Genomic DNA, 72,089 nt, shown 5'->3' with positions numbered 1-72,089 from the left:
GTGTGTATGTGAATTTAAGTTTGATGTTTTAGGTAGATATAAGCTAGGCCAAATTGATTGATTTGGCATGTTTAAGAATTTGATTTCAGTGATGCATGGATGATATGTTTTGATGATATAACATGTGGTACCAATGAGGGTACATTGGTTAGGCATATTAGGTGATGAATTTGGTGTGTTTTGGGCATGTTTAATTGTGTTTTGAATAGGTTAAACGATTGGTAATTGAGTTTCTTAGTGCCTAAATAAGTAGGAAATGGTAAACTTTAATTTTAAGATACTTTTGGTTGCACACAGCCTAGCCACACAGGCCGGTGTCACACACGGGCAACACACATGGGCATCTGACCCAAATTAGAGAGTTACACGGCCTAACCACACGGAGGTGTGTCTCAGCCGTGTGAGGCACACGACCTAGCCACACGGGTTTGTGACCCCTGCAGTTGAAATTTTTCTAACTTTTTCCTAAATTTTTCAAATGTTCCCGATTCAGTCCCAAATCATTTCTAAAGTGATTTTAAGGCCTCGAGGGCTCGAATAAGGGACGATATGCATGTTTAATGATGGGTTATGTTATGATTATTGAAATGTTTTTAAATGAATGATTTAGGTTATGTTTACTCGGTAATGCTCTGAAACCCTATTTCAGCGACGGATAAGGGTTATGCGTGTTACATAATGGCCTACAGACTTTGAAAGAAACATAAATGAGAATTATGTAGTATAAGTGTAACATCTAGAAATAGGGCCTAAATAGAACAGTGGTTTCGGGACCACAAATATGACAAGGAAAAATATATTTTTATTATATTTTTATGGTCTACCATTTCACAGAATGATTACGTAAAAATTTCGTTCAAAATTCTGATGTTTGGGCACTCAATTTAGTCAAAAGGACTAAATTGTAAAAAGTGCAAAACTTGAGTTCTAGAAGCTAGAGGTGCCCAATTGTTATGAAATTTTAAATTGGAGGTCCTTAAACGATAATTAGACCATTGGTTAAATTGTGGAAAAAAATGGAAATGAGAAAAGTGAAATAGGATATTTTTAAGTTAGAGGCATTTTAGTAAATTAGTAATTAAATGGACTAAAAGACAAAATAAAAGCATAATTTCTTCTCCATCTTCTCCATATGGCCGAATATGTCATGGAAGCCACGGCTAGGTTTTTGTTCAAGCTTCCAAGCTTCATAGTAAGTCCATCTTTGCCATGTTTTTAATGTACTTTACATTTTTGAGATCCTCTTAGCTCGGTTTAGCTTATTCTACCATTAATTCATGTTAGGGTTCATATTTGGAAAAATACCCATAGGTGAAATATGTTTATTTTGATGTTTTATGGTAGAATATGAAGCTTGAAATTATGTAAACAACTTTTGCTAGGCGATTTTAAGTGAAAACGAGTAAAACAACATAATCAGTAAAAATACCTAATGTTCATAAGTAAATGTTAGAGTGGGAATTTGATGTTTCCATAGAAGGGAAAGATGTTCAGAACGTCATAAAACATAAGAATAGGGGATGAAGTTTAATTTCCGAGCTTTGGGGAAAAAGTGTAAATATGCAAAAGTTTAAGGGCAAAATCATAATTTTGCCAAAGTTTGATTCAAGGACTATTTTGATGAATGTGAGTATTAATTAAGCTAAATTTTCTATTCTAGATCAAGAACAACAAAATCTAGAGTTAGATCAGGGAAAGAAAAAGGTTGAGAACTAAGTTGCTAGATTTGATCGTATTTTGTACCGAGGTAAGTTTACGGTAAATAAATGTAATATTTCAATAATTGTTATTAATGTTGTTATCTTCTAGCAATTATTTACTTATTTCATGAAATTACTTAATGTTGACTCAAGTATGAGATGATAGAGAATCAGTGTTTAAAAGTCCCGTTGAAACATTTGGAATGTATCGGATACAAATGTCATGACATTAAGAGGATGAGATCCCATGTAAGACCATGTCTGGGATATGACATTGGCATTATTGAGGTTATGAGAGGTCCCACGTAAGACCATGTCTAGGACATGGCGTTGGCATCGAGATGAGAGGTCCCCCCTAAGACCATGTCTAGGACATGGCATGGGCACCGATATGAGAACTCACATGTAAGACCATATCTGGGATATGGCATTGGTAGTACAGGAAAAATCCCATGTAAGACCATGTTTGGGACATGGCTTTGGCATGTTATTATCAGACAGGAGTCCCAAGTATCCTTAGTATTCCAAGTGATTCAACGGGCTAGTAAATAAACTATGTTACATGAAAGTTCAAGTAAAAGTATAACAAACATATTCAGGTGAGTTATAAAGGTTAAGAATATTCCAGTTATCAGTTGAGAAAGAAATTTCAGCAAGGTAGGGGAAGTTATAATCATGAGTTATTTAAGTAAGCAAGTAAGTAAACAAGTAAAAGAGTAAGTAAAGAAGAAGCAAAGACCATGATACTTGATGATGATTTATGAGCATAATCATTTATGATCAATGTTGTTATTTATTTGCTTGTAAACTTACTAAGATTTATGCTTACTCCCTTTATTTTCTTTTTTTTTTATATTATCGCTAAGCCAATTCAGGGATTGTAAGGGCATCGGATATCGTTTCACACTATCAACAGACCATCTCGGTATTTTCTAATCGAAACGTTTTAAGTTATGGCATGTATAGGGACTTAGTCATTTTTTGTGTGTCCTTATGATATGGTTAATGAATAGCTATTGAAATGACTATTTAAGAACATGTTTTGATGTTATGTATGCCTAAATGATAGTTAATACAAAGAAATTATAAAAGAGTAAAAATTTGCAATGGAATAGCTTTTGGACAGCAGCATTGATGTGATTTTGAAAAATCACCAAAGATAGTAGAAATGGAATCAGAGAATAAATGAGATATAGAATTAAATCTTATCGAGTCTATTTTCACAAGAAAGAAACCGTGTAGGCAAAGAAATTATATATTATGAGATATTTGAATTTTAGTGAGAAAGGGTCAGAATGGTTTTTGAAGTCCCCTGTTCTGAATTTAGAAAATCATTAAAAATTGTACAGAAAGAATTATGACTCATAATTTATATGTATAGATTCCTTAGTGAGTCTATTTTCAATACAATTAAGCAAAAGCGCCATATAAAATCCGTAAAATGAGATAATTGATTTTTAGTGAAAGGGGTCAGAACTGTCAAGTAATGAAATAGGAGAGACTTTAAAAAATAAAATGTACTATTTGGATAAACCAAAAATTCTGGGAACTTTATGGTAATAAGATATATGATTCTAGTTTCAGGTAAAGTTTACGGATCTAAATTTTGAGTTTTTTAACTCGAGTTATAATTAAATTAGTAACTATTATGCAGGTGGACAGTTTTATTGTGAATAGTGAAATAAATTATTTTGATTTGTTTAAGTATTCGAAAAATTTTTAATGTTCTCGGTTTGGACTTGAATCATTTTTGTTGTATGTTTTAGGGTCTCGAGGATTCTTTTTAGGGATATATTGAATGAACGTGAGCGAATTAATTTTTAAAAGCAAATTTTTATGCTTCGAGCTAGTAAGTTAAGTCAGATAACGCCCCATGCTCGACTCCGGCAACGGTCTTGGGTAAGGGGTGTTACATTTATTGGTATCAGAGTGAAAGTTTAGTCGGTTCTCGGAATATCTAGTATGAATAAGAGTCTAGCTATACATGCCATACTTGTATTTTGATAGTGTGACAACTCTTGACGATTTTAAAATATTTTTGTTTTATAGTTATGGATACCGAACAAGCTGGTGCAGATGATGTTGAAATTAATGCCCGCTTCTGCAGAAGGGACGGTGCCACCAGATAGTAGTGAAAGGCCCGTTACAGTTTGTCTTGGAGGAGGGGCTCGAGAAGCCTTCTTCCAAGCTATGAATGAATGGTTTACCGAGTTCGTTCATATGAATCCGGCTGTTAGACCTCTACCCCCTCATGATTCTTCGATCCCCCATGTAGCTTCCCCAGTCATAGGTACAGTTATAAGAGAAAGGCCACTAGTTGATAAGATCAGGAAATAAGGGGCTGAAGAGTTTCGGGCTATTAAAGATGATGATGCAGAGAGAGAAGAATTTTGGCTCGAGAATACTATCAGTCTTTGATGAGTTATCATGTACACCTGAGGAATGCATGAAGTGTGTTGTCTTACTCCTTAGAGATTCAGCCTATCATTGGTGGAAGACTCTTGTGTCAGCTGTATCGAGGGAGAGAGTTACTTGGGATTTCTTTCAGGAGGAGTTCCGTAAAAAGTATATCAGTCAGAGATTTATCGACCAGAAGAGAAAAGAGTTTCTTAAGTTAAAGCAGGGTAACATGACTATAACCGAGTATGAACGTGAATTTGTCAAACTCAGCAAATATGTTCGAGAGTGTGTGTCTACAGAGGCTATCATGTGCAAAATTTTTGAGGATGGGCTCAATGATGATACCCGACTGTCAGTTGGCGTTCTAGAGATAAAAGAGTTTGTTGTTCTAGTTGAAAGAGCCTGTAAGGCAGAGGAGTTGTTAAAAGAAAAAGAAAAGGGCAAAGCTAAAATTGAGGTTTAAGACACGAAGAAAAGGCAGATGAGTAGATCATTTCAATCTACATCTAAGAGGACTAGAGAGTTCTCTATTAGATCGAATTTTTCAGCCGAGTATCCTAGCCAAAATAGAGGTAGAAGATTTGTGGGTTCAAGAGCTCAGACTACTACAGTCGCAAGTGTGGGTATGACCACCTAGACCAGAGTGTGCTCAATGTGGTAGACATCATCTCAGTGAGTGTCGAGCAAATGAAAATGCTTGTTTCAGATATAGTGCACTAGACCATTTTATTCGGGATTGCCCCAAAACAGTTAAAAGAGAAGTAATACCGAGTGCAAGATCGAGAAATGCTCCCACTAGAGGCAGACAGCAGAGGAATTTGGGAGTTGGAGCAAGTAACAGGGGTAGGTCCAGAGACTCAATACCTAGACCAGATGTTAGAGCATCCGTAAGGAGTCATGCTATTCGTGCTCGTAAAGAGGCATCCTCCCCCGATGTGATTACGGGTACATTTTCTCTCTATAATACTAATGGTATTGCTTTGATTAATCTGGGTTCAACCCATTCCTATGTTTAAATAAGATTGATGCCTAATATGAACATGCCCATAGAATCTACTTAATTTGTGATTAAAGTATCGAATCCATTAGGCCAGTATGTGTTAGTAGACAAAGTATGTACAAATTGCCCTTTGATGGTTAGTGGTCACTGTTTTCCGGCCAATCTTATGTTATTGCCATTTGATGAGTTTGATGTGATTCTTGGTACGAATTGGTTGACTGCCCATGATATGATAGTGAATTTTGAAAAGAAATACATTGAGTTGAAATGCAAAAATGGTGATATTATCCGGGTTAATTCAGATGAGTCAGATGGTTCTCTTGCCATGATTTCTGTTATGTCTGCTCAGAAATGTTTGAGAAAAAAGTATGAAGCTTATCTTGCTTTTGTATTGAATACTAAAGATCCAGAGTTGAAAATTGAATTAGTGCAATAGTTTGTGAGTTTTCCGACGTGTTTCCAGAAGAATTGCCAGGTTTGCCTCCTATTAGAGAAGTTCAGTTTGGTATTGAGTTGGTTCCAAGTACCACTCCCATTTCTATTGCTCCTTATAGAATGGACCCATTGGAATTAAAAGAATTGAAAGCTCAGTTGCAGGAATTAACTGATAAAGGTTTTGCAAGGCCTAGTTATTCTCCGTGGCCGCACCAGTGTTTTTTGTGAAAAAGAAAGACAGTTCGATGAGGTTGTGTATAGATTATCAATAACTTAACAAAGTAAAAATAAAGAATAAATATCCACTGCCTAGAATTGATGATCTGTTTGACCAATTGAAGGGAGCCAATGTGTTCTCCAAGATAGATTTAAGATTCGGTTACTATCAGTTACGAGTTAAAGAGTCAGATGTTTCGAAGACTGCTTTCCGAACTAGGTATGGTCACTATGAGTTTCTTGTGATGCCATTTGGTTTGACTAATGCTCCTGCCATATTCATGGATTTAATGAACCGAATCTTTCGACCGTACTTGGACAAGTTTGTAGTTGTGTTTGTTGATGATATTCTGATTTACTCTCCTAATGAGATTGAACATGCCGAACATTTGAGAACAGTTTTATAGATTTTGAGAGGTAATCAGTTGTATGCCAAGTTTAGCAAAAGTGAATTATGGCTTCGAGAAGTTGGATTCCTTGGACACATTGTCTCAGGTGATGGTATTAAAGTTTATCCGAGTAAAATTTCAGCAATTGTTGAGTGGAAACCACCCAGAAATGTGTCAGAGGTTAGAAGTTTTCTTGGATTAGCTGGTTATTATATACGATTTGTAAAGGGATTTTCCATGATAGCTACCCCGTTGACAAGGTTTTTGCAGAAAGATGTCAAGTTTGAATGGACTGAGAAATGTCAGCAGAGTTTTGACAAGTTAAAGGCATTGATGACTGAAGCTCCTATTTTAGTACAGCTAGAATCGGGTAAAGAATTTGTGATTTACAGTGATGCATCCTTGAATGGATTAGGTTGTGTACTTATGCAGGAAGGTAAAGTAATAGCATATGCTTCCAGACAGTTAAAGCCACATGATAAAAACTACCCGACGCACGATTTAGAGCTAGCTACAATTGTATTTGCGTTGAAGATCTGGAGACATCACTTGTACAGTGAGAAGTGCTGAATATTCACTGACTATAAAGTTTGAAATACTTGATGACCTAGAAAAATTTGAACTTGAGGTAAAGAAGATGGCTAGAGTTGATTAAAGATTATGAGCTAGTAATTGACTATAACCCTGGTAAGGCAAACATTGTTGTTGATGCCTTGAGTAGAAAGTCTTTATTTACATTGACAGCTTTGAATACTAGTTTGGATTTATCAAATGATGGTTCTATTTTAGCTGAGTTGAGAGCTAAACTGATGTTTCTTGAAGAAATTTGTAAAGCTCAGAAAGATGATAGTGAGTTGTAAGCTAAAATAGCTCAGTGCGAGTCAAGTGTTGAGCCTGATTTTCAGATCGATCCTGATGCTTGTTTGATGTTCAGAAATCGGATATTTGTACCAAAGAATGATGGGCTTGTTCGAAAGATTTTACAGGAAGCACATAACAGTTCTTTGTCTATTCACCCAGGTAGTACAAAGATGTATAACGATTTGAGGAAAATGTACTGGTGGACAGGAATGAAAAGAGATATTTTAGAATTTGTTTCTAGATGCTTGATTTGTCAGTAGGTAAAGGACGAACATCAAGTACCTTCAGGTTTATTGCAGCCTATGTTAGTTCCTCAATGGAAATGGGACCAAGTTACCATGGATTTTGTGACAAGGTTGCCGCTGACACCGAGAAAGAAAGATGCAGTATAGGTTGTGATTGATAAGCTAACGAAGTCGAATCATTTTCTCCCAGTTCGTATGGATTATTCACTTGACAAGTTGTCTGAGTTGTATATTTTAGAGATAGTCAGACTACATGGAGTACCGTTATCGATTATCTTAGATAGAGATCCGAGATTTACTTAGCGGTTTTAGAAGAAATTGTAAGAAGCTTTGGGCACTAAGTTGAGTTTTAGTACAACTTTTCATCCTCAGACCGATGGTCAGTCAGAGAGAGTTATTCAGATACTTGAGGATATGCTCAGATGTGGTGTTTTAGAATTTCAAGGTAATTGGGAGAAATATTTGCCGTTGGTAGAGTTTGCCTATAATAATAGTTATCAGTCGAGTTTGAATATGGTACCTTATGAAGCTTTGTATGGACGTAAGTTTCGTACGCCTTTGTATTGGACAGAGCTTAAGGAAAATCAGATTTAAGGTGTTGATCTAGTAAAAGAAATAGAAGAGAAAGTAAAAGTCATTAGAGATTGCTTGAAAGCAGCTTCAGATAGACAGAAATCCTATGCAGATTTGAAAAGAAAAGAGATTGAGTTTCAGGTTGGTGACAGGTATTTTTGAAAGTATCCCCGTGGAAGAAAGTTCCCAGATTTGGCAAGAAAGGCAAACTAAGTCCACGTTTTATTAGACTATATGAGGTGACTGAAAGAGTAGGGCCCTTAGCATATCGGTTAGCTTTACCGACTGAGTTAGAGAAGATTCATGATGTGTTCCATGTGTTCTATGTTAAGCCATTATCGTTCAGATCCATCACATGTGATTTTTCAGACAGAGATTGAGATTCAGCCAAACATGACTTACAGTGAAGAACCGGTAAATATTCTACCTCGAGAGGTCAAGCAACTAAGGAACAAAAGTATTGTAGTTGTGAAAGTATTATGGAATAGGCATGGGGTAGACGAGGCTACATGGGAGTCTGAAGAGGCTACGTGAAAATAGTACCCAAATATCTTCACAGGTAACATTTTCGGGGACGAAAATCCCTAAAGGGGGGAGAAATGTAACATCCAGAAATAGGGCCTAAACGGAACAGTGGTTTTGGGACCACAAATTTGACGAGGAAAAATTCATTTTTATTATATTTTTATGGCCTAAAATTTCACGGAATGATTTCGTGAAAATTTTGTTCAAAAATTTCGACGTTTGGGCACTCAATTTAGTCAAAAGGACTAAATTGTAAAAAGTGCAAAACCTGAGTTCTAGAAGCTAGAGGTGTCCAATTGTTATGAAATTTTAAATTGGAGGTCCTTAAATGGTAATTAGACCATTGGTTAAATTTTGGACAAAAATGGACATGAGAAAAGTGAAATAAGATTTTTTAAATTAGGGACATTTTGGTAAATTGGTAATTAAATGGACTAAAAGACAAAATAAAAGCCAACTTTCTTGTCCACCTTCTCCATATGGCCGAATATGTCATGGAAACCATGGCTAGGGTTTTTTTCAAACTTCCAAGCTTCATAGTAAGTCCATCTTTGCCTCGTTTTCAATATACTTTACATTTTTGAGATCCTTGTAGCTCGGTTTAGCTTATTCTACCATTAATTCATGTTAGGGTTCATATTTGGAAAACTACCCATAGGTAAAATGTGTTTATTTTGAAGTTTTATGGTAGAATATGAAGCTTGAAATTATGTAAACAACTTTTTCTAGGCGATTTTAAGTGAAAACGAGTAAAACGACAAAATCGGTAAAAATACGTAGTGTTCATAAGTAAATGTTAGAGTGGGAACTTGATGTTTCCATAGAAGGGAAAGATGTTCAACATGTCATAAAACATAAGAATAGGGGATGAAGTTTAATTTCTGAGCTTTGGGGCAAAAGTGTAAATATGCAAAAGTTTAAGGGCAAAATCATAATTTTGTCAAAGTTTGAGTCAAGAACTGTTTTGATTAATGTAAGTATTAATTAAGCTAAATTTTCTATTATAGATCAAGAAAAATGAAATCTAGAGTTAGACCGGGGAAAGAAAAAGGTTGAGGACTAAGTTGCTAGATTTGATCGTATTTTGTATCGAGGGAAGTTTATGGTAAATAAATGTAATATTTCAATAATTATTATTAATTTTGTTATTTTACAGCAATTATGTATTTATTTCATGAAATTATTTAATGTTGACTCAAGTATGAGATGATGGAGAATCAGTGTTTAAGTCCTGTTGAAACATTAGGAATGTATCGGATACAAAGGTCATGACATTAAGAGAATGAGATCCCATGTAAGACCATGTCTGGGACATGGCATTGGCATTATTGAGGTTATGAGAGGTCCCACGTAAGACCATGTCTGGGACATGGCGTTGGCACTGAGATAAGAGGTCCCCCGTAAGACCATGTCTGGGACATGGCATGGGCACTGATATGAGAACTCCCATGTAAGATCATATCTGGGATATGACATTGGCAGTACAGGAAACATCCCATGTAAGACCATGTCTGAGACATGGTTTTGGCATGTTATTATCAGACAGGAGACCCAGGTATCCTTAGTATTCCAAGTGGTTCAACGGGCTAGTAAATAAACTATGTTACATAAAAGTTCAGGTAAAAGTATAACAAACAAATTCAGGTGAGTTATAAGGGTTAAGAATATTTCAGTTATCAGTTGAGAAAGAAATTTCAGCAGGGGAGGAGAAGTTATAATCATGAGTTATTTAAGTAAGCAAGTAAGTAAAAAAGCAGCAAAGACCATGATACTTGATGATGATTTATGAGTATAATTATTTATGATAAATGTTGTTATTTATTTTCTTGTAAACTTACTAAGCTTTACGCTTACTCCCTTTATTTTTTTTATAGTATCGCCAAGCCAATTCAGGGATCGTAAGGGCATTGGAGATCGTTTCACACTATCAACAGACCATCTCGGTATTTTGTGATCGAAACGTTTTAAGTTATGGCATGTATAGGGACTTAGTCATTTTGTGTGTGTCCGTATTGTATGGCTAATTAATAGCTATTGAAATTGCTATTTAAGAACATGTTTTGATGTTATGTGTGCCCAAATGATAGTTGTCGAAACCATTTCTATTTTGGAAAAAAACAAAAATTAGTTGTCGACTTTAAAAAAACAAAAAATTGGGAGTCGCCACCAATCTTTTAGCGAGGTTTGATTGGATCACCTAAAAAATAGCTTTGGTCTATGAGTTTTAGAAAAATGGATCCGGGAGTCGATTACGTACGAGGAAGGATTAGCACCCTCGTAACGTCCAAAATTGGTACCTAGTTAATTAATTAGCATCTTAATGTCGAAAATTTAAAGATATGATCCTTAATAAAAACTTAAAAAACGTTACTTATTAAGACTCTTATCATTTCGGAGAAAGAAAATGTCACACCCAATGTGTTAGGGCACGACATTCTAATTCCTCAAAAATGAATTAGTCCAAAATACTCGTGTAATAAAATTTAAAAGAATATTCATTTGTTTAAGATTTATAAAGAAATCGCGACCCAATACGTTAGGGCACAATTTCTCAAAATCCTAAACTTGGAATATTTCCTTTGTTATTATTATTTTTTTTAAAATCTGTCTCGAGAAATCCATACGTCACATCCAATACGTTAGGATACAACATATTAAATTCCGGACAACAAGCTTTTCATTTTATTTTTTGATTAATGAGCAATTCTCGATTGTTAGATTTAACGAAGAAGATTGGAACCCAATACGTTAGGGCTCAATTTCCTTGAAAATCCTAAATACAAGTATTATCTCAATTTTGAAAATTTTAAAATCGAGTAAAAAAATGATGTAATGCTACATTAAGTGTAAAATACAATAATAAATACAACAATGACATAGAAATAAACGAAATTAATGTACATAAAAAACAATGACATGTAAAGTATCAAATGAACAAAATATAAATGAAAACATAAATCAATAAGCAAATGAAGGAAATAAACAAAAAAATATAAAGAGAAAAAAGGTACAAAATATATACATGAAATTATAAAGAATAAAAGACATACACATGGGTTTACATATAAAATTTTGGACTATAGAATTTATAAAAATATATATATAATGCATTTATGAAAATAAAGAAAAATATATAAATATACATATATACATTATAACATATGTGTTGAAAATATAAGTTTGTATTTAAGAAAATAAAAAACATAGACATGTGCGTATATATATATAAATATTCATTAGAAAAATATCTAAATACATACATGTACATATATACAAAAGTAAAAAAAAATTGAAACTAAATATAAAAATATATATGTATATAAAAGTTAGGAAGTAAAATAAAAACAAAAACATATGTATAAAATATATATAAGCATACGTATACTATATATAAAACAATATATATATTACATAAAAACGATGCATGCGCATGAATAAATAATAATAATAATAAATAATAATAATGATACAAGATTAATGATGCCACATAATAGTATTAATAATATTAAAATAATTAATTTAATAATAAAAAAAACTAAAATAACAAATAGAGGATTAAATAACATCAATAATCAAATACCAATGAATTTAAAACAAAGAGTATAAAAAAAATATAAGGCCAAATAAAATGTAAACAAATTTGAAAATAATGAATTTGAAAATGAATAATAAGAGAAAAAAAGATTTGAAATCAACAATATACAAATCAATAAATAAATTATACACAAATCAACAAAAATAAGAACGCAAGAGAGAGAGAAATTTGAGTAAATACTCTTAAGAATTATTATTACTCCCCACTTCCCCTCTTTTACAATGAAGGGAGAGGCATCTATTTATAGTTGAGCCTCCCCAAATCCAACGGTACATATTAATTACATCAACGGCTAAGATTAAAAGGTATCTACAAATTAAATCTCTAAGATTACAAAATCATATCTTCTAAGATTGCATATCATATCTAATATCATATCTAAGATTGCATATCATATCTAAGATTACATATCATATCTAAGATTGCATATCCTTGAAGATTATGTTTCCATATACATCAAGCTTGTAGATAGATCTTCAACCTTTTCAAGTAATGGGCCATCCCGATCGGGCCAAATGATACAATTTTGGACTTTATTTTATTATTTTGGGTTTATTATTTTTTTATGAGCCCGGGCTAAATTGGCCTATTACAATAGTTAATATGAAGAAATTATAAGAGAGTAAAAAATTTGCAAAGGAACAGTTTTTGGACAGCAGCATTGATGTGATTTTGAAAAATCACCAAGGAAATTAGAAATGGAATTAGAGAGTGAATGGATATAGAATTAAATCTTATCGAGTCTATTTTCACATGAAAGAAACGGTGTAGGCAAAGAAATTATATATTATGAGATATTTGAATTTTAGTAAGAAAGGGTCGGAATGGTTTTTGAAGTCCCCTATTCTGAATTTAAAAAATCATTAAAAATTGTACAGAAATAATTATGAGTCATAATTTATATTTCTAGATTCCTTAGTGGGTCTATTTTCAATATAAACAAGCAGAAGCACCATATGAAGCCCGTAACATGAGATAATTGATTTTTAGTGAAGAGGGGTTAGAACTGTCAAGTAGTGAACCAAGGGATATTTTAAAAAATAAAATGTATGATTTAGCTAAACCAAAAAATCTGGAAATTTTATGATAAGAAGATATATGAGTCTAGTTTTAGGGAAAATTTACGTATCTAAATTTTGAGTTTCGTAACTTGAGTTATAATTAAATTAGTGACTGTTACGCAGGTGGACAATTTTATTGTGAATAGTGAAATAAATTATTTTGATTTGTCTAAGTATTCGAAAAATTTTTAATGTTCCCGGTTTGGACCCGAACCATTTTCGTTGCATAGTTTAGGGTCTCGAGGGTTCTTTTTAGGGATATATTGAATGAACATGAGAGAATTAATTTTTAAAAGCAAATTTTTATGCTTCGAGCTAGTAAGTTAAGTTAGATAACGCCTCGTGCTCGACTCCGGCAACGGTCTCAGGTAAGGGGTGTTACAAATAGATATTGGACTATTCAAGATAGTTAATTCCTAACCAATTAACCTTTCAACCTAACTGCTATAGTACTTCAGACAAACAGGGTGTACTATACCTTTGGCAATACTCATACCATACTTACACTTTTTTTCTTAACACAACATTTTTTCTTTAAATAGCATAATAATCTAAAATAAAATACTCACTTACTTACACAGCGGTTACAATACGCCCACATGTATATGCCAAATTAAACATTTGGGCAGATTACACTTCTCCAAATAGATTATTTCACTACTACATGCCCAAATCTTGGATCCGTCGGACATAAGGTGTGACAGCATAAACATTAAATCTCCCAAGCAAGAAAAGGTGTTTGCCTCGAAGAAGATTCAGGAAGGTGTCAAACCCCAATATGAACAGTAATGGTAACGTGGTAAGAATTCGCCAAATTGGGATGAATCCGTCAAATTGGGACAAATCATCCGATAGATTGCCACTGTAGTACGTGAAATGCTAAACATGACCAAGAAATCCATGGTGCTCCCAATGAGTACATAAGAAGTTTTAAAAATTTCATTTCATTTCTTGTCACCTAAACAAGAGAATCTGTATGGCGCACATAGTAGTTGTTTCTCTATTCATCCAGGAAGCACGAAAATGTATAATGATTTGAAACAACTTTATTGGTGGCATGGCATGAAATGTGATATTTCAGAATTTGTTTCGAAATGTTTAATCTATCAACAAGTCAAAGCTGAGCATCAGGTACCGTCTAGGTTACTGCAGCCATTTATAATTCCCGAGTGGAAATGAGATAGAATCACGATGGATTTTGTATCGGGTTTGCCTTTGTCACTAAGTAAGAAAGATGCGATTTGGGTAGTTGTCGATAGACTGACTAAGTTGGCTCATTTCATTTTGGTACGTATGGATTATTCACTTGATAAGTTAGCTGAGCTATATATCTTTTAGGTTGTGAGGTTGCACGGGGTACCTATATCCATTGTTTCAGATAGAGATCCGAGATTCACATCGCATTTTTGGAACAAATTGCAAGATGCATTGGGTACAAAGCTACACTTTAGTACTGCTTTTCATTCGCAGACAGATAGTCAATCTGAGCGAGTTATACAGATACTCGAGGATATGTTGAGATGTTGCATTCTTGAGTTTAAAGGTACGTGGGAGCGATACCTATCATTGATTGAATTTGCATATAATAACAACTACCAATTCAGTATAAAAATGACACCGTACGAAGCTTTATACGGTCGCAAATGCCGAACACCTTTATACTATATTGAACTTAGTGAGAATAAGATTCATGGGGTTGATTTGATCAAAGAGACTAAACAAAAAGCTAAAGTGATTTGTGATAGTCTGAAAGCAGCGTTAGATTGTTAGATTGTCAAAAATCGTACGCTGATTTGAAACGGAAAGATATTGAAATTCAAATCAGGGATAAGGTGTTTTTAAAAGGCTCTCCGTGGAAGAAAATACTTAGATTCGGTTATAAGGGCAAGTTGAGTCCGAGATTCATCGGGTCGTATGAGATCATCGAGAGAGTAGGTCCAATGGCATATTGGTTAGCTCTACTGAATGAGTTAGAGAAAATTCACAACATATTTCATGTATCGATGTTTCGACGATATCGATCCGTTCCCTCGCATGTGATTTCTCCTTCTGAGATTGAAATACAGCCTGATATGACGTATAACGAATAACCGATCAGAATATTAGCTCGCGAGGTCAAAGAACTGAGAAATAAGAAATTTTCTTTAGTGACAGACAGTCTTATGGTATCGACACAGGGTCGAAGAAGCTACTTGGGAAACCAAGGATGCTATGAGAGATTAATACCCGAATCTATTCACTGGTAAGATTTTCGGGGACGAAAATCCCTAAGAGGAAGATAGTTGTAACAGCCCATTTTTGGGTCAAATTGGAATAGTAGTTTTGGGACCACATATCCGAAGTTAAAATATTGATTTTATTATTATATTAAAGTTTACAGCATGATAGAATTAGTAGGTGAAAGTTTCGTAAAGAAATTTTACTGTTTCAATGCTTAATTCGGTAAAAAGGACTAAATCGTATAAAGCGTAAAAGTTGAGTTCTAATAGCTAAAGGTATTAAATAGGAATAGAAATTTAAAGTAGAGGTCCTTATATGACACTTAGACCATTAATATGTTAGTGGATGATAATGGCTTGGCAGTTGAGTAAATTTTAATGTTTTTAAAGGTTAAATTAGTAAATTAGTAAATAGGTAAATAATGGTAAAATTAATAAAACAAAATTTACCAACCCATTTGCTTTATCTTCTCCACTGAAATTTTCAAAAAAATAAGGGTTTTTGAAGCTTAAAATTTCAACCACTTAATTCCTTTGCATGTCAAGATAAGTCGAGATTAGAATTAGATCGGGGAAAAGGAAAAGTGGACGAATAGTCAATAATTTACATCTGAGCAACTCGAGGTAAGCTTGTATAATTAGAATTGAACTTTCATTTAATTGCAATTGTATGAAATGAATATGTATATATATGAATTGAATGGTTGAAATAAACGATATTGATTTACTTAATTTGAAATGTATTGAGTAATACTGATCCCTGTTTGAACTATAGAAAATCATAGGATACGAGTGACATGTCACTAGGGTTACCGTTTTGGTCGAGCTCCTGCATTTGTTGCAGACTCACCATAGCTTGTATGAGCTTACCGATATATCAGCTCTTATGAGCTTACCGTTTCAGCTCGATAGAGCTTACCGTTCTTCAGCTCAGAATGAGCTTACCAATCATAGCTCGAAAGAGCGGAAATGATAATGAATTGACGGATTACCGATTAATGCACATAGTCTGTATCACCCGAGTATCCTTCGATGTTTCATTAGGTTCTACGGGTATTATACTATTACCAATTATATGATTGAGAATGAAATGGAATATGATCTATGTGAATTGTATAGATGAAATATGATATGTGTTATGAGGACGTATGGAACTGGAAACGAAATTTTATGAAATGTATGAAAGAAATCATGAAAGAGTAAAATTTGCAATAAAACAGTTTTGGACAACAGTAGTTGTATAACTTTGAAAAATCACTAAAAATTGTGAGAATCGCATTAGAGGTTGAATAAGACATGAAATTATAGCTTAACGAGTCTAGTTTCACATAGAAGAAACGATGTAAGCAAAAGAATCTCATATTATGAGATATTTGAATTTTTGTGAGCTAAGGTCAGAATGATTTCAGAATCCCCTATTCTGACTTTGGAAAATCATAAAAAGTTGTATAAAAATAATTATGGGTTAGAATTTATATGATTAAAATTATTAATAAGTCTATTTTCAAGAGAAACAAATGGGAATATCATCTGAATTTCGTACTAAGAGATAATTAATTTTTAGAGAAGAAGGGTCAGAACTGTTAGACAGCAAAACATGGACGACTTTGAAGAATTAACTGTATTTATTGGCTAAACCAAAAATTTTAAAAATTTTATAATAAGAATATATGTGAGTCTAGTTTCGAGAAAATCAATCAGATCTTAATTTGGAGTTCTATAGCGCAAGATATAAATAATTTAGTGACTATGACTCGAGTAGACAGCTTGAAGTAAACATAAGTAAATAGTGGAACTATGTGCAATTTTGATTGTATTATCTTGAGAACATGTTGTGAGGATTGGTAAAAGCATGTTAACAGATTGCTTATTATTTACATATCAACTTACTAAGCTTTAATGCTTACTTTGTTTATTTCTTCGTGTTTTATAGAGGTTCGTTAGCTAGCTCGATTCGGACGACATCGGAGATAAGTATCACACTATCTAGTCGATTTCTTAGTACTTTTGAACTCATAGAAGTTGTGTAAATATGGCATGTATAGGCTAGTTTATGAGAATATGTTTTTGGTTACTTTAGCTTATTTTATAGTTATGTGTTTTGATGTTCTTAAGCCATGAGATTTGGCTTAGTTGTTATAATGGTCAAATGTGTATAGGATGATATGTTTTGGCAAGTTTGCTTATGAAGGATTTGAGGCATTTGATAATATTGGTATGTGATGAGTTGGTGATTGGAAAATGCTTGAATTTTATTTGATACTAGGATAGGTATGAGGTTGAATCATATTAGTTTGATATGTGTTTAAATGCACAAATGGTATTGATTTGAGTTTGTAAATGATTGGTTTTGAAATGACATATATGTGCATTGAAATGGTTGTTTATAGTTGCTCATATTGTATGTGAATTTGGTATTATATGAATGGTTTAGGTACATGTGTTTTGGGGTGTGACCATTATTCGAAAATTTTTCTAAGTTTTCTCAAAACTTTTATATGTTATCGATTCACTCCCAAACATATGAATTAAGCTTTGTATGCTCGATTTAAGCATGTTATGAATATGAATGATTGATAATTACTGAAATGAAATGATATTTGTTAAATTTTTGATGAATTACTGATCTGAACGAAATTGAAAGTCCGGTAATGCCTCTTAACCTATTCTGGCGACGGTTACGGGTTAGGGGTGTTACAGTTACTTACAACTAGTGGAGTTTGTTTAGAATAATAGTATTCAATTAAGTATTTAGATGGCTTTGTATAAATTCTTGTATGGTCGACGATGTCAAACACCCTTGTGTTGGCGAAAATTGGGTGAAAGAATGATGGTTGGATCGAATTTGATGTAAGAAATCTAAAAAGGTTCGATTAATAAAAGACAGGTTGAAAGCAACATCAAATAGACAAATTCGTATTTAGACCATAAAATGGAAAGAAATTGAATACGATGTAGGTAAGAAAGTGTTTCTAAAGGTCTCTCCGTGGAAAAAAAATTGTGCTTTGGTCGTAAAGGAAAATTAAGCCCTGTTAACATATCGATTGGTATTGCCACAAGAATTACAAGAGATCCACAATGTAGTTCACGTGCCAATGCTACAAAGATATCGTTATGATCTCTCCCATATGATACCAGTAGAAATGATTGAAGTGCAACCTGATTTGACCTATGAGGAAGAACCGGTAGAAATCTTAACTCGGGAAGTGGAAGAGTTGGGAAATAAATGCATGTCATTAGTAAAATTTCTATGGCAAAGCCTCAACATCGAAAAAGCTACTTGAGAGTCAAAATAGAAAATATGATTGCAATATCCCCACCTCTTTTTAATTAAATTTCGAGGACAAAATTTCTTAAAGGAAAGGAGAATTGTAACAATCCAATTTTAGCTAGTGTCAAAAAATACGGCTTTGAAGCTGAATTTTGTAAAAGAAATTGTGAAATTACTAATAAAAGGACTTGCATATCTATGACAAGATTATATTCTTGAATTTTCAAGTTATTTAATCGAGAAAGACGTTGATTATAGTATAAAGATTGAATTGTGAAAATGTAATTGCTATCGAGTTTTAATTTAGAAAATGCAAGTGGACTTATATAGCAATTCAACCAATGAATAAATGGTTATTTAACCATTATTCACTTGGTTAGTGGGTTTAGAAGATCCCCATCCATCCATTTCCATTTAGATGATAATTGTTAAATCTAAGCCATCCATTTTAAGTTAATTATACTTAATTATATCACTAATCCTATTTCATAAGTTGAGTGAGTGGGAGAGAGAAAATATTCATCATCTCCTTCATGCTATTGTTGTCTATAGCTTAAGAAAGAAGAAAAAGTTTCAGAGTTTTTTAAGCCATTTTTGATCCAAAATTCAAAAGGAAAGCATGATCTTTTCGTTGAATTTTTATGGATTTTAGATCATGTGAGCTTGGTTTAGTTGACCCAACTCTTAGATTTTTCAATTAGGAAGATTTGTTCAAGTTTCCTTATTTGAATAATTAGTGATTTAGAAGCTTAAAACCATGATATGATAAGAACTATGTTAGGATTATGTTAAGCTCATGTTAGAACATAGTGGAAAGTATTGTTTTAAGTTAGAATTTGAGTTAAGCTTGCTAGTTAATTTTATGACATTAAGGACCAAATTGAATAAAATAAAAGTTGTTATAAAAATTATGGTATAGATTGGTAGTATGAGGTCCCTAGTGAATATATACAAATTGGGGTTTTGATTCGATAAATAATATCGAAAGATTATTTCAGACACTAGGGCTTAAAAGGACTAAAATGGATAAATTGCATTTGATAAATTATTGATGTACTTTTATGAGTTTCGTGTGAAACTGATATGATTTATATAATTGAATTTATCGTACGTAGCCAAAAACAACGTCGAGATGTTGCAAGATAAAGGAAAGATGAAGGCCGTAGACGAGTAGCTCTATCCTGATTTGTGCTTTCATGACTTTGAATTCAATACATAGCCTATTAAGTACTAACTTGTTAAGGTAACAAATGATACTTGTCTCATGATTGGTAAGTATCTTGAGCTATAGTGAATTGTTGTAAGGATATGAAAGTATATGTGATTGTATGCATATCATGTTTTGAATAAAAAAAATATCAGTATGAAATGAACGTGATGAATGATAAATGAAGGTGTGATTCAATATGTAAATGGTAAGTGAAAGCATGATAATGATATGCAAATGATTTGTGAATGATATGAATTTACCATGTAAATAGTATATAACACGTAGAACATGTATGTATTGAAATAATGAATACCCTATTAAACGGTCTCGGATAGAGTCAAGTATAGTTGGCATACTATAGAATTAGTTATATAAAGATTACTTTGGTTTATACTAATGAGGCGTAGAGCGCATATTACTTTGGACCTAGTGACGAGGTGTTAAGAACGCATTGTTTCGGTTTATACCAATGAGGTGTGGCGCCAGTGGTAGAGCCAATGGGGGTTGGCAAGGGCCATAGCCCCCCTAAAGTAGAAAATTTTCCATTTAGGCCCTTTATAATTTATCAAATTTTAAATTAGTAATGGTAAAATTACACTTTGCCCCCAAAAATAATAAAAGTTTATACAATTAAACCATTTAAAATCCATTAAGTTATATAAATTTTTGGAATTTTTTTATTTATGAAAAATGTGCTATTTACTTCTTTAATGGTAGTAAAATCTCTCCAAAGCTTGAGTTATTCATTTAGTACATATTAAAATCAAATTTGAATAAGTATTTTTTAATTTAATTTAGAAATTGTATTAAAATATTATTTAATACAAACTAAATGAATAACTTAAACTTTGAAGAGACTTTATCACCATACGGTCTGGTGGAGCTATTAAAATCAACATAGGTTCCGCTTCGGCAGGAGGAGTTTTGAGAGACTAAAATGGTGAATAGATCATTGGGTTCAATCACAAAATAATGAATAACTTAAAATTTGAAGAGAATTTATCACCATATGGTTTGATGGAGCTGTTAAAATCAACACAGGTTCTGCTTCGGCAGGAGGAGTTTTGAGAGACCAAAATGGTGAATGGATCATTGGTTTCAATCGCAAAATAAGAATATGTTCTATTTTTCAAGCTGAATTATGGGTCACTTTCGATGGTGTGATATTGGCACAAGGAAATCTTCATGATAGAATATTGATACAGACCGATAATTTGGAAGTTATTGGGGCTATCAAGGAGTCCTTATTGAAGGGATCAAATTCCGCATTAATCAGGTGCATTATGCAACTCTTACGAAAGGAGGCGAACTGGTCCATAGATTAGGTGCCTAGAGAAGATAACAAGGAAGCTGATCAATTTACCAAGTTGGCTTTTGATCGAGAGGAAGGATTACAGTTATATTTAGTTTCTTATATAGTTTATTTCTAGTTCTTTGTAATGTTTACTTTCACAAAAAAAACATTTTTTTATTTTTTGAAACTTTCATATATTTAATATTTCTTTTTGAATTTTTAAATTATAATTTTTAAAAGAATTAGGATTTTTATTGAAAATATATTTTAAAACCTTAATTTTTATAATTTTATGTACTTCTTAAAGGTAATAACCAAATTGACAAAAACTGTAAATGTTGATGGTTAAAATAGTTATTCTATCTTTTTATATACTTACAAAATTGGATGAGGTGATCAAAATTAAAATGCAGAGACTAAATTTTAAATTTGTTAAGAGCACAAGGACTTCTAACAGATTTAAACCTATATAAAATTATCGAAATTATGAGGGGTGAACTTATGATAAATCCCAATTCCTTTTCCGATTGAATTCCTATAAATCAAAACCTACGCGCAGAGAGAAGCGTTCATCAATGTTTTCTGTCATCTTATTGATTCGTGTTATTTACTCTCTGAACATGCGCGTTGCTTAATCATCCTAAAGCCAACACGTTTCAAATCTTTTTCTTTTTTTTCTCGCTCGAGCTGGTTTTTTTCAATCTAAGTCGTTGGTTTACACCGAAATTAGGGTAGTGCCTTTCCTCTCCTTGGAAGATCGCGGGTAATTGGTCTCCTGTACGTTTACTCACTGAGTTTCTATTCCCGGCTCACCGAGTTGCCAACTCTTTCATTCATTCTGATTTATAGTCGTCTCACGCGCCAATGAAGAACGGTCTCGAGGTGTTCGACTTCAAGGAGGAGGACGAGATTTCAGAATTGGCAGCTGATAAGTACTTGAGTAAATTGAAAAGCCCTAATTTCGATGACGCCGCGACTCTTAAATGTCAGTTTCTCGAATGCGGTAGGTTTCTAAAACAAATAAATCTTTTTCTTTTTTAAATAATTTTTTGGGCGCTGAAAAAAAGCCCCTAGATAACCGATCGAATTTTCTGTCTAATTTTAAATACACAAAATCCTTACCTCCTTTTAATAAGGCTAGGGAAATGAAAATGAAAATGAAATGATTGAATTGTAGTTAGTAATTGTATGAATTTTATTTTACCAATATTGCAATGAGGTTGTAGGAACCAGTTCGGAATCACTGTTTGGATTGAATTCCATAATTTGGTCAATGCCACTTCCAAAAAAAAAAAAGAAAGAAAAGAAGTGAATGTTAGCTCTGAGTTCACTTCCAATGAAGCAACTAGAATTTTTCAGAGTATGTGGTCATTAGTAGATTGATTGTTTAGTTGTAATCCCTTATTGAGTAACGGTGACCAAGATGTGGAGATATGGTGAATTACAAGCTCTATAGATTGCTTGATCGATGTGAACATTTAGATGTGTCTAATAAGATGATACTCTTTTCTTTCACTAGCATGAAAACATTTATTTCTGTTTGGATTGCTTGTTTTGTGGAGATATGGTTAACTATCCTATAATTTGCTATGGTTTTTATTTTTGGTTTTTCATCTTTTCTGCATGTGTGTATGTGGGATTGGGCTTTGAAAAGTATGAGTCATATTCTCTTTGTTCAGCAATGGATGTTGAATTCGGGATGGTTAAAGTGATATTATATGCAAAATTTATTAAAAAATTGGAATTATAAGATAACTGTAGAGTTAGATGCATGGATGTTTCATATTTACTTAATACCCTGCTTTTCTGATAATAATTCTTTTACCTTTTCTTTAAGTTGCCCGTGGTGCTGCTGTTCAGAGAAAGGGAATGGACAACATTCCTTGTGTAGATGTTGATGCAATTGATGGTGATTATAGTTTTGATGGTGCTACTACAGCTGCCTCACTGGGGGCTGTTGAAAAGGAATTTTCCAAGGAAGGAAATACTGACCTGGATGTTTCCCCAGAGTCAAAGTCCACAAGTTCTGAACAACAGCCAGACTTACAAAATGAAATCCATGAGTTTGAGTTGAGAGATTCATTTTCTGAAGCACCTTCACCTGGGAAAAGACAAGTAAACGATTCCCTTTCTAATTCTCCTTTAAGGGTACTTTTCCAGTTATTCCTGAACTACATTTTGAATTAAGTTATTTATGTTTTGGCTTGCGCTTACATTGTTTTAACTCTTGCAGATTGAGCCAGTGGATCTGGCTTCAGATGCTAATGAAAGCATGAATGAAAGATCTCCATCAAGTCCTGCTTCTGACATAGCAGTGGATAATGGTATTCCTTCTGATTTGAAATTTTACGTTCAATTCCTTATTGTTTGTAGTGGTTTTTTATTTACTAAATATTGTTATCTGCATTTTTCAGTTTCTTTGAATGGCAACATGTTAGATCATTGCGTTGGCAATATCCCTGTGGTAATTTCCTTTCCTTTTAAATATATTAATAAATGAGAAGGGGCAAGGTGGTGTGCAGTGTTTTTCATCTTTAGGGGGTTCATTCATATACCATGTAGTCTATTGTCTGAAGTTAGCTCTGTGGGTAAGAGTTTCTAAATACCCTCTTGACATGTTATTTTAAGTTTTTCTTTAGTTGACTGTTAAAACAGTTCTAAAGAAAATTATTAGCCTATAGTATCAATATTATTAGTACATGATATTGTGAAGACTTATCAGATTTGTTTCAATTATCCTTTTTTTTTCTGAAATTTTCAGGATAACATAGATGGGACAGTTGTTATATGTTTGGATTATGTTCTATATCAAGAAAATTGTTACACAGGGGTATCAGCCATTTTTTCTCCTGATGGCATCAAAATTGAGTGCTCAACTTTGAGTGACCACCATGGGACCTTTAGTTTCGAACGGGGCATTGATGATATTATTAGCATTCATTGTCAGTGGTTTCAAAGGGTGAGTCCTAAATGGCAATGTTAAAAGTTAGTGCCTTTGTGCAGTTTCTTGGTTTTAACAGTATACAGTTCTGTATGGTCTGCATTGTAGGTCGGATATATGACAGTCAATCTGAAAGTCCTATCAAAGGGTGCAGCAGAGGCTGAGAGTGAATGTAAAACTTCAGGTTAGTGGTCTTACATAGCTTTTTATTTTGTTTCGTGTAATCTTTTTCTTATTTTCTTTGATCTATAATATTTTTGTCTATACAGATGAAGACTATTTTTGAGGATATGGTTTGACCTTGTTCAATTGTTTTTCTTTGTTTAGAGTCTTGGCCTAGGATAACATATACTTTGACCATCATATGGTAATTGGCTATCAGCTATTTTTTTCCTTCTTTTTGTCTGACTTTATTTGCTCATGTATATATCTTCCAGCTATTGAGGAGTTAAAGTTTGCGGTTTTTGACCCCAGATGGTCTGAGAAACAGGAAGCAATCACCTCATTAAATGTTAAATACCTAGCCATGTGGAGTGCTTTGTTTGAGTAAGCTTCTTAATTGATGTTTCTTTTCAAAGTCATCATTTAACTCTAATTGGCCACTTATGTTGATTTTCTTGTTCCTATTTTGTTTTCCTTGACAAAGACGGATATTTACATGCCTGTCATGATATTATGATGTTAAATCTAGAGCAGGGCTAAAATATTCCTTTTCCTTTTCAGTCCACTGATGGAAATGGATGGGGATGATTCACCAGTACGTGAGTCTTATTTTCCCAAGTAAGTTCTGGAACTTCAACCTTCCCTCTCCAGAAAAAAAAAGGGTCAAAAGTCTGTTTTCTTTTTGTTTCAAGTGTGTTCCCTGATTCATGTCTCTGGTTGGATGTCATCTAGTCTTGCTTATGCTCTATACCTACAATACCTGTTTTGCAGTTTTGATGAGCCTTTTGAGGAGGTTATATATCCGAAAGGTGATTTTGATGCTGTTTCCATTAGCAAGAGAGATGTTGAACTATTACAACCAGAGACCTTCATCAATGATACGATCATTGACTTCTACACCAAGTAAGACCATTTTAATTATTTTATACTTGTGTATGTTTCTATTTTTAATGCTCAAGTTTGGAACATAAGAAATTCTAGGGTTTAGCATACACTATCTTGTGGTTTTAGAGGCTTTAAATCATGTTTTTGACAGGTATTTGAAGAATCAGATACAGCCTGAGGAAAGGCAGAGGTTCCATTTTTTTAACAGTTTTTTCTTTCGGAAACTTGCTGATCTTGACAAAGATCCATCCAGTATTTCAGATGGAAGGGCTGCTTTCCTGCGAGTTCATAAATGGACTAGGAAATTAGATATTTTTGGAAAAGATTACATCTTTATTCCTGTAAATTTCAAGTAAGAAACTAGTTCTCAGAATCATTATTTCCTTTCTAGGAAAGACATCTAAGAACTTATGACCTAATGTCAAAGTGTATGTGCATATTACTCACAGCCTTCATTGGAGTTTGCTAGTCATATGTCATCTTGGGGAAGTGGCTAGTTTTAAAGGTATATATTCTGGTTTGACTGGAAAGGGCTTTTGGGAAATATGCCTTTTATTCATGCATATTTTTTATATTTCAGATGAAGACTTGGTCAATTTATCGAAGGTACCATGCATATTGCACATGGATTCTATCAGAGGAAACCATGCAGGTCTTAAAAATCTAGTCCAAAGGTATCCTAATGCTTTTACACTTCATATTTTTATGGATTCATAAATATGTATGGACGCAGGTTTCTCTTCTTAGTTTTCAAAGCCTTCACTGACACATGGTTGCTTTTCTAAGTTGAAAGTGCTGATTTTTTTTCTAGATTATTAATTTCTGCTTTTCTTCTCTTAAACTTTCATATCATATATCTTTAGGATTATGTGGGAACCTTAGTATAATGCACTTGGTCCTTGTGTGTTTTCCTCAAACATGCAATTGAAAGTTTTTTATTATAAATGTAATGGATTAGGGTGCTGTCAAGCAAATATGTATTAGTGGTAGTGATTAGTGAAAGTAATTAACTTTTTTGGTGTGGCTTAGGGCTAGCAGATGAATAAAAAAGTTGGAACTCTAAAAAACGTAGGGTTATAAAAAACCTCTCGTTTTGGTCTATCAATTCAAAGAAAATAATAAGAATAATAATTTTGGCTGTAAAGCATACATTACAACTTATTTATACTAGACTTTTCCTTCAAGTAAAGTTACTGGGCTTTCTTGCAAATAAAGTTTTATTCCTTGCCTTTAAACCCTAAAGTTAACTAATAATCCAGGCTGACAATAATATATCTAATACTTCATAAAAATCTAAAATCTAAAATATTATAAAATAAATAAAAACTCCATCATTTTCACTCTCACTGAATCATTCCATACATTGTACTAGATTTTGGACATCCACACTTGTATTTTCTTCCTTGAGTTTGCTTTAGGGAAATTATATGCCAGCTGTGACAATATGAGCAATTAACCATTCATTTTTGGTGAAATTATTAAATTTTCCTTGTAGTCTTAAAATGAACTAGAGCTTGTTAAAAATTCAAGATTGTCTGTAGAAAGGTTCTAGATAACAAAACCTTTGGAGGCAGAACCATATTTGAACCCATTTGGTTTTCTTATGCATGCATATAATTTTGCTATGCATCTAATATGAAACTTGAAGTTCCTCCCGGCAAAGAATCGCTTTTGGTGTTATTTTGCACTTGAGTGCAAATAGGTGATCCTATTCATGTATTCTCTCCTCTCCTCCTTGATACACTTCATTCTCTCCTGCCTCCCTACAAAATAAAAAGAAGAAAAACTAGAAAAGCCTCAAACCAATGTGTCCAGAGATATTGAGATTCTTCAATCTTATTATTATTTCTATTGTTATTGTTATTAGTATCTGTTAAAATCAGGCTTAATTTTATTCACAAGAAATTACACTGATATATATACACAGTGAGCCCAATTTAGAAAACTCTATACTAGGAAACAGACTAATTCTAGGAATGTTGACCCTAAAAACAGCCTTAAAGTTAGGGATAACAATCATTGAAATATTTATAGAATCCTAGCTAATACACACAATATTTCTTATTTAGGAAACTGTAATCTGACACTCCCCCTCAAGCTGGGAAGTGGATATTATACATTCTCAGCTTGCTTACTAGTTTCTGAAAGAACTTCCCAGACAATCCTTTGGTAAGTATATCTGCCACTTGACCATCAGTGGACACAAATGGAGTGCAAATTAAGCCACTATCAAGCTTTTTTTTTTATAAAATGTCTGTCAACCTCAACGTGCTTCGTACGATCATGTTGATCTGGATTATGTGCAATATTGATAGTAGACTTATTATCACAATACAACTTCATTGGACCTTCCCACTTGATCTTCAAATCTCCCAAAATGATTTTCAGCCATAATAACTCACAAATCCCAAGTGTCGTCGCTCTAAATTTAGCTTCTGCACTAGATTTAGCCACAACATTTTGTATTTTACTCCTCCAAGTCACAAGGTTGTCTCCTAGGAAAGTGCAATTGCCCGAGGTTGATCTTCTATCAACAATAGACCCTGCATAATCTGCATCAGTATAGGCTTCAAAGGTTAACTTCTCTCCTTAAATAAAATTCCTCTGCCTGGCGTGCCCTTTAAGTACTGTAGAATCTGATACATGGCTTTAAGATGTGATTCTTTGGGGTTGTGCATGAATTGACTTACAACACCGACTGCATAGGCAATATCCGGTCTAGTATGTGACAAGTAGATGAGCTTCCACACAAGTCTTTGATATGAACCTTTATCAACTGCTGCATCTTCTAGTGCATCTCCAAGTCTGTGGTTAACCTCTATGGGCGTCTCTGCTGGTTTGCATCCCAACTTGCTCGTCTCTGTCAACAAATCAATTATGTATTTTTGCTGAGATATGAAGATTCTTTCCCGAGAATGTGCCACTTCAATACCGAGAAAATATTTTAACTTACTGAGCTCTTTGACTTCAAATTCTTTTACTAGGCATTTTTTTAAATTCTCCATTCCTTTCAGATCATCACCAGTCTCTATAATGTCATCTACATAGACTAATAAAGCAGTCACTCCCCCTGAAGATGAGTGCTTTACAAACAGAGTGTGATCTCCTTGGCTTTGTTGATACCCCAACTTGAGCATTACTTTGGTAAACCTTCCAAACCAAGCTCTCGGGGACTGTTTTAGTCTGTACAAAGCCTTTTTTAGTCTGTAAACTACCTGTCCTGTATTTGGACTGAACCGTGGTGGAACATCCATATAGACTTCTTCGTCAAGATCACCGTGTAAAAAGGAGTTTTTGATGTCAAATTGCTGTAATTTCCAGCCTCGATTAGCAGCTAGTGACAACACTCTCACAGTGTTCATCTTTGCAACAGGAGCAAATGTCTCAAGGTAGTCTATTCCATACATTTGAGTGTACCCTTTAGCAACCAATCTTGCTTTGTACCTCTCCAAAGAACCATCTGACTTATATTTCACTGTGAACACCCATCGACATCCCATTGGTTTCTTTCCTCTCAGTAATTTCACCAAGTCCCATGTCTTATTTTTTTTAAGGGATTCCATTTCAACCTTCATGGCATTTTTCCAATTCTCATCATCTAATGCCTCGGATACGGTTTTGGGAATGGAGATGAAATTTAGGTTAGTAAGAAAAGCTTTGTGTTTATGGGATAAATTTTTGTAATACATGAATAAGTACAGGGGATGTCTTGTGCAAGCTGTAGTCCCTTTTCTATAGCAATGGGAAATCATAGTCTCTCTGATCTGAATTTTCAGTAGTTTCAGTATTAGTATTCAAAGTAAGTTCAGCAATTACCACGGGTGGTATAGTAGTAGGTTGTATAGAAGAAGATGATTGAACTTGCACCGGTGCCTTCTTCCTTGAGTAAACCAGTAAAGGACGAGTAGTGTCCTGAATCCCTTGTGATTTGGGTGTATTAGGCTCTGTTTCGGGTTGCATAGTTTCGAGTTGGGCAGGCTGGTTGGCATGAGAGGACTGAGTGTTTGGCTGGGCAGAGAACTGAGTGTGAGTGTTTGGCTGGCTAGGAGCTGGAAAATCAAGGAGAAAGAATTCCCTGTCTTTATCTTCTGTGAGATCTCCCCCCAAAGATAAGGACTAGTAAAGTAATTCTCTTGTTCTGCAAAAGTAACATCAACTGATACGTAATATTTTTTTGTGGCTGGATGATAGCATTTGTACCCCTTTTGAGTGGAAGAATAATTGAGAAAGACACATTTGACAGCTCGTGGATCAAATTTTTCCCTGTTTTGAGAATGTACATGTACAAAGGCAACACAACCAAATATTTTGGGAGTAAGGTTATTTGAAGTATTGAAATTAGGAAAGAATTTTGCTAGAACTTGCATAGGACTTTGAGATTCAAGGACTTTTGCAGGCAATTTATTTATCATATGTGTAGCAGTTAAAACAGCCTCCCCCAATATTGTTTAGGGACATTTTTTTTGGAACAAGAGGGCACTTGTAATAGCTAAAATGTGACCATTCTTTTTTTCAACAACACCATTTTGTTGGGGTGTGCTAACATAAGATGACTCATGTATAATGCGTCTTTCTTGGAAATATGGTGAGAGAAATTGATTGAAATAGTCCTTGGCATTGTTTGACTTAAACCTTTTTATTTCAGCACCAAATTGTGTTTTGATCATATTGTAAAAGTTTGGAAAGACAGACCTTATATTAGATTTTTGTTTTAAAAGGAATATCCAAGACACACGGGTACAATCATCAGTAAAGGATACAAACCATCGAGCCCTAGAAATGTTTGAAATAGTGGCTGGTCCCCAAACATCACTATGAATAAGAGTAAAAGGAGTGAATGTTCTTTTATTGCTTACCGAAAAAGAGGTACGTTTATGTTTTGCAAGTTCACAGACATCACAATGGAATTTTTCAACAGTAACCCTTTGAACAATGAAGGAAACATAATTTTAAGGACTCCAAATGATGGATGACCAAGGCGGAGGTGATGGAGCCAAATTTGGTCTTTATTGGTTTTAACAAATTCTGAGATGAATGATAAAGGTGAGGAATTCAAAGCACTATCATGTCCACTGGATTCTTTAAGATAGTATAGGCCATTTACTTCCTTAGCATGTCCAATCATCCTCCTCGTATTCTGTTCCTGAAAAACACATCGATTGGGATAGAAAACCACACTACAATTAGAGTCTTTGGTAATTTTTTGGATTGATAGAAGATTGGTAAAGAGTTTTGTTTATAACAATATCACCCTGACCAGCCACTGTGATCACAGAACCATTGGCTACTGTTATATTTCTATTACTAGGGCAAGGTGTATATGAAACAAATTTTTGTGAGGAATGGGTCATGTGGTCTATAGCTCCTAAGTCAATGACCGAAGAACTTTTGGTGGGTATATCCGAGACTTTAGAATCTTGATAAGAAGATATACTTGAAAAAGCCAAATTACAAGTACCTGTGGAAGAAGATTTTTCCAATGATCCCAGCAGATTCTTCAACTTCTCAATTTCTTTTTTATTGAACTCAACAGATGATTCTTGAGAATTCCCTTCTCCAGCCAGCTATCTTGCTGTATGTGCTTGCCCTTGTCCTTTTGGTTGTCCACTTTTCTTTAAAAAAATTTTATTCGTTGTCTGTGGCTTCCCATGGAGTTTCCAGCATCTTTCTTTAGTGTGATAGGTTTTTTGCAGTAGGTGCACCTTAAGGAATCCCTGTTAATAGGTCTTGTAAGTTGTGTCTGCCTACTATCTTCGCTAGTTGGCTACTCCAAGCCAAATTTCCTCTCATTTACAGCTTTTGTAACCAAGACTGAACTATCCACCTGACTATTCTCAATCATAACTCCTCTTCTTCCTTCCTTAACATGAAAAATCGCAATTGTCTCATTTAGTGATGGTAGATCCTCTTTTCCAAGTATTTGAACTATTACTGCATCAAACTCAACATTTAATCCAGCAAGAAAATAAAAAATTCGATCCTTTTCAACGAACCTTTTCAGGAGTGCTGCATCTTCACTGCACTTCATCTGAATGCATTGGTAGTGATCCATCTCTTGCCATATTCTTTGCAACAGGTTTGAATACTCCGTGATTGACCAACTTCCTTGCTTGGTAGATGAAATCTTAGTCTTGATTTCATAAATTTGGGCAGCATCTCGAACTTTAGAATAAGTTTGCTTCACAGCTTCCCATATTTCTTTGATTGTGTTAAGAAACATGCATGTATCACTGATTTCTGGCATATAGAGTTCCATAACCAAGACATTACCATAGAGTCTTGTTCATCCCAAGCATCAAACTTAGGATCTCCTTCTTTAGGTCCAGTTCTGAGTAGGTGACTCAGCTTTCCTCTTCCCTTCAAGAATGTGTGAACCAGTTGAGACCACTTCAGGTAATTCTTCCCATTTAACCACTTCAGATCATCTCCAGTCTTGCTGGTTTCGACAGTTTCAGCCATGTTTCTTTTGAACAAATTCTACAGGCTTGAGGGTTGATCAGGAATGAGAAGACGTTGCCAGACAGAATAAAAAAAAACCTAGAAATTGAGCTAAAAAAAGGCTTTGGTACCATGTTAAAATCAGGCTTAATTTTATTCACAAGAAATTACACTACACAGTGAGCCTAACTTAGGAAACTCTATACTAGGAAACAGACTAATTCTAGGAATGTTGACCCTAAAAACAGCCTTAAAGTTAGGGATAACAATCATTGAAATATTTACAGAACCCTAGCTAATACACACACTATTCCTTATTTAGGAAAAATGTAATCTGATAGTATCATCCTAGTTTTCTTGGTAAAGCAGTATTTTACGCAATATATTGATTGTGTAATTTAAATCCTGGCCAACTTTGTTGCCATTAGATTACCACTTCTGGTCTCAGTTTGTGGAACTGGCTTTTGATGAGCAGCAGTCCATAGTTCTCTTCCTTCCAACAGTCATACATAGCTTCAAAAGCCTCTAATTGGATTCTTGAATTCCTGAATCACTTTTGTTGCTTAGTTATTTAGTACTTTAATAAATGCATTGAGCTTCAGCATACTCAAATTTTGACTTTTTAACGTACCCAAAAAAGAAAAAGAAGACTCCTTAAATGGCTTCCATGCTTTAATTTGCAGCAAAAGCTAGCCATTAAACAAAGGGGTCCAAGCCATATTTGTATTTACTGGTCTCTGATAGCCCTTTCAAAAATTGATCACTTCTTATTGAAGAATTTCTTCCTATGCATCATGCTGAATCTTTTTGTCTACGCCTTTAATTTCAAGCTTTTTTGGTATTTAACTTCGTCTCTCCCCCCCACACCCCCCAAAAAAAAAAAAAAATCCCTCTTAATTAGCTAATATGCATTTTTGAATGCTACATCAAGTTATTCTTGACCTGAATTTTGTCCCTGAAAATGACAGTTACCTTTGGGAAGAGTGGAAAGAGAGGCACAAGGAGACATCTGAAGATCTTTCTTCAAAATTCTTGAACCTTCGATTTGTCTCGCTTGAGGTACTGCTGGTCTGGGTTTAATGTTTAGCTATTTTGTGATACTGTCTTGGAATAAGAATTTCCTCAACAACTCTGGGGGATTCAAGAAGCAGTGAGAATTGGTCTGGATATTATGGTTTCTTGTTCCATTTGATTCTGCGCTTGATATTACGGGTCTGGGGCACCGTTTTAGTCTATAATTCAAAGAGAATACTTTGGTTGTCTTGCCTCTACTTGCTCAATGACATGATGAATGTAATTTTTCTGTAAGGATGTTTTACATTTAATATCAGCTTGCAAAGAACAAAGTTTTTTTTCACTAGAGAAGTGAAGTTGCGGTACACATATTTGTGCTTATGTTTGCCTTTTTCTTTTTCTTCCATGATTGTTCCTGTCATCTTTCTGTGTCTTGATGTAGATTATTTATTTATGTATTTACATTTTGTCTGTATGCTTGCATGCAAGGTAGAGAATTGGCTATTCTTTATTAGTTGGGGACTGCAAAGTTGAAAAAGGAAATAAGGAAAATTAAGAAACGAAATTTGTCATGCATTGCATCTCTGTAACTCTGTTGGTATTACACTTGATCATTGCTTAGTCCTTGTCCCTCTCGTATGATGCATTTCTCTAACAATTTGTTCATTTATTGCCAGCTGCCACAGCAGGAGAATTCATTTGATTGCGGCCTTTTCTTACTTCACTATCTAGAGCTCTTTTTAGCTGAAGCTCCTCCTAACTTCAATCCATTCAAAATAAACAAGTTCTCTAAATTTGTAAGTCATCGGCATAGGTATTTTGGTTCATAGTGCAATTGATGCATATGCCTGATATCATATTTTTTTATAATTTTAATGAACTTGTACCTTTTTATTTTCGTATATATGTTTGTCCAGTTAGCAATGAAGTGATCTAGTTTTGAGTTGACATGTAAATGCTTTAGTATGAACATGTTCTGGAGTTTGGTCTCAGGACCAGGAACCAAGTTAAAAGTTTCTTCAAGATAACCTGATAACAACCTGTTGACTATGTTGTGATCATTCTTTATATTTGTTGTATGTTCTGAATTATTAGCCATAGTTTTTATACTATTTTTTCCCTTTGTTTTGTCTCCCAGCTTAATTTGGATTGGTTTCCACCTACTGACGCGTCTCTAAAGCGTACTCTCATCCAGAAGTTAATTTTTGAACTCCTTGAAATTCGTTCTCGGGATATCAGTTCATCTCATTGCAGTGATGAGAATATTTCGTCTAAATCTTCAGAAAATATTGAAAATGAAAATGGCGTGGAGTTCATTACAGAGAGTTTCAGTCCAGAAGTAGCTTATAATGGGAATTTGGATTCCCAAGTGGGTCAAGGGATTGAAATGACTCTGTTAGCATCATCTTCTATGAGAAACACGGGGAGTGTTAATGATTCTGGCCTGGTTCTTAGGGAGTTTTTTGATCCAGGAGTTACAGCAGGGCCTTTGCTCGGGCAATTTCAATCTTTTGACCACCCTCCATATTACAATCTCAATGGGGCTATATCACCAACAGAGGTATTGAATTTCATCATTCTTGTGATAATTGCTTCTACCCAGTTAGGTCTTAAATGATTTTGGTGCACTGGTAACTTGATTGCTTACTACCTTCTGATGCTATGTTAAAGATGGATACGCACCACAAAAATGAGGCTAAACCAATTACTTTGAGAAATTAGCAAATAGGGGATTTCTACGATATCATATCTTTGTTCTACGTTTTCTTAGATTTAACTATTATGTTGGTGAAGTTTTATTTCCATATCCAAGTACAAACAATCTGTTTTATTTACAGGAAGAAGTGCAAACGGGTCAACCATTTGCTTATTTAGCTTCTGGAGAAACTGGTTTTCCACAGTTTTCTGTTATCACACCTCAAGCTTGTGAAGCTGCATATTCATCAAGTGGTTTTGCCAGGGGCAGTACATGGAATCCTGGAATTTCCATGCAAGGAGAGCATAAAGTTGACACATCTTTTGAAACATCTTCTGCCTCCGGTGATGAAGAAGAAGAAGAAGATGATGTTGGGATCATCGAATGTAATCCCAGCCAGATTAAAATGGATCGAATTGAAAAGCAGGATACAGATCAGGAACAATCTCATCTAGTGGAAAATGTAGAGTGTCAGAGGAAAGTTTTCATGCCTGCCTCCATTCGGGTGCTGGAGACATCTATCACTGAAGTTTATGGAACTTCTGAGGACGCCATCAAGATTTGCATTAGCTCTGAGAATGCAGACCTTCGCTCCAAAGATGATTTCCCTGTATTGTTGCATCAAAATCTTGGTGCAGCAGTGAACCAGTTGGATCAGGACCCTCAACTCATTGAAAAGAATGCTGAAATGGTTCAGAACGAGGTCAGAGGTGACGATGTGCGAACACTTGGTGAAGACCTTCCATCTGAAGATAATTCAACACTATCATCCTATAAAAGTCCCAATCTGCTGTTGAATCAGTTGGATCAGGATTCTGAACGACTAAAAGATAAGGAGGCTAGAGGTGATGATGTGCAAACAATCAATGATGACATTCCGTCTGAAGATAATTCAACTGTATCCTCGCATCAAAATCCAAGTACAATGTTGAACCAGTTGTATCAGGATTCAAACGTGGTTGAAAACAAGGAGACCATTGACGATGATGTGCAAATAACCAGTGATGGTATGTTGGCAGAACTAGCAGGGCAACCAGTAGCGAAAAGGATGCGGTTTACGACTTCCTTTGAGGAGAAAGTGGACTCTTAGGGACCTGTCAAAGTGCATTTTTTTGTTTGTTTCCGCGTTACTTTACTAGGAATTCAATCCTCAACCATGTATTTATTTACGTACGTGTTGCCATGCTGTGAATATTGTTGGTGGCTTTATGTTGATTTATGACTATTAGGATGGGGCAGTAGAAGATTCGTTTGTCATTTTGGATAGATATCTTAGCGATTTTAGCTTATTATAGTATACCATATTAAGTAGAGATACATTAGCTTATATTGATGTGGTTTTACAGATTTGTGTAACTTTTTATATGGTTAATATTTCAACCAACCAACTTCAGATTTAACATAATTGTGTTGTGCATATAAAGTTTTAAATAGATAAAAAAAATCATTGTTATATTAATTGAAAATATTGTTTTTTGGTTTACGTTCAGCAAATAATTATATATATTTTAATTTACTCAATGTTTGATGCGTGATTTAAGTAAATAGAATGTTAATATGATAGTCGAATTAAGTAAATATCAATTGTATAATAATAGTTTAATACTAAAAAATTGATTATTTTTATATTATATTATGGGTTAAATATAAAATTGGTATCCAAACTTGTCCGCTTTTCTTAAATTGGTACTTATGGGTTTTATTTTTGTTCTAGATTGGTACTTTGAACTTTTTTCCGTCAACCAAATTGATACCCGAGTCTAATGTGTTAGCAACGCTGGCCAATCGCGTGCCATCATGTGATGTCCTCTTGTACCTTTCTTTTTCTTTTTTTTCTTTCCTATTATTTTCCCTCATTTTCTTCCTTTCTATTTTCTTATTTTTCTTTTTCTTTCACTGCTTCTACACTTCATCTTTCTTCTATCAAAAACTCATGATTTCACTCTTAGCCCCAAAAATTTCCCTCACTTTCTCACCATCCAATCAACGCTAAAATCACATCTCTTAAATCCCTTTCGTTTTTCTTCCCATTTTCCAACCACCAACCAACCTCCACTACTTCCCCTCCCCTTTTCAAACTAACCCACAATGACAAAATCTGATAGAAATATCTGAGTTCTTTCTTCTCTTTCTTTTTTGCAGTTACATGATAGAAGCATTTAACTTTCATAGTTGGTCAGATCCACTAAAATCATATATTGTATTATCATTCACATTTATGTTCGTGTTTGAAACTTTAATTTTTCTGCACATAAAGTTGACTTCAAATTTCAAAATTTAATTTTTCATTAAATTATTTATTAGTCAAAATAATAAAACCAAAAGAAAATAAAAAATCGTTGAAATCAAAATCCCTAAAAAATCGAACCTATTAGTTGGAAGAAAATTAACATCACAAAAAAAAAAGAAGAAAAACCATCAATATCCCCAAAAACATTGAACCTAGAAAATTTCCAAACCCCAACAAACATACTAGTGGCAGCTCGCAGTTGCTAGCTCCACCACCAATGATGGCATAGGTGAGCGAAGGGCATGGTGGTTTTGGTGGTCTTCAAAAAGTTGCTTTGACCAAACCTTGGTCGAAAAATACTGGAGAAAACTCAATTATTGACCCTAAAGATCCCATGTATGGGAATGCTTTCTATTTTTTAACAGGAAGAAAAACAAGAAGAAACAAAGGCTTTATATGGTGAAAAATCAGCTCGAAGATCACTTTTATGAGCAGATTTTGTTTATACTTTTGGTTTGGGTTTAAAGTAATTAATGGTGAAAGTGGGATGGTAAACAAGAGTAGCCATGAAAACTGGTGGAAGTTGGTTGATAGTGGCTGAAAAATGATAAGAAAAATGAAAGAGGTTTAAGAGATGTGATTTTGATGGTGGTTGGATGGTGAGAAAATGAGGAAAAATGTTGGGGGTTCTTGACAGAAGAACGAAAGAAAGATGAAAAAATGTAGAAGCAATGCTAGAAAAAGAAAAATAACAAAAGAAAAGAAAAAAATGAAGGAAATGAGGGAAAATAAAAAGAAAAAGGGGTATAAGAAGACGTGGTGGCGCGTGATTGGCCAATATTACCACATCAACAAAAAATTACAGCGTTAGACTCGGGTACCAATTTAGTTGACGGAAAAAATTCGAGTATTAATTTGAGACAAAAAAAATCATAAGTACCAATCTGAAAAGAATGAATAAGTTTCGGTATCAATTTTATATTTAATCATTATATTATTTATAAGTAAATAAAAACATTTAACCAATTCTTTCCCCTATTACGTAATAGTTCTAAATTTTAAAAAAATTAGAAAGTAATAATTTGTTTATTTGTGATGGGTTTTATGTTATTTGCTGTCCTATAATTTCATTTGTGTTATTCATTTGATTTTTTATATATAAAATTAACACGTGCATAATTTATGTAATACAAAATTTAATATATTTAATATATTTCTTTAAAAATAATAGTGTCTCGTAAAACTGTTTCATGTTTGGTTCAAGTGTCACGGGATGAAGTTCAAAGCCTGTGACCATCGCACCAAATGCATCCAATGGAGGTCTATTGCTCAGATGGGGATCATTTGGCCCACAAGAACTGGCCTGATTCAAAGAGCTATTAGACAAGCCTGTCAGATTGAAGCCTGGTTGGCCCGATAATGAAGAGATGGCAACTTAGGCTAATATGGTAACTAATCTTAGAAGATAAAGGGAATCATATCTTGTAAAGATTAGATTAGATTTGATAAGGCATATCTTGTAAATCCCTAAAATTAAGGGATATGGTTAATCTCATCCGTTGATGTAAGTGTATCTTGACCGCCGGTTTTGGGGGAGATCAACTATAAATAGAGAGCCTCCCCCTCAGTTGTACTCACTCCATTCATTGTTTTATTATTCTTTGTGAATAAGAGGAATAGAGAGCATTTACTCAAACACTTTGCGAGTGTTCTTTCTGTTGTTCTTTGTTGTTCCTCTTTTGGCATAAATCGCTTCCGCTCTTCAATTGATGTCTTGGAGGAGTTCTAAAAGAATTCTCACTTGAGTTAAGGCTGACTTGGGCGAGTTTGGATGAACAGATCGTCTAAGACTGCACGAATTACGAGACGAAAGGTCTAGCCCCGTGACAAGTGGTATCAGAGCAAGGTTTGAACCAAGTAATATCCGAGTTGTTGGTTCAAAGGCACCGTTGGGATGTCGAGAGAAGAGTTCGAACAAAGGTGGGCGAGAAAGTCTTTGAGGGAGACATTATCGGCAATAGAGGAACGTGTGGGTAAACTCGAGGGATCCATGGAGGATATAAAGGAGGCACTCGATGGGGTCGAGGATCGTTTAGCAAACTGAAAGGAGCAGTCCAGAGACTATGTAAAGATGTCTCTTGATTCCATCATAGATAAGGTAAACGAGTTGTTTAATTCACACAGGGACAAGCTGTCAGAAAGGAATGATGCACTCGAGGCCATGATGATGGCTTTGAAGGAGGAAACAATGGCCACGACGAGGGCTTTAAGCACAATTATAGAGGAGCTCGAGGGAGAGCTGGCCTTGTGTCGAGCAGTCGTAGGGAATGGAGTGGCAAATGCAGCACTCAGTAACGAGGATGTCCTGAAGCCGAAAGAGTTTGTGGGGACAACATCTGCATGCGATGTGGATAATTTCTTGTGGAGGATGGAAAACTACTTCCGTGCCAAAGGCATCATGGATGATGCGGTTAAGGTAAACACTGCTTCAATGTTTCTTACTGACATTGCGCTTTTAGGGTGGCGAGGTAGGACCACAGATAAAAGGCAAGGTGAGATTGGGACGTGGCAAGAGTTCCAATGCGAATTGAAGGGACAGTTTTACCCAAAATTTGCCGAGGAAGAAGCTCGGGCAAAGTTGCAAGGGATAACGCAACGAGGCACAGTGGGGGAGTATGTTCGAGAGTTCAAGGAACTCATGCTCCAAGTTTCAGAGGTGATCGAAAGAGAGGCATTGCTTGCTTTTCAGAATGGATTGAAGCCGTGGGTCAGACAGGAGGTGGAACAAAGAGGTGTTCAAAAGCTGTCGGAAGCCATGACAGTAGTTGAGTCAGTGGTCAAGCTTGATCTAGGGAAAGACAAGCTTGGGTCTTCCAAGTCCGAGGACAGGGGCGTATGTGAAATGGATCACAAGGAAGATATTGTTGATGGCAATGGCAACGGCGACAATGGTGGTAATGGGAAACCACGAGTTGGGTAGAAGAAACCCAAGAGGAAAAGGGACAAGCTGAAATGCTTTCTTTGCGACGGTCTACACATGTTAAAGAAATGTCCAAAGAAATCTGCGCTTAAGGTGAAGCCGGTGGGTAAGGCCTTGGTACTTAGTTCGAGCGCAAGGGTTGTCGAAGCCAAAGAGGCCGAAAGCGAGAAGAAGCCAGTGGAGTGCTTCTTGTGTCATGGTTCGTATAGGTTGCGGAAGTGTCTGAGGAAGTCTATCATCGAGGAGAACGATGGAGCAGACAAGGAGCCCAAGGGAAAAGCAAGGGAACTGTCTAAAGGAAAAGCCGAAGCTAAGAGGGCAAAGAGGAGCAAAAAGAAGCGAGTAAAGTGCTTCTTGTGCCGTGGTCCGCGTGAGTTGCGGAACTGTCCAAAGCAAGCCGAAGTCAAAAGAAAGGGAACGTCTGAGCTTGGTGAGTCATCGGAGGGGCTTCCACCCAAGGAAGAGGTGAGTTTGTCATCGGACTTAGAGGAAAGAGTTGCGATGAAAACAGTGAAGCTGGGACCAATGAGGCTCAAGTTGAGTGAAGCGTCGGAGTTTCCCGAGTCATCGACAAGGCTTCCACTTATGGGAGAGGTGGGTGGTGCATCGGACTTCAAGGAAAAAGAAGTGATGCATGTGGGATAGTTGACCAGAGTAAATGCAAAGGTACATTCCGAACACTGTGATAGTGTTTTGCATTCTAACTTGTTGACTTGGCAAGAACGTAGGGGCCCTTTCAAAGTTCTTGAGCAAAGAGGCCGAGAGACTGTGGGAAAAGCGAAGCCAAGTGTGATGAATCAAGAGGATTCTGCTCGAGTCAAGTTAGAATGTGGACAAGAGAGTGACATAACTTCTTGTCATCGAGATGTACAAACGAGTAGGATGGTTTGAGTTAAGAAGTGACGTAAGCCGAGGCAAAAGTCCCAAAGGAAGGGGAAGGCTAAGGCGTTGAGACGAGCCCGAAGCGAATCCAGTCAGTGCCATTCAGAAGTCGCAACGAGGACGTTGCAAGAATGGGTGGGGGAGAATGTTATGGGCCGAAGTTCAAAGCCCATGACCATCGCACCAAATGCATCCAATGGAGGTCTATTGCTCAGATGGGGATCATTTGGCCCACAAGAACTGGCCTGATTCAAAGAGCTATTGGACAAGCCTGTCAGATTGAAGCCTGGTTTGCCCAATAATGAAGAGATGGCAACTTAGGCTAATATGGTAACTAATCTTAGAAGATAGAGGGAATCATATCTTGTAAAGATTAGATTAGATTTGATAAGGCATATCTTGTAAATCCCTAAAATTAAGTGATATGGTTAATCTCATCCGTCAATGTAAATGTATCTTGACCGTTAGTTTTGGGGGAGATCAACTATAAATAGAGAGCCTCCCCCTCAGTTGTACACACTCCATTCATTGTTTCATTATTCTTTTGTGAATAAGAGAAATAAAGAGCATTTACTCAAACACTTTGCGAGCGTTCTTTCTGTTGTTCTTTGTTGTTCCTCTTTTGGCATAAACCGCTTCCGCTCTTCAATTGGTGCCTTGGAGGAGTTCTAAAAGAATCCTCACTTGAGTTAAGGCTGACTTGGGGGAGTTTGGACGAACGGATCGCCAAAGGCCGCACGGATTGCGAGACGAAAGGTCTAGCCCCGTGACACAAGTCGAAGCTTATATCAAATGGTAGAAATAAAAGTGGAGTCTAAATAGGTAAAAGTATCATAGAGGCCCTTATATTAAGAGTTGGATTGCATTTTGCCTCCTCTAGTAAAAAATAGCAAATTAGTCCCTATAAGTTAGATCAAAGAACAAACTTATTATTTTGTTAAAAATTTCATCTATTTCTACTATTAAAAATTGGTTTATGTATGTTAGCATAAGGTAAACGTGGCACACCAAATATTGTGTCTAGTTATTTTGTCAATCAAGTCAGTTGTTAACAATACAAATGAATGAAAATTTTAATAGAAATGACTAATTTACTTTTTGATCTAACGTATAGAAACTAATTTATCCGTTTTTCGAATAAAGAGAATAAAATGTAATCTTACTCCTAATACAAAGACCTTGATAATACTTTTACCCTCTAAATATCATTCAAGAGTAAAATAATCTTGGTATAAAGGTTCCACAATACACTCGGATGGGCACCTCATACGAAATTACAATAAAAGGATCATTAAACAAAGAGGACATAGGCTACCATGTTACTAGTTCTAAAAATATGTTGAAATCGAATGACATTAATGTTAGAATAATAAAACTTTATATAAAATTAGAACCATAACATATTTAACAAGCGTATAGGCTACCATGTTACTAGTTCTAAAAATATGTTGAAATCGAATGACATTAATGTTAGAATCATAAAAATTTAATATAAAATTAGAACTGTAACTTAGGATCTATCATGTCAAATCATCAAGAGCAAATTAAGAATCAAAGGAGATGTGGAAGCATACCTAATTTATCGATATCTTGAAATCTTCAGATCTCGTTGTTTTGATCTTCCAAATTAACACACAAGTATTTTAGAGAAGATGACTCTCTTTTTTGAAGATGTTAGAAAAGTTACATGTGTAATTTGAGTACCATAACCCTAATATATAACTTTTGCATATTAGTCTTAATTTCTAATCACCCCATCATCAATTAAAAATTAGTTATTAGTGTAACAACTCATTTCTCAGTGGTGTCGAAAACAGTGGTTTTGAGGCCACAAATCTGACGAGTAAGTTCGTAAATGTTATTATTTAATATTTACGAGTCAAATATGATATTACAATAAATTCTGAATTCATAATTTATGTTAGTTGAATTAATAATTAGGTTCAAGTGGTATGATCCTAAAGTTAAGTGGTTTTAGAAAATGAGGTATCGAGACCTCGTTTCTATAAACTAAGTTGTAAATATCTTATTAAATATTTACGGAGTGTTATTAAGGTTGTATTAAAATTTGGTTAGAAAATTTTAATGTTTAGTTCGTTAATTGAATAAAAAGGACTAAAGTGTAATATATGTTAAAACTCATTTATTATTGAATTATGTGATTAAAGGAAATAATTAGTAAAGGTGGGAGGTTTTATTATGTAATTATGCCACTTCTAAATCGCATAGACGGTTAAAGCATGAAATAGGTTGAAAATGCATGTATAATTGAAGGGTAAATTGGTAATTTAATAAAGAAATAATTAGTAAAATAAAACAAAGGTTGATTGTCATATTCCTAATTGTTTTTAACCGAATTTGAGAAAGGAGAAAATCACCATTAAGGTTGAAGGTTCGGCCATCACATTTTCTTTGAATGTAAGTTCAATTTGAGCTTATTTTTTTTGTAATTTTTATATTTTTGAGATCGTTGCAACTAGGTTCAGCTAACCCATAACTTCGTTTTTGAAACTGATGAAAACTTTAGATGATACCATTGAAGAGTTCTTGATGTTTATGATGTTAAATATTAAATTTGAGACATTAATTGTTGATTATAAGTATTTTATTAAGTGATTTTTAATAATTTTAATTTTAGGGATTAAATTGTAAAAAAGTAAAGTTTAAGGTAAATTATGTGAAATGAGGAGAAAAGTGGGCTGATATAGAACCTTAAGAAAATCGGTTAACATGTAATTGTATTAAATATGGTGAAATTTCAAGTTTTGGATATAGGGACTAAATTGCATAAAAGTAAAATGTTGGGGGCAAATTTGTAAAAATGTAAAAAAAGGATTTAATTGCATAAAATGAATTAATTTTTCTATTAGAATTGGTGAATTTACTATAATTATTATTTTAGATCGAGAATAAGTGGAAAATCGAGGAGAAGAGAAATTTACCAAATAGCCCTTGTACTTAGTCATTGATGCAATTTAGTCAGGTAAGTTCGTATGAACTGTAATCATTATAATGTTAATTAAATTAAATGTTTACTATGTTGTTTTAATGTAATTGAATCAATATATATGTGAATGTATCCACATTATGACGAATTGATGGATATCGAGTCCAGGTTGAATCTTAAGATTATTAGGATACAAATGATATCATTAGGGATTTAATATTTCAAGTGCTGGTCTTAAATGTCCTACCGATGGCTGAGGTCCTGCATTTGTTGCGGATACTCTACAGCTCGTGTGAGCTGCATCGTGTAGCTTACATTCTGACCCACAGCTCGTGTGAGCAACGATGTAAAGGAAATGTTACGGTTATATGTAAAGGCACACTTTGTGTGAGCTTTCCCGTGTATCTGATGTAATTCTAGATGGTTCAATGGGTATGAAAAGGAAACGAAATGGTAAGTATCCAAAAGGGATGAATCATGAACTTGTGTAAAGGATTTATGATATAAATGGTGTGATTGCATGTATAAATCTATTTCTTTTATGGATAAATGCATTTGAATTATGTACAAGTGCACTAACTTATGAATTGATGATGTTGTTTAGGATAATGATAAACATTTGGGATAGAATGGTAAGTAAGTAAATGGAATGATATATAATTTTATGAAAAGGTTGATGATTATGGTATTGTTGATGAATTGAAGGTTATGTTCATATATGGTAAACTTCATATATTATGGATGATCTCACATGTAACACGATGCTATAAAAAGATTGATAAATTAAATGATGTGCTTATGTATGGGAAATTTACCTATGCTATGGATAAATTCATTTATATCATGGATAAGTGAACTTATTAACTTATGAATTTGACGTTGTTGTTAGGCTTATATCAAGCTTATGGTTATGGTTGGTTTTATGCGTAAGTTTATATGAGCTTACTAAGCATTCGTTGCTCACATGTTTTCTTTTCTATGTTTTATATGTAACAACCCGACTCATGTCCATCGCGGGATTAGAGTTACGAGGCATTACCGATCAAAACCCAACCCGAATTTTTTTATTTTATTTTATTTAAATTATACTAAGTCAACCACAAAATTTCATCCCAAATATATATATTTAAGCACATAATCAATTAAAATCAAACATGCATCATTAATCAAATTACATATATCAACTATGTTTCAAAATTCAACCATATCATTATCATTTACCTAATGAAAATTTGATATAATTCAAATTCTTAAAACATTTCCAAACCTATATGATTATATATCATAAATCAAGCATGTATCCAAACATTTATTTGTACACATTTATTTCATTTCAATTTACTAACTATACTACATATTACAATATAGATAATCTACCTTGTTTGGACAACTCTTATACATCAATTTGGACAGCATTTATATACCAAATTAAACAGCATTTATACACCAAAATTTGGACAGCTTATATACAACAAATGGGCAGCATATACATACTAAATTTAATAGCACTTTTACACCAAAATTTTAACAGCATATATACAACAAATGGGCAGCATAAACATACCAAATTGAGCAGCATTTTTACACCAAAATTTAACAGCATATATACAACAAATGGGCAGCATATACGTACCAAATTGAGCAACATTTTTACACCAAAATTTAACAGCATGTACATAATACATCATATACATATAATACACATATTACCTTCGAAATAGGCTTAAATATAACTAATTTATACAACTATTAACAATTATGCTAAACACATTACACTTCTATACATATAACCGAAATTTGCATAAACTTAAACATCATATATATCAATAGATTAAAAACATAAAACCAAGCTTAACCAAAATGAATAAGCCATTTTCGCATGGCTCATATTCACATATCTCAAAATTAAACATATTAACTAGACTATACATGCCATAGGTTCAAATTTAAATTTATAAAATACCAAAGACGATCGATAGTGTGATAGACTATGCTGACGATCCCCGAGCTCGTAATGCGACTCCAAAATCTATAAAACAGAAATAAACAAATACAAACACACATTAAGCTATTAAAGATTAGTAAGTCATAAGCAAAAAATCATATATGTATATATATTAATACTTATTCCATCATTAAGTTAAATAAACCAAATATCCTAATATTTTGTACCATATAACACTTGAATAAAGACCACATTGTATTTTCATATAAACAAACCATATGGCCAAATACACATAAATATTTAGCAAAACCGAATATTCAATAAATCATTATGCCAAAACATGCTTATACTCAAATGGTTAACTCATACTCTATATTTCATTTGAAACTATTATCAATTAAAAATAACCAACTTACCTTATCATCACTTAAGCAAATGGCTAACACATACCTGAAGAATTTAGCTTTCTTAACACATTTATTTGTTTTTACTATTGCTCACATAAGATTTATAGAACATAGAGCCTTGTATAAAACATTGGCATAAAGCCTGCTAGGCACAAAGCCCGATACATTTCACCGGCACAAAGCCTGCTAGACATAAAGTTTGATATAATTCACCGGCACAGAGCCTGCTAGGCATAAAGCCTGATATAATTCACCGGCATAAAGCCTGCTAGGCATAAAGCCGGAACTTACAGAATCGGTCTTTCACATAATTCATATCTAATTTAAATCATTCTCGGAATATAATCAATTCACAAAATTACATTCAGCACTAGCTTATATAACTTCAAATAATTCATTTCCATGCATAACAAATATATATACCATAGTTAGTTCAACATTTAAATGCTTATTGACTTACCTCGGATGTCGTCGACTGTTAAATCGGCTACTCGACCACTTTTGTCTTTCCTCGATCCAAATCCGATTTCTTTAATTCTTGATCTTGAATTAAGCTTCAAAATGGCAGAATGTTTCAAGCTTTCAAACCTTGCTTTTATTTTCTACATTCGGTGAAGAAAGATGAACAAAAAAATGGCGGCTTTTTAATGTTTTGTTTTATTATAACATATATTATTATATTATTATTATTTTAACTTTTATTTATTTATATTTATTTATATATATTTAAAAATCACATATCATCATTATGCCATCCACTACCTATTGTTATTGGCTAAATTACAACATAAGGCCCCCAACTTATAAAAACAACAATTAGGCACTTTCTTAATTAACCATCAAATTTTCATTTAACGCAATTAAGCCCCTTTTCTCAAATTAAGAACTCAAACAATAAAAGTTACTCACGAAACTTTCACACATGTAAATTCACACATAATAAACACAGAATAAAAATATTAAAATATGTTTCAGACTCGGATGTGTGGTCCCGAAACCACTGTTCCGATTATGGTCAAAATCGGGCTGTTACATTATAGGTCATCAAAAGCTCGATTTGGATGGAAGCTCGTCGGAGAACTATCACACTATCCAAGAATCAAATCGGCAGTTTTTAAGTATTGTGACTTATGTTTATAATGGCATGTATAGGTCTTTTGTATTGATGACTCATTAATGCATTAGATGGTTTAATTCTTATGCTTATGTCTGGAAGTTTATTTTTATATGATGGATTGGTATGGCTTGATAAGCAAGGTCAATTCATCACTATTAGTGATTGAAAATCATGATCTTATGGTATGTTTTGAATGGTTGGTGATGGTTAAATGTGGTATGTTTTAGTACCTATATGAACTAGGTTTGTAAGCATGAAATGTAACTTACGGATATGTTTAGATAAATGTCGTGCATGGTCATATGGTATGATAGTGTTGGCTTGGGGATGGTCTTTTGTAAAGTGATGTAGTTACATAATGGAACTAAGCATTCATATTTGAAATAAGACAACATGGATATGTTAGATAGTTTAGGTCCATTTAAAGTGTGCATGAATGGGTTGAAAGGCTGTGCATGGATTGATTTTGGAAATGGCTTAATTTTAGGTAAATTTAGGTCCACACGGCTTGAGACATGGGCGTGTGTCTCAGCTGTGTGAGACACATGGCTTGGCGACACGACCGTGTATCATCTGAGGATTTCAAAGGGTACAAGTCAGTGAGTTGCACGACCTAACACATGGCCTAACACACGTGCGTGTAGGGCAACTCAGTGAGTTACATGGGTAAGGACATGGGCTGGGACACGGCTGTGTGTCCCTAGTTCGAAGGTTAAACATCCTGAGACACAGACCTATGTCTCAGCCGTCTGAGGCACACTTCCCGGCCACACGGCTGTGTGACCCATGCTTTGCAAATTTTACCTCTTTTCCCTAAACTTTCCAAATTTTTTCAAATTGGTCCCGATTTGCTTCTAACCTATTTTTAAGGCCTCAAGGGCTCAACTTAGGGAAAATATGCATGTGTATGAATGATTTATGATATGATTTAAATTATTTAATTTTAAAATGTTTAAAGTTTCCAATTGAACGGTAATACTTTGTAACCCTATTCCGGTGACGGATAAGGGGTTAAGGGTGTTACAATTTGAGTATCTACACATATTTGACCCATAATTTATTTAATAATTGATGCACAATAAGCTTTAGCCAAATTAGATCACTTAATTTGGGTAACCTTTTATGATCGTAAATAATAACATGTAATTAATTTTATTATATATGTGATGTCCATATTATCCAACAATCTTCCATCTGGACCATATATATATACTAATTATCGTATAATTATATGTCATTATATTATCTTATGAGATCTTAACTTTACTATCATATCCAAAAGGTATTTTGAACAATCTTGTCCATTAATTATGTCAACATAGAACCAATACGATTTTTGTTACATATATTGCAGCTAAATCCATCTCTAATCACTCATATTAACACAACCAAATGAAATACATCAAGCATGAATGTGTAATATGGAAATTACATGCAATGTGATCTGAACATGTTTATTTCCAACTGGTCTTCCTTAAACTGTAGTGAGATCAAACCTTACCAAAATTAAAGTGTGAATAAATCAAATAACCTTATTTCTGCAGAAAATAACTTTAATATCCGTAAACTGAAATAATTGGAAATGTGTTTATAACAAAAAAACATTTAAAATTACAAACTCCCACTAAAATTGAATATCCTTGAATGAAATTACACCAATATGAGCATCGTGCTCATAAAAACCTTGGGTGGTATCCCCTTAGTAAGCCGATCTACAATCATGGAGTTTATCCCAATATGCTTTTATAGACAGCTAACCACTATGAGCTCTTACTTTAACAACCATGAATTTAAAGTATATGTGTTTTGACTTTGATGTGATCCTGTTGTTATTGGAATAAAATCAACTTGTTACAATTTTCTTCTTAGTGATTTTGCTTCCATATTCCATTAACATTGGAGTCTGTATACCTGAGGATCTCTAATTTATCAGACCTCTAATATGTGAGCATATAATGCTCTATTTTCTGAAGATAATGTATGAACCATTTGGTTGCTTTCTAATGATCCACACCCAAATTACTCAAATTATTTTCACAACATCTTAACGATGCACACAATATCCAAATGCGTACAAAGTTGAACATACATAGACTTCCCACTACTGAAATTTAAGAAATCTTATGCATTTTTGTATTCTCAAAATCATTCTTGGAGCATTGATTGAAACTATTCTTACTCCCACTGTAACACCCTCTACCCGACCTGCTCACTCGACTCGGGTATTAGGTGCTACATTAACTCGCTTGACTTAACCAAATTCTATTCTGGTTTAATTACAAACATTTATACATCTTGTATTATACTTGAATGAAAAACTTGAAAATTTTGGTCCATCAACTATTTACAAATTTCTTTCTTTAATAAAGAATCCACACTTATCCCTGAGGTAGAGCCTCTACGGGTGCTCCTCTATAAACATACACACTTCCACGTTTCGCCTTGCTCCCCTTGAAGTCTGGCTTGGTCCCTCTCAACTTTTAAATCTTTAATTAACCTACATATAAAAAGAAACTTATAAGCTTAGACAGACTTAGTGAGATCCCCATATATAATTCAAGAAAATGTTAGACGTTCAACTCAAAATTTATTTCCCTAGTAATTATGTTCAATACTTTTGGTGGGTGACAGTTTGGCAATTGCCCAAATGTTTACTACCTCTGTGGTCTTTATTGGAGTTGAATGTCCTTACTGCCTTGGAATACTAAGGCTCACTAGCAACGCCGAAACCCTTGATCTGTCAAAATATCCTCAAAGAAAGCGTATTAAAATATGTAGTTCCTACCTTGGGAGCTTAACAAAATCCTTGCCATTCGCCTTAGCTAAAATTTTCCTTTGCCTTCCACTATCCTTTGGCAGAATTAGCTGGCCAACAGGCCTTAGACATTCACTTCCTCTCAACTAGACCTAGTTTAACCTATTAAACCCTTCTGCTAATCTTCTTCCATTATCTTAATGACTGTGCACTAGTATAGACTTAACCATACTTGTTTACCTTGCGTGGGATTCGCAGCTTCCCTAGCGGACTAGCATATGTGTATACTATGACTACCCCTCCCTTCCTTATTGAAGAAGCCTCTCTTTCCTTTTACCCTATTTGGGGTTAATGCATAACCTTGGTATTTCTCACTACCTTGGTGGTCCGCATCTTTAGACACACCAAATCATTTCTCGTTGTGACTTATTGCTCTAGTCGCATCGCAGATGCTACTCTCACCCTGAACATTCTTCGTGAATGGCGGACCTTCCAATCATGATCCTCATGTCTTTAGAACCTGGCGTCTGCCTCATTGTGATAGTTTCGGCAAACTACCCCGTGTTTACTATCCTAACTGACTATCAATGATGCCATATCATCATCCAGCTATGGTCTTACACAATGTACCCCGTGTTTGTCGTCCTGACGGACTATCTTGTGTTTATTGTCCCGGTGGACTATCTATGATGCCATAGCATCTTCCAACTATGGTCTTACACAATGTATCCCATGTTTACTGTCCTGGCAGACTCTTGGTCGACTACCTATGATACCATAGCGTCTTCCAGCTATGGTTTTATACAATGTACCCTATGTTTACTATCTTAGTGGACTACCAAAGGATGCCATAACATCTTTTAGCCATAGTCTTAGTCCTATTTACCATTTAGGCATGCTTTTATATGATGCCATAACATTTTTCAACTATGGTATTAAATATTTGCATGTGAGTATAGTTGTACCATTATACAGTTTGATTTTGTCTGATTTAACATCTTTCAGCTATGGTCTTACTCATTTTTATTGTCAAATCATCACATGATGCCATAACATCTTTCAGCTATGGTCTTACTAATTTTAGGCTTATATCCTCTGATCAATCACATGGCCTAGCCATGATCTTTCTTATTTACTTTTCCTATTGCATTCCATCCATTCCTCCATCCACCGTCCTAACTTTGATGCTCGAATACCGCAACGTCCCCTACATAAGGCTAGAAGCTTCGCACATCATAGTCTGCACTCAGTAATATCGTATGACGGTATCTAACAGAATCACCTCTTTTTCCCGCTCCTAACTCTGTCTAACCCATTGGTATTCCACTTTCATATCATGCATGCTATACAAAACATCGTTAAGTAATACATTATGCTAGATAACCATTCAAAAATCATCTACTATTATGATCAACAATTAGCATGGTAATTACAGACAACAACATTTAGCAACTAGAAGGAAGAATACAAACACTCACCTTGTGTTCTTATACTTGAAAACTTACATAGTCCAAACGCCAAAGCCTTCTTCGTCTTGGTGGTTAAGTATGAAAATCAGGTATTAGTTAAGCTAAAGGTGTTCAACCCTTAAAACCCAGAATCAACAATTAACCAGAAGCTTTGAGATTTCTTACTCTACATCCTCTCTTTAATTTAAAAGTACAGAGAGAAAATGAACCTTATCATTTTTTCAAATTCACTATTACGGGACTTAAGTTCACACCTCTGCTATGACATGCAGAGCTTTCTTCATCTATATTTCTTTTCTTCTTCAAAACGACAGAAGAAGTGTGGAGAGGAGAAGATTTATATATAGAATTCAGAAGATTTTGTCTCCACTGATGCCTATGTATGCTTTTTGGGAACAATCTTCATCGGTCATTTCCACCATCCATTCCTAATAATTTTGTTTTCCACTGTGGAATCAGTTGGTTCCAATCTAACTGAACTGGGGTTGAGATCAAACTATTCGAAATTCAACCACTAAAATTTTCTAATCTCCCATTAGAGTCAAAAAATTTACTAACCCATTCAATTTAATCCTAGATTTCTTGAATTTTGGGTTAATTAGGGTATCCAAGTGTTACAACTCCCCCACCCTTAAAGAAAATTTCGAGGATGAAATTTCCTTTCTAATGTAATATATTCAAGGTGATGTCCACTTTTAATTTCTCTTACCTTAGAAAATTCTTTGCATACCTAAGGGTAGTGGCTTCTACATTCCTTAGGAATATGTTGTGCCCTAACACCCTAATTCTCGTCCAGATATTATTCCACTTATCGATGACTCTAACCTGACTCCCTACAAGAAAATTGGTAGCACGAAGACCCTTTTGTACTTATTCTAGCGAATTCTTACTTACATCGTCTACCATTCGTGTCCTCGTACAGCACTGATAGGGGTTTTTGGGGTCAACATGGGTCGTATGGCTGATACTCGATAAATGACTAGCTCTGGTAGATGCTTCCACTTTTCTGGTTATCGAGGGGTTTAAGAAAAACCCTCTTCGATTCGCCAAGTCTCATTTACAGATACGAGAATCTGAATTGTTTACTTCAAATTTCCCAACTTCCCTTAGACGTTTGGCTACATAAATCAATACGTTGGAAAAAAAGGCCATTCATCCGAAACTACTCCTCAACTCCTTACTAACTAAGTATCTTTCTAAATCCCTAGTTTCTATCTCAGTCTTCTTTATTTCCTCAACTGAGTTCCTCCTCATTTTCCTCATGTTAATTCTCAGCATGTTCCCCAGGTAATTTCTTAAATCCCTTTATGTTTGCTTTATATTTCCCCAAAAATGGTCAAAATTAAGCAAAGTCATTGTGAGGGTATTAGCCATTGTAGTAATGGTGCAAGAGAGATTGTGGTGGTGACAGGGAAGGCGATGGAGTTGGGCCTAGTGACCATGAGGTATGTACCCTAGTAGAGACCCCTCCTTTCCATTGCACCACATCCAAGGGGGAAAATGGCCTGCTTCTTGGGTGTTAGAAGGATTTAACTTCCCAAATTCGCCTATGATTTTAGCCTCATCCAAGGAAAGTGTCAACTAAGCGGTAATTCTTGTGGTATCCTCCTCCATCTCTATATTTTTGAAGCAAGGTTTTATCCACCTTTACATTCTTTTTTATGTTTTGTCTTTAACGAGTATGGGGTCGCATCGAGGCAGCTTATTGGCCTATCTTGTTGGACCCTGATGGCCTATTTTCTTGACTGTATTCTGAAGGGTAAGCCACCCATCCTTGGTGCTTTCTAGTGAATTTACCAAATAAAGGTAACTTCTTATGGGTCCTTTGTTGGGTTAGGCCATTTCAGTACCCGCCAGGGGTGTGAGCCCATTATGAAAAATTGGGCTTCAATATTCACCTCAATAGAAACAAATTCATTCGAGTGTGGTGTAACCTAAAGGGTGGATTTGGGTTTCTAACCCAATGGTCTATCCCTCCTAAATAATTTTGTACCCATAGGCAACAACTAGACAATGAGCCTGTGTTTAATCGCTTAGAGTTGGGCCACTCTCTCGTGTTACAAAGCCTTATTACTATTAGAAACGTCTTTTGTTTCTTCCTAGAGAACCACAGCCTGAATGGTTACAAGCCCTCAGATTCAAATATTGAGGCCATCTCTTGGGTTTCACACCTTTTCCGATACAATGTGGCCTTACAATACTGTTGATGGCTTAGTCGCTATTTTGGTTGGGAGGAAAGAGGAACCTATAAACTTCTTTTATTCTTATTGTAGGAAACGTGCGTGCCATTGGTCCACTGCACTAGTAGTGGTTTCTGGTGAGTCTCTTAAATAGAGATTTTATTGCTCGTATGGTTGATCCTTAAATTTTCTTTTGAAGGTTCTGCTCAATCATCCACTTCGTCTCATACTTCAAGCAGCATGGACATGGATGCTATCATGGAGTGAGTACAAGAGTTTGCTATTGATGCTGGCGGAAGGGTGCATGTGGGTAATAGAAGTTGTAAGAGGCTGGGAACTAAAGAGGGTTCTCGAAGTATTGAGGAGAGGAGTGGTAGTAGGTGGGTCCGTCGTAAACGAGTGATCGCCTCTGAATGTACTAACATCCAGAGTGTGAATATTGCAATAAAATATATAATGACAAGGCGGTGTCTGTAAGTATACGGGTCACGTTGTAATATAATTTTACAACGAAGTAAGTGAATACTTCAAGGATTGTACCCAAGGGAGGTGAGTGCTAGATCAATTTTTACCTAAACACTAAAAGATCTAATTAGTACTTTAAATAAATTATAGTATAAGAACATAAAAGAAAGGTTTTTAAAGTTTTTAGAGTAATGAAATAAAATAACATAAAATAAATAAAATTCAAGAGATAAAATAGTAGAGTAAATCAAATCTTAATTATTGGTGATTAGCTCGTTTCAGTAATCTCCATCAACTGTTGCTTTGGGTTCCTCATCAATCAGCTAGTTGCTACTCTAGTAGGATCTTCCAATCTTCCACTAACATAAAGAGTCAGCAAGAATTACTTATCTTCTAACCTCAAAATCTAGACTGGCTTTGGGTGAAGGTGTTCACAAATAGGCAATACCAATTTTGGGTTAATTATCACCTTGATGACTTCCCGAGGTTGTTAGGCTTAGGGTTTGTTTCACTTTTTCCTTTCCTAAACAACTGATCCATTGAGTAACCCTATAAAACAATTAATAGATCATACCTCCACTTGCTAATCCCCCATACAGGGATTAGTTTCTCATGGCTTTCATAAACAACATGAAATAGATGGAAGAGCTAATCATAGTGGATGAATTGAAGTAGAGAGCTTAAGAAAAGCCTGATTCACATAAATAATAATCGTGAATCCACAGAAGTTGATCGCCTTCACAAATTAGATCTCTTGAAAGAAACAAAGAACAAATAAACTAAACTCTAAAAGACCTAAGAAAAGAATAAAACAAAACTAAATATAAAAAGAAAATCTAAGCTAATGGAATGGTGTCCACAACATGTGCCAAATGAGCCTATTTATAACCTTCAGGTGGCCGTCGTCTTTAACCCTAGGTCAGTTGATGTTCTGAGCTTTAAGTTCGATTGTGCGAACCAAAATGCCCCTAATGCGTGTTTAATTTCCATCTTAGAGTTGATATCATGGCACACCAGGACCCGTTTCATGATAGAGGTGGCAGTATACTCTTTCTTGAGACGTCTTCAAGGGTATGTCACGACGCCCTGAGCCTATGTCATGACATCGAAGGCAGTTTCGTGCTTTCTCCATTCTACCTCTATGTTGTGACATCGGGCCTCTCGTGTTGAGACATAGCATTCAGTATCAGTCTAAAATGCCTTCTAATTACCTCTTGCACACTCACAAGGTACGTTGACTCTCCCTTAGGCCTCATTCGGCCTTTAAGGTCAATAAAAGACTCAAGTTACACATTTTATTGGATGTAAGTAAAGCTAATGAAACTTAACTAAAATATAACAAAAATGCTTGTATTCAGGCTCCTTAAGTGCGAAAACTAGTTTAATCTTCTACACTGAATTACAATAGATAAATAAGGAAAGAGACCAATCGATTTTGAGGGGAAGCTTACTCTACTTATCCTCCGGTCTCACCCCGAGACCCAAACTGAGTCCATCACTCAGATAGACGTCACTCCTCTCGCATAGAGTCTTCCTGATGAGCCTGTTCCTCGAACTGCCCTTTTTGCACTACCATCTCTCTATACTAGGCCAAGGTAACCTTTCAATTCTTCTAGTAGGATGTCAAGTTTGCTTCCATGGTGGGGTCATTTTTTTATGGGTCAACCTCTTTTCTCCCCAATCGAAATTAGCCAAGACCGAGAGAGGGACCAGCCCTGAGAGCTAAAATGATAGACTTTCCCCTCATCTTCTAAATCTAAAAAATAAACTCTCTTAGAGTTGTTGGAATCCTGCCAAATTATGGAGGAGGAATCCAGTTTGCTTGGTTGGGCCCTTCATGACTGATGTCACGAGAGTGAAACAAAACAAGCATAATAAGATGTGACCCTAGCCTCTGAAAATCAGGAACTAGTTTAACTTCGTTAAGTACATGACATCGTATCCCGTTAAGTTCAGGAGTTCGCTGTGTTTGTTTCCAGCTGGGAGTTTAAGTACAACTCCTTTAAAATGGAGTCCGAGAGTAAGGTCCACCAATTACAGGACCAGATCAAGGCACAAGAGGAACATCACTTGGCAAACCTAGAGAGGATCAAGAAGAAAAATAGTGAATCTCTGGAGCAAGAAAATGTAGAGACTGTGATGGGGATAATGAATTATCTTCCCAAGCTGAGGTCTTAATACATCCTTCATGCCCAGGTTGCCATAGGCCCATTTGATATAAGCCAAATGGACATCAACTATCTGCACCAATACATTAACGAAAATCTAGGCTTTAATGAGATGAACCCTTCCAGAGCGAAGTGGTAAGAGTTCCAGAAGAAATAGAAAGATTCTGACAATTTCTTCTTCCCTCCCGATCCTGAGCCCACTAGTTTTGTTCCAATAGAGAAGGCTAATGCTGGGGGGGCTGGAAAACACAGAAGAAATGACTAATCCACCTGCGGGGGATAATGTCTGGTTATCTTTTATATTTGTACTGATTTCCCCATATTAATGAAAATTCCCATCTTTTATTTCCCTTGCTTCATGTTCTTCGTCAGTCTGACTATAATCTGCCCATCCTGTACTTATCTTCAGTACACTTACTAGTTCATATCCACCCATGAGAGACTAAGCCAGATCTAATGTAGCATGTGTACAAATGTTATCCCACACCAACCTTTATCTAGAGGATCGATTGAATTGAAGTTTTGATACCACTAAATTTGTAACACCCTCTACCCGACCCACTCTCTCGGCCTGGGTATGAGGTGCTATGTTAACCTGCTTGACCTAACCAAATTCTATTCTGGTTTAATTACAAATATTAATACAACTTGTATTATAGCCGAATTAAAAACTTGAAGAATTTGGTCCATCAGCTATCTACAAATTTCGTTCTTTGAAAAAGGCTCCAAAACATAAAATAACACTTATCCTTGAGACGGAGCCTCTATGGGTTTCCCTTTGTAAACATGTACACTTCTGTGTTTCGCCTTGCTCCCCGCGAAGCCTGGTTTGGTCCCTCTCAACTTTTGAATCTTTAACTAACCTGTACATGAGCAAAAACTTATAAGTTCAAGCGAACTTAGTGAGATCCCCATATAGAATTTAAGAAAAATGTAAGGTGTTTAGCTTAGAATTTAACTCCCTGGTAACGTCGTTCAGTACTTCTGCTGGGCGACGCTTTGGGGACTGCCTAAGTGTTTACTACCTCTGCGTTCTTTCTTAGAGTTCAACGTCCTTACGGCTTTGGAGTATTAGGGCTCACTAGCAACGTCGAGACCCTTGCTCTATCAGAATATTCACAAAGAAGGCCTCTTAAAATATGTAGTTCCTACCTTGGAAGCTCAACAAAATCCTTGCCATTCTCATTGGCTAAATCTGTCCTCTCCCTTCCACTATCCTTTGGCGGGCTTTGTTGGCCAACCAGCCTTGGGCATAAACTTCTTGTCAATTAGATTCGGTTCAACCTATTAAACCCTTTGGCTAATTTTCTTCCATTATCCTAATGATTGTGTACTAGGATAGACTTAACCATGTCTATTAACCTTGCATGGGTTCTGCAGCTTGCTTGGCAGACTAGTATATGTGTATGCTATGAGTACCCTTTCCCCTTTATCGAATGAGCTTCTCTTTCCTTTTACGTTATTTAAGATGATGCATAATCTTGGCATTTCTCATTGTCTTGGTGGTCAGTATCTCTACACATACCAACTCATTTCTCATTAGACTTATCGCTATAGTGACATCACGGATGCTACTCTTACCCTGAACATCCTTCGTGGACTGCGGACCTTCCAATCATGATCCCCATGTCTTTACAACTTGGCGTCTATCTCATTTGGCAGTTCCGACAGACTACATCGTTTTTACTGTCCTAGTGGACTATCTATGGTGCCACAGCGTCTCCTAGTTATGGTCTTACACAATGTACCCCATGTTTACTGTTCTGGTGGATTATCCCTTGTTTACTGTCTTGGAGGACTATCCCATGTTTACTTTCCTGACAGACTATGTATAATGTCATAGCGTCTTCCAACTACGGTCTTACACAATGTACCCCATCTTTACTGTCTTGATAGACTACTAAAGGATGCCATAGCATCTTTCAGCTATGGTCTTAGTGCTATTTCTCTTTATGGCATGCTTTTATATGATGCCATAGCTTCTTTCAGCTATGGTCATACTCATTTTTATTGTCAAATCATCTTATGATGCCATAACATCTTTTAGCTATGGTCTTACTCATTTTAGGAGTATAGCCTCCAATCAGTCCCATGGCCTAGCCATGATATTTCTTATTTACTTTTCTCGTTGCATTCCATCCATTCCTCCATTAGTCACCCTAACCTTAATGCTCGAACTGTTACCCCCTAAGCATGGCTTAAACGTTATGATCGAATCTCGAAGATCACATTAGCCATGATGATGGCATGGAAAATGTTTAACTATTTTCTTTAAAAATTTATTATCTCTTTTATTTAAAGCTAGAGTATTGATTTTCTTGATAAACTCTACAATAAATCCAAAAATAAAAAAAATTTGACAAGTCCAAATTTGAGCATTTGAAATAAACGTTTTAACTTGAAAACGTCGCAGCAGTAAAATTTACAAAAATCATATTGGTTGGTTAAAAATCATTATTTGATAAAATTAATCTGATTAGTTGAATAAAATAGATTTAAGTTTAGCGTCACGTCTGAATATGATATGCGATTTGTACAAGTATACACGTCGAATCAAGTAATGAAGTGATGAGTTAGTATCATTCCCACGAGGATCAGATTGAGGCACAAAAGTGGTCAAGTTATTGTAATATGGTTAATGTTATGGCGAGACTAATGAATAAGATGCTATCGTAAACTAAGGTAAGTATGCGGTGAAAATTCAAAGGAATGATTATGTATGTGATAGATGGAATTGATGAATAATTGGAAATTCTATGGAGAAAGTGAGAGCAAAAATGTAATGGTAATAATTAGAAACACGGAAATTTACACATTTGTACACACCCTTTTTAACTTAAAATCATACAGTTTCGATAAAATTCTTGTCAAAAAAATAATGAAATTTTACAAAATAATTAAAGCACACTTAAAATATGAACATGTTCAATTTTAGTTAATATTATAATTAATTTTGATGAATTTTGGTTATTTTCGACAGATTTGCACAAAGGGCGAAAAATGGCTCGGCAGACACTACTAGAAGCGCAAAATCTAGAAGCAATTTGAAGTATAGAGGTGAACTAAATTTCAGCCTAAGACGGTCAAAAATGATATGTATTAATTCATAATATAATTAATTTTAATATATATCCAATTTAATTTGGGTTAATAAATTACTATTAATTAATTATGAAAAAGTGGTCTAGTTGAACTGAACCAAGTGAATCGAACCGACCAAGAAATGGACAGCTCAAAAACCGTCGTAAGTGTTGACCCAAATTAGCTTATTAGCTGATTATTTAAGCTTGCAAAGAGGCCCTTGAAGACTTGTTCAAGTTGCATTCAAACCCATCCACAATATGTTGCTTTATAGATTTGCCCCAAACCTAAATTAGCAAAGTTGAAACTATCAACCTTGCCACATGTGTGGCCGGCCCAGGGAGGGCTCTTTGGCTAATAATTTTATACATTTTTAGCAGCCCTCCTTAGCTATAAAAACCCCCTTAGGCTGGTCATTTTAGAAACACACCTCAAGCATTCACATCTTTCCTCTCTCTTCTCCACTTTCTCTCTTCTTTTCCATTCCAAAATTCCCTTTCTCTCTTGTCGATTTCTTCTCTTGGAAAAGGGGTATTCATCAGCTATTTGGAGTAGATATTAAGTGTTCATAGTAGCCTTGGTCGACAAGGACAACGGAGAAGGAAGAAAAGAGCAACTAGTCAAGCCACAGAAAAACACCGGATTTGATTCTTGTTCCCTATCTCTTTAATTTTTGTTGTTGTTATAATAAACATATATATGAATATTTATGTTCTTGGAATGGTTAATTTAATCAATTTATCTTGAATTTAATTCATGTTAGGTTGATTGCATTTCGCTTGTTAAAATTATTGAAATTGTGTTTATGTTGTTATAGGCTTTGGTAAGATGCTTGATTAAGTAAAATGATGACTAAGTTATTCTTACATTAAAATTGTCAGGTAACCAATGAATTAATTATTTTAACGGGTTGAAATTGTAATTAATGGACTCAGTTTTTAATCAATGCATGTTTAATCATCTAAGGTAGCTGAGGGTTAGATTAGCAAAGGTATCTTACGATATATTTGCCTTGCATAACTTGCAAGATTATTGTGATTAAACTGTTTTAAGGTAAGGATACTTTGTTACCTCACAAAGTCTTTTATGTGCTTTTTAAATCGAGTTAATTTTTTGAATTGACATGGGGATATGTACAAGAAATTATTTCGATTTAATAAGTATGTATGTGCAATAACATATTTTCCTATTAAGATTTGTTTAATTGGTTGAATTGACATAGGGATATAGTCAAGAGGCAAATGGATTTTGGTAGGTTAGTATGTTCATAAGTTAGCAAGTTACCGAGTTGCTGTGAACTTATTCGTAACAATATAAACATGAGTTTAATAATTCTAAGTTAAGAAATGTAATTAAATTAACAAAATTATGTTATCTTGATTAAAATCATATTTTGAAATCGTGCATTTAAGGTTTATTTATTTAGTTTACTTAGTTTAAAATCTTAGTTTTTAATCACCCTCTTCAAACAAAGTATTTTTTCACCAAAGTTTTTTAAATAACATTCATAATTAATTCTTTTCATAGTCCCTGTGGGTACGATAGCTTAACAGTTACTTGTCACTTTATTGCTTATTGAAATTGTGTACACTTGCACATTTCCGTTGTTCGAAGTTTTTGGCGCTGTTGCCGGGGACTGTGTTTTAAAAAAGTCATTATTTGTGAAGTTGTTAGTTTTGCATTTGTATTTATTTTTCTGTTCAAATTTTAACATAGTTAATTTTTTTGTGATTATTTCAAGTGTTTATGAGTATTGATCTAATCATCGATTTACTCTCTGTAGAGCTTGAGATTGAACAAACTTTTTGACAGCGAAGAAGACAAGCAAGTTAGAGAACGACTGAAGAGATGAACTTCAAAAATTTTAATCAAAGAAACGGAGCAAACCTTGCTCAAAATCGTATCCTTATTTTTGATGATAGGGATAGAGCTTTGAGACAGTATGCCGTGCCAGTATTTCATGATCTTAATTTGAGTATTAGGAGACCCAAAATTGAGGCACAACAGTTCGAGTTGAAGCCAGTCATGTTCCAGATGCTTTGGGGTAATTCAGTGGAATGCCTCACGGAGATCCTCACCTACACTTAAGACTGTTTGTGGAGGTGAGAGATGCTTTCAAGTTAGCCAAAGCACCTGAAGATGCATTACGATTGAAGTTGTTCCCATATTCACTAAGGGACAGAGCTCGAGCTTAGTTGATCTCATTACCACAAAACTCAATTTCAACGTGGCAAGAGTTAGTAGAAAATTTTTTTATGAAGTATTTCTCGCCTAGCAAGAATGCTAAGTTGAGGAACGAGATCACTGCTTTCCAACAAATGACTGATGAGTCATTGTATTAGGCATGAGAAAGGTACAAAGAATTATTACGGAAGTGCCCTCATCACAGAATCCCACATTGCATACAACTTGAGACAATTTATAATGGTCTCAATGCTCACACGAAGATGGTAGTGGACGCATATGTTAATTGTGCTCTCTTTTCTAAGTCTTATAATGAGGCTTATAAAATCATTGAGAGGATTGCCAGCAACAATTATCAATGCCCAACCAATCAAACAGCGTCAGGAAGACGAGTCGCTGGAATACATGAAGCAGATGCTCTTACTTCACTCACATCTCTAGTATCATCAATATCTTTAATGTTAAAAAATCTTACTACTAATGGGTGTAATAGTTTTACAGTACAACTACTGAATCAATTTGAAAATGTAGCATATGTTTATTGTGGGGAAGGACATTTGCTCGAAGAATGTCCATCGAACCCAAAATCTGTGTATTATATGGGTAACTAGAACAAAAATCAAGGAAGGCAAGGGTTGCAATCCAATTTCTATAACCCATCATGGCGAAGCCACCTGAATTTTTTCTGGAGTAACCAAGGGGCAGGAACCAGTAACAATTATGTCCAACCTAGATCGACCTAGCTACCTAGTTTTTCCCAACAAGCTCAGAAAGCAACCCAAGCTGAACCATCCAATAGTCTAGAGAATCTATTGAAGGCATACATGGCGAAAAATGATGCCTTTCTACGGAATTTGGAGAATCAAATGGGCCAGCTTGCAACTGAACTCAAAAATCGACCACAAGGTGCTTTACCTAGTGATACGGAGAATATGAGGAATCCAGGGTAGGAGCATTGTAAAGCGTTAACATTAAGGAGCGGAAAGACTTTAGAGCCTAATTTCGTCGAAGTTGAGATGGAGCCAGCTGATGCTCAAGACTCAGAGGAAGTTCAACCGAGTGTTGAAATTCCAGTTTCACTGAAAATTGAATCTGCAAAATCTGACAAGGTAACTTCTGAACCAACTAATTCTGATAAACTAATAACTCCGTCAGATGCAAAATTTCCATAGAAAACGAATCAACCAGTTCTAGTAAAGAAACCTCCACCACCCTACCCTCAAAGACTTTAGAAGGAGAAACAGGAAATTCAATTTAAGAAGTTCCTAGACGTACTTAAGCAACTTCATATCAACATCCCGTTGGTTGAATCACTTGAATAAATGCCGAACTATGTCAAATTCATGAAGAATATCTTGTCTAAAAATGAAGGCTTGGAGAATTTGAGACGGTAGCCCTAACGAAGGAATACAGCGCATATCTTCAAGACAAACTACCCCCAAAATTGAAGGAACCTAGATGTTTTACCATACCTTGCAATACTAGAGCAACATATTGTGGTAAGACACTATGTGACTTGGGTTTGAGTATCAACTTGATGCCTATGTCAATATTTAGGAAGTTGGGGATAGGTGAAGTTAGACCTACTACGGTTACACTTCAATTAACAGATCGATCCTTAGCACATCCAGAAGGAAAAAGTTGAGGACGTATTGGTACGTGTAGACAAATTTATCTTTCCTGCTAAATTTGTGATTCTAGACTTTGAAGCAGAGAAAGAGGAGCCAATCATCCTAGGAAGACCATTCTTAGCATCCGGAAGGACCCTTATTGATGTGCCGAAGGGCAAGCTTATTATGCGTGTTCAGGATGATCAGCTAACATTTAACGTTTTTAAGTCCATGCGATTTCCTTACACAATTGATGATTTTTATACAGTGTCAGATTTAGAGGATTTAATCATGGAGAAGGAACTCAATTATGTTGAGGACCCATTGGAAAAAAATTTGACGTCAGATCCTCCAAATGATGAAGAGTAGGATGAATACTTAGCTTTGTTAGAAGCTAATCAAAGGGGATTTAATTCGCAATCCCACTTTGAATCTTTGGAGTTAGAGAAAAGGGATTATGCCCAACCAAAAGCGTCAATCAAGGAGCCACCTAAATTAGAATTGAAGGTACTTTCCTCACATTTGAAATATGTTTATTTAGATAACTCTTCTACTCTGCCTGTGATTATTTCAGTAGAATTAACTACTAAGCAAGAAGAGAAACTCATCCTGGTGTTGAAACAATTCAAGAAGGCTATCAGATGGACCATAGCCGATATTCGCAGAATTAGTCCATCTGTATGCATGCACAAGATTATCTTAGAAGATGGCGAAAAAGGGACGATTGATGGACAACGAAGACTGAACCCCATCATGAAGGACATAGTCATGAAAGAAATCATCAAGTGGTTAGATCCGGGTATAATTTACCCCATCTTAGATAGTTCATGGGTAAGTCTGGTCCAGTGTGTGCCAAATAAAGGAGGTATCACCGTCATTGAAAATGAGAATAACGAGTTGATACCGACTAGAATAGTTATGGGATGGAGAATTTGCATCGATTACTGGAAGCTGAACAAGGCAACTAGGAAAGATCACTTTCCTTTGCCATTTTTGAACCAGATGCTGGATAGACTCGTAAGGCGAGACTATTACTATTTTCTCGATGGATACTCGGGGTATAATTAGATTACAGTAGCACCAAAAGGTCAGCACAAGACAACATTCACCTACCAGTACGGTACATTTGCATTTAGTCGCATTCCATTTGGTTTATGTAATGCACCTGCTACATTTCAAAGATGTATGATGTCTATTTTTACTAACATGGTTAAGAAATATTTGGAAGTTTTTATGGATTATTTTTCAGTATTCGGAGATACATATGATGATTCCTAGCCAATCTGGCCAAGGTACTAAGGTGATGCGAAGAAACAAACCTTGTACTTAACTAGGAAAAATGCCATTTCATGGTACGAGAAGGTATTGTTTTAGGGCATCGAATAACAAGACATGAATTCGAGGTAGATAAAGTAAAGGTAGATGTTATTGAGAAACTCCCACCTCCAATATCTATAAAGGGTGTTAGGAGCTTTTTGGGCCACGTCGGTTTCTATCGAAGATTCATCAAGGACTTCTCCAAAGTTGCTAAACCCTTATGCAAATTATTGGAGAAGGACACGACATTTAAATTTGATGAGGAGTGCTTAAGAGCTTTCAACGATTTGAAGAGTCAGTTAATCTCGGCACCTATAATAGTCACACCAGACTAGGATTTGCCATTTGAATTGATGTGTGGCGCAAGTGGCTTCGTGATCAAAGCTATCATGAGTCAGCGAAGGAACAAAGTTTTTCATCCCATCTACTATGCGAGTCGGAATCTGAAAGGAGCTCAACTGAATTACACGGTAACAGAAAAAGAGTTACTTGCTATTGTGTTTGCTTTTGACAAGTTTTGATCTTATCTTGTAGGTACCAAAGTGATTGTTTATACGAACCACTCAAAAATTAAGTATTTACTTGCCAAGAAAGACGCTAAGCCGAGACTGATCCGATGGGTACTTCTACTTCAAGAGTTCGATCGAGAAATTTAAGATCGAAAGGGAGTGGAAAACCAAGTATCAGACCACTTGTCCAGATTGGAGCCGCAAGAAGGGAACTCTCCTCTTATACCAATTCAAGAGACGTTTCCACATGAAGACATATTGAAGGTAAATCATGTCCATAATACCCCTTGGTTTCCTGATATTGCTAACTTTTTAACTTGTGGTTTGATGTTGATTGATAAGACATATCATCAAAAGAAAAAGTTTTTTCACGATGTGAAGTACTATTTCTGGGAAGAACCGTATTTGTTTAAAAAGTGTGCAGATCAAATGATCAAGAGATGTGTGGCAGAAGATGAAGTACATAAGATTTTATACCATTTTCACTCAGCTCCGAGTGGGGGACACTTCGGAGGTACACGTACTGTAACCAAGGTATTGCAAGCTGGATTCTTTTGGCCAATACTATTCAAAGATACATATGCTTACGTAAAGAGTTGTGATCAATGTCAAAGGGTCGGAAATGTCACCAACAGAAATGAGATGCCTCGAAGAAACATCATTGAGGTAGAATTATTCGATGCTTGGGGTATTGACTTTCTGTGTCCTTTCCCTTCGTCTTTTGGTCACAAGTACATATTAGTAGAAGTAGACTATGTGTCTAAGTGGGTTGAGGAAGAGGCATATCCGAAAAATGATGCTAAGGTTGTAATGAAATTTTTGCTGAAACATGTGTTCACAAGGTTTGGAACCCCAAGAGCCATCATCAATGATGAAGGGTCTCATTTTGTGAACAAGTGGTTGAAATGGTTATTAGATAAATATGGAGTGAAACACAAGGTCGCTACAGCTTACCATCTGCAGACGAATGGGCAAGCTGAACTGGCAAATAACGAAATCAAAGGCATACTTGAGAAGGTAGTTTGCCCGAACCGACGAGATTGGTCCAAAAGACTGGATGATGCTTTATGGGCATGCATGACAACATACAAGAAACCTTTATAGGTGTCACCCTATAGGTTAGTCTTTGGGAAAGCCTGCCATCTACCCTTAGAGTGAGAACACAGAGCTTACTGGGCTTTCCAACGACTCAACTTGGATCTTAAAAGTGCCAAAGAGAAACGGATGCTTCAACTTAACGAGTTAGAAGGATTTTGAATGTCTTCATACGAGAAGGCCAAATTACTTAAGGAGAGACTCAAGAAATGACATGACAAGCACATTCGAGTTCGAGAATTTGAAGTAGGTTAGCAAGTCTTGTTATTCAATTCCAGATTAAGGTTCTTTCCAGGTAAGTTAAATCACGTTGGTCCGGTCCATTTATGAGTCATCGAGTCTATCCATACAGGGTTGTTGAACTTCAAGGTAAGGTATATTTTCAGAATCAAATTGAACGGAATCAAATCTCGTTTATTTTATCAGATATTTAATTTTTCTTGTTCTTTTGTTTGAATAAATGATTTAGGGTATATTTTGGGGATTAGTATGTTTAAATAAATTCTGTCTAAGAAATTGGAACTTAAGTGGGACCGCTTGTGATCTCTCTAATCTTTCCTGGGAATTGATTTTAACATAATTTCCCAAGAAATTATTCCCTAAATGACAATAAATATTTAGTTTTTCAAATAAAAAGGGTCAATTTTGATCCAAGTTTTATGTTGCAACTCAATTTTGAATTTTCATTAAGTTTAGGAATTAATTGAATTATTTTTAAAAATTTGGTTGCTCTTTTTGTAAATATTAAAAATTAGATGCTTTTTTTTTGTAAATATTTCAGAAAGCATCTAGAATAAATGTTTTTAGTTCAATAAAAAAAAAAGAAAAAAGAAAAAAAAAGAAAAGATGATAATTGTTAAAATATAATTATATCCATTATAATATATATTAATTATTATCAGCTTTATTGAGAGTTAGGATTAGTTTTAATTTAATCATATTTTATTCGATAAGTTTTTATCTTAATAAATTAATATCAAATAATAATTTAATATGCATTATATTAATTATTAATTGTTATTTACTTTGAGTAGAATTAGAACTTAGAAATTTTAAGAATTCTACTCTAGCTCCTACTCCTTTCACTATAAATTCCACCTATCTGTTCTTTTTTTTTTCATTCATACACCATTCCCTCTAAAGACACCAAAACCTTTAAGTGCTAAAACCTCCTAACAATTCCCTACCACAGCATCGCCCAGCTGATCGGTCAGCAGCACCTCGCATGCGCCCACACCAGGCCTGCTCAACGATCCGCAAGCTGCTCACATCCATCCCCTGCTGCACGCTGCTACCTTGCATACCCGAGCGACACACCAACCTTTCACCCATCCTTAGCCAAAAACCCCTCAACCTATTTTAATTTTCCATCTTTTGATTCAAAATTATTTTTCTTAAGAGCTCTTAACTTTTAATAAAAAAGTGGTAAGACCAAATTTTCTCCAAAATTTTAATTTAATTATCTAATTTTTCAATTTATTGAATTATTAATATTTTATATTAATTAAATTTTTGAGAAAATAATTGTTACCATCTTATGATCAGGTTAATCATGCCTCGCAAGAAAACTCGTGCATCTGCCTTAATTGACGAATCACAAAACAAGTTCCACTATGAAGAAGCCAAAGCAAGATACGAGAGTATCTTCAAGAATCAACAGATGCATCCAGAGAAAGGTTTCACATTGAAAGAAAGCAACTATATTGGTTTTATAGTGCGTATTCATCAGGTTGCTGAAACTCTCAATTGGGAGTTGTTTTGTGAGAAGAGACCTAGTGTGGATGAGGAGTTAGTACGCGAATTCTATGCAAATTGAACCTCAAGCAAGTTGACGGAAGTTCCAGTTCACGGAATCAAGGTACCAATAACTTCAAACTCTATTAATGAGTTCTTTGAATTGCCTGATTTAAAAAATGATGAATATTCCTCCTTCATAAGTAAGATAGAGCCTGAAAATTTGTAAGAAATTCTCGAGGAACTTACAGTTCCAGGTTCTAAGTTGATTGTGTCAAAGAAAGGAATCCACACTTGTCGAAAAGAACCACTCGCAAAGGTATGGTTCTACTCCATCCGATTCATCCTTATGCCTAGCTCACATATGGGACTATAATCTCATTAGAGCGAATGGTCTTATTATACTCGATTCTAATTGGAAAGACCATTGATTTGGGAAAAATCATCCTGAGGGAAATGAAAAATTGTGCCGTTAGACATTCACGTTTTGGCCCAGCTTACTTTCCCTTTACGATAACAATTCTGTTCTTGAAAGCTAAAATTCTTGCAAACGTAAAGAAGACAGGCTATAGCCAGGGCACAATCACAGATTGGGACCTCTATAGAGCAACAAGTTGAAGAAAGTGAGGATCCCAAAAAAGAAGAAGAAGAAGAAGAAGATCCCACAGAGATTGAGCCAGTGCAATCGGCTGAAGTCCCTGATAAGGTGGAACAAATGGAACCAGAAGCTGAACCTGATATCGAGACTTCAATGTTCAGAGCTCAACCGCCTCGCCCAGATCTTTGAGATCAGCTGTCAAAGTTGAAGGACATAATGCAACATATGCAGTGGCAGCAACAAGCTTACTGGAAATACTAAAAAATAAGGGATGACTCGATGAGAAGTGCTCTTACAAAATTTTACAATGACCTATTTATTTTTATGCCTGAGTTTCCAGATTACATATTTGAACCATGAAGCCCATTATCGAAAAAGGAGCAAAGCGATTCATGCAAAGACAATAATGATGGAGCAAAAGATGAGTCGAATTCGGAAGGATCTACAAATAAATATAGGGAGAATCTCAAATTAAGTTTATTTATGTTCTTAGGTTATTTTAGGATAAAGTTAATTAGGAATTTTTTTCATAATAAAACAAGAGATGGAAATCATTAATAAAATTTAACAAGTCGCGAAGTATAAAGTGTGGCAATAGATATATAGATGTCTAGGATTGGATTTAGAAAGAACTTGGTACTTAAGCAGTCAAATTAACTCACTTCCTCTTTTCTAGAATTCTACTTGGTGTATAGTATCTATTCACTTTAAACAATGAGGACATTGTTCATTTTAAGTAGGGGGACCGAAAAATTGAAATTATTTCCACTCAGAATAAATAGTTCTTTTAATTATGATTAGGATATATTTTGTTCAATAATTTGAAATTTTGTTAAGTATGCTAAACTTCAGTATAAGTAAAGTTCTAAATTTTTATGTTAACTGAATAATAATATAAATGTATTTCTAATAAAGCATGCAAATCGTACCATAAAATTTTTAGTTCCTTAAGAAAGGTAGGCATCCATGAAAGTTTAAGTCTCTAGAATTGACTTAGTAGTTTCTTGAGGCGAAATCCTAGGAAGCATGGAATGTTGAAAATGATTTAGGCAACTCTTGTTTGGACCGTTTGAACCTTTCAAGCCAACATTGATGAAATTTTATCCTTTGAAACCCAACTTTGAGACTATATGACCTAATTTTAGTTGAACCCTTGCAATATGTAGCAATCAATTCTCTCTTAATTATCTTTAAATTGTCTCAAACACTAGACTCAGTACTATTCAGAATATTCTTTGAAAATAATTTTGGGGGAGTTGAAAGAAGTATCAAATGCTCTAAAAATTGTAGTACATACAGTAAAATGCTAAAAAAAATGAGCACATGTACTTGAAAGAAAATAGATGTACAAAGGAGCATGTGAAAGCAAAGTAAGTTGGTGTATTGAGGGAAATTATTCCAAAGGTCCAACTGAAGCTTAGTCTAGGGTTTAAAAGCCTAAATTTATCTATCTTTTACCTACCTCTAGCCTAGCAATGTTACAACATTTTTAAAGACCTATTGATTCAAGTTTTCTATGCTACCTACATTAGTGGAGAGAAATTGCTATGTTCAACATATGAAGGCATAAGTTAAACTTAATGATTCCAGCTTAATCTTGAATAAGGAAATAAAATCAAATTGGTAAGGGTTAATATGTCTTGTTAAGGAAATATTTACTCTAATTGTGCTATCATAATAGTTGTTGAGATTAATTTGAACGAGATGTATACTTAAGTAGCATAACTATAAAATTTCTTGTTTTTGAGCATAAGTATATTAAATTCATAATTATGGGAAGAATGTTATTCTGAAGGAATTTTTCAAAGGTGTTTTTTAAGTAATTCTTTTTAATTTGTGCATTACTCGAGACAAGCAATGAATTAAGTTTGGGGGTGTGGAAACACGAAAATTTACACATTTTTACATACCCTTTTTAACTGAAAATCATAAAGTTTTGATAAAATTCTTGTCGAAAAAATAATTAATTTTTAAAAAATAATTAAAGTGCACTTAAAATATGAACATGTTGAATTTCAGTTAATTTTATAATTAATTTTGATAAATTTTTGTTATTTTCAATAGATTTACACAAAGTGCAAAAAATGGCTCGGTAGACACTACTAGAAGTGCAAAACCGAGAAGCAATTTGAAGTATCGAGGTGAACTAAATTTCAGCCTAAGATGGTCCAAAATTATATGTATTAATTCATAATATAATTAATTTTAATTTATATCCAATTTAATTTGGGTTAATAAATTATTATTAATTAATTATGAAAAAGTGGTCCAGTTGAACTGAACCGAGTGAATCGAACCGACCAAGAAATGGACGGCCCAAAAACTATCCCAATAGCTGACCCAAATCAGCTTATTAGCTGATTATTCAAGCTTGCAAAGAGGCCCTTGAATACTTGTTCAAGTTGCATTCAAACCCCTCCACAATTGGTGGCTTTATAAATTTGCCCCAAGCCTAAATTAGCAAAGTTTTAACTATCAACCTTGCCACATGTGTGGCTGGCCAAGGAAGGGCTCTTTGGCTGATAATTTTAGCTATTTTTAGCGGACCTCGTCAGCTATAAAAACCCCTTTATGCTGGTCATTTTAAAAACGCACCTCAAGCATTCATATCTTTCCTCTCTTCTCTCCACTTTCTCTCTTCTTTTCCATTCCAAAATTGCCTTGCTCTCTTGCCGATTTCTCCTCTTAGGAAAGGGGTATTCATCAGATATTTGGAGTAGAAATTAAGTGTTGATAGCAGCCTTGGTCGATGAGGACAACGGAGAAGGAAGAACGGAGCAACTAGTCAAGCCACAAAAAAAACACTGGATTTGATTGTTGTTCCCTATCTCTTTAACTTTTGTTGTTGTTATGCTGAACATATCTATGAATATTTATGTTTTTGGAATGGTCAATTTAATCAATTTAGATTTAATTTAATTCATTTTAGGTTGATTGCATTTCGTTTGTTAAAATTATTGAAATTGTGTTTATGTTGTTATAGGCCTCGGTAAGATGCTTGATTAAGTAAAATCATGACTAAGTTAGTCTTGCATTATAATTGTTAGGTAACTAATGAATTAATTATTTAAACTGATTGAAATTGTAATTAATGGACATAATACTTAATCAGTGCATGTTTAATCACCTAAAGTAGCTAAGGGTTAGATTAGCAACGGTATCTGACGTTACATTTGCCTTGCATAACTTGGAAGATTATTATGATTAAACTGTTTCAAGGCAAGGATACTTTGTTACCTCAAATATTCTTTTATGTGCTTATTAAATCGAGTTAATTATTTGAATTGACATAGGATATGTACAAGAGATTATTTTGATTTAATAAGTATGTATGTGCAATAACTTATTTGCCTATTAAGATTTGTTTAATCAGTTGAATTGAGATAAGGATATAGTCAAGAGATAAATGGATTTTGGTAGGTGAGTATGTTCATAAGTTAGCAAATTACCGAGTTGCTGTGAACGTATTCGTAACAATATAAACATGAGTTTAATAATTCTAAGTTAAGAAATGTAATTAATCTAACACAATTATGTCATCTTGATTAAAATCGTATTTTGAAATCGTGCATTTGAGATTTATTTATTTAGTTTACTTAGTTTAAAATCTTAGTTTTTAATCACCCTCTTCAAACAAAGTTTTTTTTCACCAAAGTGTTTTAAATAACATTTATAAATAATTCTTTTCACAGTCCCTGTGGGCACGGTTACTCGATATTTACTTGTCACTTTATTATTTGTTGCGATTGTGTACACTTGCACATTTCCTTCATTCGAATAACAAGAGTGATTATCCGAATATAATGTAAACAAAGAAATAAGAAACTAAATATGATGTGACAAAAATATTATGACAAAGAATAAGGATAGAGTGATGTTGATTTGGAAGGTCAGGATTACCTAGAATCAAGTATTACTATGAATAATACCTTGGCAAAATTGTATCTACTTTACTGCGTAGAAGAATTCAAAAATGACCTTCCGCCCACGAGAGTAAAACCTCAAGTTACCTTGATCGTGTCCATAGGCTTTTTAGATATCTTGCATGGGCTCCATCTGTATGATCGTGACTCTATATCTAGAGTCGACTACAAGTGTCTATCGAATACTTGTTCATTTCATTTAATTTTAATCCAAACAATCCAACCCTTTCAGAATTAGAATCGATTTATAAGCATGCGAACAATCTTCTATGCCTAGAGATTGTTTTCATTTTAATTAAGAAATAAGAACAATCAAGTGAAACATGAAAATAAATTAAATATATGCTGCATCTATAAAAACAG

The 72,089-nt window shown here is 34.8% G+C and overlaps 1 protein-coding gene and 1 non-coding gene across 3 annotated transcripts; one reads left to right on the top strand and one right to left on the bottom strand.

Moving 5' to 3' along the window:
* The first annotated feature begins 21,566 nt into the window (after window positions 1-21,566).
* LOC107922179 (probable ubiquitin-like-specific protease 2B) lies at window positions 21,567-35,530 on the top strand. Of its 2 annotated transcripts, none has more exons than XM_016852073.2 (16): window positions 21,567-21,997; window positions 22,832-23,109; window positions 23,228-23,318; window positions 23,409-23,458; window positions 23,756-23,953; window positions 24,044-24,119; window positions 24,373-24,481; window positions 24,659-24,715; window positions 24,869-25,000; window positions 25,134-25,334; window positions 25,432-25,487; window positions 25,563-25,656; window positions 32,389-32,479; window positions 33,112-33,231; window positions 33,573-33,995; window positions 34,273-35,530. In XM_016852073.2, the coding sequence occupies exons 1-16, from the start codon at window positions 21,859-21,861 to the stop codon at window positions 35,218-35,220; spliced, it is 3,063 nt and encodes a 1,020-aa protein (XP_016707562.1). In that variant the 5' UTR covers window positions 21,567-21,858; the 3' UTR covers window positions 35,221-35,530. The 2 variants fall into 2 exon arrangements, with proteins under 2 accessions (XP_016707562.1, XP_016707561.1); XM_016852072.2 differs by having other exon boundaries at window positions 22,832-23,142.
* A 25,511-nt stretch (window positions 35,531-61,041) lies between these two features.
* On the bottom strand, window positions 61,042-61,148 carry LOC121214263 (small nucleolar RNA R71). The gene has a single exon (XR_005909847.1). It is a non-coding gene; the product is annotated as a small nucleolar RNA R71 (small nucleolar RNA).
* Window positions 61,149-72,089: the final 10,941 nt, after the last annotated feature.

This window comes from Gossypium hirsutum, chromosome D01 (genome assembly GCF_007990345.1).
Source record: "Gossypium hirsutum isolate 1008001.06 chromosome D01, Gossypium_hirsutum_v2.1, whole genome shotgun sequence".
In the NCBI taxonomy this organism is placed as follows: domain Eukaryota; kingdom Viridiplantae; phylum Streptophyta; class Magnoliopsida; order Malvales; family Malvaceae; genus Gossypium; species Gossypium hirsutum.
The sequence above is the reverse complement of the archived record's forward strand: the minus strand, read 5'-3'. Positions and strand labels throughout refer to the sequence as shown.

What these genes read in the sequence shown, in the direction of transcription:
- LOC107922179 (XM_016852072.2), top strand. Translation starts at nt 21,859, where the DNA reads ATGAAGAACGGTCTCGAGGTGTTCGACTTCAAGGAGGAGGACGAGATT. An exon ending in ATGTGGAGTGCTTTGTTTGA is followed by an intron (nt 24,482 to 24,658) that starts GTAAGCTTCTTA and finishes TTTCCTTTTCAG; the next exon opens with TCCACTGATGGAAATGGATG. An exon ending in TTCGATTTGTCTCGCTTGAG is followed by an intron (nt 32,480 to 33,111) that starts GTACTGCTGGTC and finishes ATTTATTGCCAG; the next exon opens with CTGCCACAGCAGGAGAATTC.